We start from the raw sequence: 72,089 nt of genomic DNA, 5'->3' as shown, positions 1-72,089 counted from the left end.
GCTTGGGGTGGAGCCACAAACTGCTTTGAACAATTGGTCAAAGAGAACAATAGGACTTAGGAATTGTGATTGGTGGAGAGATGCTCCACCAATCACAATTTAACATACTGTTCTCCACCCTCCCTCCTCCCCCCAGATGCTCCAAGCAGCATTCAGCAAATAAAGTGAAAACAAAATAATCTATATGTGACAAGAATTTCTTTGTTAGCTTCTATAATGATTCCATGTCTCAATCTATTATGGACATATACTACATTCAATAACTTACATAAATGTACAGTGTCAACAGGATTAAACAATGAGTACTTGAGTTATATAGAAGCACATATCAATATAAAAACAGGATTCCGTAGCATGCAATCATAAAGAACATTCTGTTTAGAATAAAGCTTAATGAAAAGCACATGTGCCCTATGTTTAAGTGGTCTACAAGTAATCTGGTAGGAGCACTGTTTCTGATCCTTTCTAACAAAGCTCTTTGTCACACTGTTTGCACTAATGTGGTTTAGATTTCATATGGTTTATCTTTCATGGTGATCTCTTGACATTTTAAGTCACCTATGACCATTTCACCCATAGTGAAATGGTTAAAACAATGCATATAACAAAACATTTGTCACTTTTTCCCCCTGTAAAAGTCATTGCTATCCATTCTGCATGTCCTGTTGTCTTTCGCATGTACAATACACTGTGTGTGTGTGTGTGTGTGTGTGTGTGTGTGTGTGTGTGTGTGTGTGTGTGTGTGTGTGTGTGTGTGTGTGTGTGTGTGTGTTCCCATAGAAACTTAATTTGTTGAGGATTGCTCCAAAATTCCTTCAGAACAATACAACCTCCATTAATGTCCTCCTATGAATGTGTCTCTCAACTCCCCATTGCTATTCATGCAGAGCCATTAAGATAGATTGGACCACCAGGTCTCCATAGAAACCTAATTTGCACATGATTGCTCCAAATCTTTTCAGAACCATAACATCGGGTATAATCTGATGTCAAGTGGTTTGAATTAAGTTGCTATGTAAATTAAATCTTTAAATTCATTTCACTTTACATTGGTCAGGTTTCTGTACTAGAATGCCATTCTGTACAGAACAGCCCTCCGTCTTCATAGGCCTGGCCAGTCTTTGCATTTCAATGCGTCCTTGGTGTCGATGTGTTCACTATTTGCATCCTGGGTGATCATACAGCATATCTTATAATACAGGTGTAAATGTCCTCAAAGAGGACAATCATCTACCCTCTAATAAGGAGAAAGAATGGAAGTCTGATCTACCTAACCCTTTTGTTCACACACATCCCACAGTGGGATTCCCACCGTCATGCCTATGACTCAAGCACCTAGAACCCAATACCACCAGGCAACCACAAGCCAGCCAGCTACTCTGCTGGCCGGGTTTGGCTCCCTTTTTATAGGGCTAGGTTTCTCAGAGTCAACTGTCCTGCATATTGGGTGATTAGGTGAGTCACATGACTCTAGATAGCTCAACCCACTACATTTACATAAGAGACTGTAACCTGGGGAAGAGAACAGGGAGACTGTGAGCAATGACAGCAAGTCTCCTTACTTACTGGAAACTCTTCAATGGCAACATAACAATTCAAAGAGAAGAATCAATACTTAATTAAATGTTTTTTTATTCATCACTCACATGTAAGTAAGTACTAGACACACCCCTAGTCCAGGTTCAGTGATCTACATGTAATCTGGTGGGAGCACTGTTTCTGATCATTTCTAACAAAGCTCCTGTCACACTGTTAAAACTAATATGGTTTATCTCTCATGTGTGAACTAACAATGACATATTTTGTCCTAACCCTAACCCTCAATTACTAGCTTTCTCACACAGGTCACAGTGAAATGTTTTTGTGAATTAATGAATTAGTCTGTTTGTCCATTTGACTTGTTATTCAAGCAGAACCATTGAGACACATTCAATCTATTGTTAATATCCTCCTATGAATGTGTCTCTCACCTCAATATTGCTATTCATGCCGAACCATTAAGATAGATATGTCCACCCATAGAAAACCTAATTAGCACCTGATTGCGCCAAATCTTTTCAGAACCAAAAACATCAGGTAGAATCTACTTTGGTGAAGGAAAAACATCTTAATACATCTTACCACCAAAATACTACTATAAAAAAGTTACAAAAATCTTAACTTTGAATGTTTGCCTTTATTTGTGACTGCACAACCTCTACCAACCATTATTTACATTTAACAAAGCAATACATAAACACACAATAATGTTTCACCACATAGATTCATTTTCTATTATGCTATTTACTATTTGCATTTTGGAGAAGAAGACATTTATTTTCTTCTGAAAAAAACAAACAAACATTTAATTCATCCCCAACAATTCAACCATTGTTTTAGAATCTGCATGTTCATATATGTAACGTGTTTATAAAAGTTTATCCATCTTAATAACTATGCTTATGAAAAGACTATAATGGATTATCATGTTATGCTGATGTTTCTCCTCTCTGTGAATCTCACTAATTTGATGTATCTTCCATAGGCTCTTGACATTTTCAGCTGCTTGTAGCAGTAAAACTCTTTCCATCCTGACCACAGGAACCAGTTTTATCCCTTGTGTGAATTCTATGGTGTCTTTTAAAGTGAGACATCTGAGAGAAGTGTTGCCCACACTGATCACATCCATACGGTTTCTCTCCAGTGTGAATTCCCTGGTGTTTTTTAAGGTTGGACATCCGAGAGAAGTGTTGTCCACACTGATCACATCCATAAGGTCTTTCTCCAGTGTGAACTCTATGGTGGATTTTAAGTTTGGACATCTCAGGAAAATGTTGTCCACACTTATCACACCCATATGGTTTCTCTCCAGTGTGAATTCTCTGGTGGTTTTTAAGGATCTTCATTTCAGAGAACTTTTGTCCACACTGATCACATCCATAGGGTTTCTCTCCAGTGTGAATTTTCTGGTGCCTTTTAAGGTTTGTCATTAAAGAGAAGTGTTGCCCACACTGATCACATCCATAGGGGTTCTCTCCAGTGTGAATTCTCTGGTGGCTTTTAAGGGTCCTCATTTCAGAGAACTTTTGTCCACACTGATCACATCCATAGGGTTTCTCTCCGGTGTGGATTCTCTGGTGTATTTTAAGTTTGGAGATGCCAGGGAAGTGTTTTCCACACTGATCACAGCAATGTTGTTTTTGCTTAGCCAATCCTCTTTCTTCATTCACCTCTGGTAGGACTGGGAAGCCAGACTGATGATGCATCACTGGAATGGAGACAAGGAAAGGGAAAAGACTGTTGAGTAAGACACTACTTAATGGACTTAAAAGTGTTAACTTTGTTGTGCATTGTATGAAGAAATAGAATCACCAATCATAATAACATTATCAAACATTTTGTTTAGGAAAACATAGTCATTAGGTGGTAACTTAAGACTTGATTAATACTAAAATAACTTGCAGTTATAGCCTATAGAACTTGCATTCTATTGGTGAACTATGTCGCACAAAATAAACAATGTCCATCGAATGTACAGCAAAACCACAAAATACAATGAAACAAATTTCAAGATTAAGAATAGAAATTATCTTGATAATTTTGAAGAAAAAACAGGGAAGTAGAGTAAGTAACATACCATGGTCTCTGGGTTCCTCCTGTTCGGCAGAATTGTCCCTGGAGGGGTCGAGAGAGTTCATCTTCACCTGAAGTCTGGAGTCCACAGTCAGATCTGATCACAACTGATTGATATCCTGAAAGACTTGTGGAGAAATGACACCGACCAACTCTTCTTATACTAGAGAGCTTGGGGTGGAGCCACAAACTGCTTTGAACGATTGGTCAAAGAGAACAATAGGACCATCTCTCCACCAATCACAATTTAACATACTGTTCTCCACCCTCCCTCCTCCCCCAGACATGCTCCATTCAACCTTCAACAAATAAAGGGATAACAAAATAATCTATATGTGACAAGAATTGCTTTGTTAGCTTACAATGATACCATATCTCGATATATTATGGGCATAAACTAAAATCAATAACGTACATAAATGTACAGTGTCAACAGGATTGAACAATGAGTATCTGAGTAATATAGAAGTGACAAAAAATAACACACACATTTGAAATATGTGATGCTCATATTAACCATAGGAAGTATTACGTTTATACTTTTTTTGCACATGCATTCCATAAATTCCATGGGGAAAGATCACACATGGTTTTATGACATCATCAACTTGCGACGGGCATTTCCCCTATTGAGTGAAAGATTAGCCATTTCTAGAAGAAATACAATATTTAAGGTGTTTTTAATTTTACATTGTAGTTATAGAGGACAATTATAATGTATTAAGAAATATTTGTCGTATTAGCCAGGGATCCGGGATCCCTTCAAATAATTAAATGGGCCATTCTGCAAACTAGTATGCAGTGTGTCGTCTCTGTCGGGTGGAAACCTCAAGTCCAAAACTTTTCAAATTCAAAAACAGCAATTGCAGATCTACAGATCAACTCAAAACGTGCAGTAGATCAGCAGTAGGCTATACATGGGTGTATAGTATGCAGTAGATCAGCAGTAGGCTATACATGGGTGTATAGTATGCAGTAGATCAGCAGTAGGCTATACATGGGTGTATAGTATGCATGCTCATGGATTCCTTTCACATCAGTCACAGTTTCACTCCATTATTTCTCCTGTCATTCCATCACCTCTCTCTCTCTCTCTCTCTCTCTCTCTCTCTCTCTCTCTCTCTCTCTCTCTCTCTCTCTCTCAGTTAACAGTTTACAGTTTAGGCATTTAGCAGATGCTTTTAATCCAAAGCGATTTACAATAAGCAGATAACATCACAATGATAAACAAGATAATATGTCATCAACAATATAACAAATGCAAATGGATATCTATCTAGAAAAAACACAATTTAATCAAAGTTCTAAAAACCTCTCTCTCTCTTATAGAGGACAATTATAATGTATTAAGAAATATTTGTCGTATTAGCCAGGGATCCGGGATCCCTTCAAAGAATTAAACGGGCCATTCTGCATACTAGTATGCAGTATGTCGTCTCTGTCGGGTGGAAACCTCAAGTCCAAAACTTTTCAAATTCAAAAACAGCAATTGCAGCAGTTCTACAGATCAACTCAAAACGTGCAGTAGATCAGCAGTAGGCTATACATGGGTGTATAGTATGCATGCTCATGGATTCCTTTCACATCAGTCACAGTTTCACTCCATTATTCCTCCCGTCAGTCCATCACCTCTCTCTCTCTCTCTCTCTCTCTCTCTCTCTCTCTCTCTCTCTCTCTCTCTCTCTCTCTCTCTCTCTCTCTCTCTCTCTCTCTATCTCTCTCTCTATTAAAGAGCATAATTATCTGTTTTCTTTGGGGGGTGGGGGGGATCAGTCTCCATCATCAGTCTGTCTCTCTCATCATCCCACCACAGCTCTCATGTTTCCCCCCGTTCACCTTCAGGCGTACAAAGGGGCGTCACAAGGGTGGAGCAAGTGTGACTGAGTTACTAGGGCCCAAGGTGGGGGCAACAACATCGCAGTGTTTGACACAGAGACCAACTGCTGGCTGAGCATGCTTTCTGCACAGCAACTCCCAGAACGACGCCTTGGTCATTCAGCCTTTGCCTACAATGGAGAGCCGTACATATATGGTGGACGGAACGGGAACAACTTAAATGATGTGTGGAAATTCAACCTGGTGAACTTCACCTGGCGGAAGGTTGAGCTCAAGGGAAACGGCCCTTCTCAGAGGTATATGGGGTGCTGTTGCATGGTGGGAGATCGTATTGTCCTCTTTGGGGGATACAAAGATAATATCTTCACACCCGCTGATGACCTGTTCATCTTAGATTTAAATCCAACACTGAAGACATTATGCAAGCTAGCAGTTATTCAGTACGGTGTGGAGCAGAAGGAACTCCCTCACAACATCAGGTGGGAACTGGCAGCCATGACTAAGAACCACTAGAAAGGTTCACATGCTCAGTGGAGCGCTAATCTCTGCCAGGAAGTGTGGACAGTCTACTCTATAGCATCATTATAGGGGGGAAAAAGCCTTGAAATGAAAAATATTCCTGATGAGCACTAAAAGTTGAGGCATTAGATTTCATATAATTTCTCAAGAACATAATGTAGTGCTACGGTGAAGGAACTTTGCTTTGACGATGGCTAGCCTGATAGCATTTTGTATAACACAGTTCTATGCCTCCCCCTGGCCAGCCGGGGCGCCTGATGGAGGGGAAAGAAACTGGTTGGAATAACGTGTTCCTACCACGCTGCACGCGCTAAGTCCAAACCGCGGAAATCCCCACTGTCAGGTGAAAAGAAGCAACTTGGACTCCTCATGCATAGAAGGAAGCATGAGGTCAGTCCGTTAGGGAGCCACGCTGTCAATGGCGTGTGCAGGTCCTGACTATTTTGTTTTGCTTGTTTCACTTGCATCAGCACAGCCCCGATGTGCTACTGTCTCTTTAATGAGAGTAGTAGGCCTGCTTTGGTCTGGAGTTGCCTGCAGGTGTGGGTTCACTTCACCACACAGAAGGTCCATGGGCGCATATGGCTGCAAGGCGGTACGTTTGGCTCATGGCAGCATGGCTTGGTGAGATGATGAGGAAGACCACGCTACTGTTTTGCCTTTGCCTTTCTTGTAGTAGCTTCACCACTGAACATCATCTTACCATTCATCTCATCAAACAATAAAGTATATTTTTAAACTTCTTTTCACCTGTACAGCACTTTGGTCATTGTGTAAAATGTGCTCTATAAATAAAGTTTGATTGATTGATTGATTGATTGATTGATTGTGTGCTTTTAGAATTGTTTTATTGTTTTGCTGTGGTTTGGGGTGCCACCACCCTGGGCAGGCTAGCCAGCTACCCGTCTCCCTGGTACGCCTCAGCGCCGAACCCTAGGGGTATTCTGATTCCAACTAATGTGAACCAATGTCTACTACTGTCTCAATATTAAAGTATTGTATGTAAGCCTATAGTGAATACAACTGATATTATTTGTATTGATTCACGTATCTGCCTTTATTATTATAAGTACAACAAACCTTGTGGGGAGTCATTTATGTATTCAGGTGGTTCTTTATATTTGTAAAAACTATTTCCTATGGCGCAATACCCTAGGTGGCGTAGTTGGCTACTTTTCAATAAATACCGCCATGTTACATATATGTATAGGGGATATTACACATGTAGCATGAAGCATATAACCTTTGGAAGGAAACAAGTGAGGGGAGCAAACCCATTTTTCTATATAATTTGGACCCAAGGAACATGTTCAAGTGGTTATTGTTGAGATTCAGGGGCTGAAATACTGCCAAAAGGGCATGCAAATACAAGGCCATATAGGCTGGGTGCTGGACTAATACATTCTATAAGAAGATACAGCAGTGCATACAGATAGACAGATAATGAATGATTTATGAATGTTTGCCTTTGAGGGAAATCAAAAAGCTGTCCACTTTTGGGATGTATTGTAATGCAGTCTGAACAGGTCTATGAAGACGTGTGACTGTTCATTGAAGTTCCCATCTTAATTTAATTTGTGCAAGATTACTCCAAATTCCTTCAGAACAAAACAACTTCTGGTGGTGTCCTCATATGAATGAGTCATTGACTGAAATTACCACACACAGCCTGTTACCAGCACATACTACTATAAAGCAACGCTAAAACAAAATCTTAAATGTTTGCCTTTATTTGTGACTGTACAACCTGTACCAACCATTATTTACATTTAACAAAGCGATACATAAACACACAATAAGGTGTCACCACATAAATCACGTTTCATTTTCTAGTATGCTAAGAAAATGACACAAAGTAAAACAGAATGAGACAAAAATGTGATGTTTATCTCCATCTGCAATAACATGTAAGTTTGACATGTTCCTCGGAGATAATACAGTATGAAAAAGCATGATAATAATATAAAGGTCAGACGTAATGATGCAGAAATAATGAATAACGATCAAACACAAATGTGTGCTTTAACATGCTCCAACACCAAATTTTCTTCTGGAAAAAAAACAAAACAAAAAAAAACATTGAATTCATCCCCAACAATTCAATGTTCTAGAATATGCATGCTCATATACATGTAATGTTTTTATAAAGGTTTAGCCATCGCAATAACTATCCTTATGAAAAGACTATAGTGGATTATCATGCTATGCTGATGTTTCTCCTCCTCAGTGAATCTCACTAATCTGTCTTGACAATTCAGCTGCTTGTAGCAGTAAAACACTTTACATCCTAACCACGGGAAACAGGTTTATCCCTAGTGTGAATTCTCTGGTGTCTTTTAAGGTTAGACATTTGAGAGAAGTGTTGCCCACACTGATCACATCCATAGGGTTTCTCTCCAGTGTGAATTCTCTGGTGGATTTTAAGTTTGGACATCTCAGAAAAGTGTTGTCCACAGTGATCACATCCATAGGGTTTCTCTCCAGTGTGAATTCTCTGGTGGATTTTAAGGCCGGACATCTGAGTGAAGCGTTGCCCACACTGATCACATCCATAGGGTTTCTCTCCAGTGTGAATTCTCTGGTGGCTTTTAAGGGTCTTCATTTCAGAGAACTTTTGTCCACACTGATCACATCCATAGGGTTTCTCTCCAGTGTGAATTTTCTGGTGCCTTTTAAGGCTGGATATCCGAGAGAAGTGTTGTCCACACTGATCACATCCATAGGGTTTCTCTCCAGTGTGAATTATCTTGTGTTTTTTAAGGCTGGATATCTGAGAGAAGTGTTGTCCACACTGATCACATCCATAGGGTTTCTCTCCAGTGTGAATTCTCTGGTGGCTTTTAAGGGTCATCATTTCAGAGAACCTTTTTCCACACTGATCACATCCATAAGGTTTCTCTCCAGTGTGAATTCTCTTCGGGTGCACCTGATTGCTCCAAATCTGTTCAGAACCAACATCAGGTATAATCTGATGTCAAGTGGTTTGAATTAAGTTGCTATGTAAATTAAATCTTTAAATTCATTTCACTTTAGTACATAGACATTGGTAAGGTGTCTGTACCAGAATGCCATTCTGTACAGAACCGCCAACTGTCTTCATAGACCTGGCCAGTCTTTGCATTTCAATGCATCCTTGGTGTCGATGTGTTCACTATTTGCATCCTGGGTGAATAAACAGCATATATTATAATACAGGTGTATGTGTCCTATAAGAGGACAATCATCTACCCTCTAATAAGGAGAAAGAATGGACGTCTGATCTACCTAACCCTTTTGTTTTGTAACCATGTCATTACTAAAGCCAGTGAAGATGTACAATTTATTTGGCATAAGGGCATTTCACTGTATTGATAATATCTCTTTAATGCCCTCAAAGAGGAGGACAATCATCTACCCTATAGCGGGAAGAAAGGAAGTTTGATCTACTTATAATTGTTGTTTAGAAAGAATGTTAAAAGGTAACATACTAACTTTTGAAACATGTGGCCTATCAATGGCGCAAGTGAAGATGACCTTTTTTGCACAACGATATTTAACTTTATGAAGTCTCAAAAAGTATTGGGAGACTGTTTTGTACTTTGACAAAGTCAAATATATAAAGCTATCATTGTGGCTTTGCATCCAATACTGTTCAAATCACAGTGCATCACAGTACAGTATCTCACTGTATTGCCTCGCCCCTAATGGTGGGGATAATGTTTTTTTGTTGCCTTATTTACATAAGAGACTGTAAACTGGGGCAGAGATCAGGGAGATGTGTGAGCAATGACAGTAATTCTCCTTATACTTACTGGAAACTCTTCAATGGCAACATAAAAAAATTAAAAAGACGAATCAATACTGAATAAAATGGGTTTTTATTCATCACTCACATGTAAGTAAGTACTAGACACACCTCTATTCCAGGTTCAGTGATCTAGATGTAATCTGGTGGGAGCACCGTTTCAGATAATTTCTGACAAAGCTCCTGTCACACTGTTTACACTAATATGGTTTATCTCTCATGTGTGAACTAATAATGACATATGTTGTCCTAACCCTAACCCCCAATTACTAGCTTTCCCACACAGGTCACAGTGAAATGTTTTTGTGAATTAATGAATTTGTCTGTTTGTCCATTTGTCTTGTTATTCAAGCAGAACCATTGAGACACATTCAATCTATTGTTAATATCCTCCTATGAATGTGTCTCTCACCTCCCTATTGCTATTCATGCCGAACCATTAAGATAGATTGGTCTACCCATAGAAAACCTAATTAGCACCTGATTGCGCCAAATCTGTTCAGAACCACAACATCATGTAGAAACTACTTTGGTGAAGGAACAGCTGCTCTTTTTTATTAATGTTTATAGTAGGCTGTGTGATTGTTCAGTTCACGACAGCATCTTAATACACTTTACCACCACACACGAATATATAAAAAAGAAAACATCTTTACTTTGAATGTTTGCCTTTATTTGTGACTGCACAACCTGTACAACTCATTACCATTACCTGTACAACTCATTACCATCACACACTAATATAAACCAACGCTAAAAAAACACAACCTTAACTTTGAATGTTTGCCTTTATTTGTGACTGCACAACCTGTACCAACCATTATTTACATTTAAGAAAGCAATACAATAATGTGTCACCACATAGATCAAGTTTCATTTTCTTCAGTTTCATTATGTTAAGAAACGTCATTTTTGGTCAAAGAAAAAAAAAACATAATGACAATTTTCAATATACATTGTATGACCAAATATACATTTATTTTCTTCTGAAGAAATCAACAAACATTTAATTTATCCCCAATGATTCAACCATTGTCCTAGAATCTGCATGTTCATATTGTGTTCAGAAAAGTTTGGCCATCTTAATAACTATGCTTATGAAAAGACTATAATGGATTATCATGTTATGCTGATGTTTCTCCTCTCTGTGAATCTCACTAATCTGATGTATCTTCCATAAGCTCTTGACATTTTTTTTTATTTTTTACAACAGATATTATTTGTATTGATTCACGTATCTGCCAATTTATTATTACTAGAAGGGCGGCCGAGCGTCTAGTCGGCGACCTGGCCAACTCGGGAACAATGTAAATAGGGAATGAATGCCCCGCCCTTTAATGCAAACCCCATTATACCTGTTGTCATAGGATCCGTTTTGACCATCTGTTTGCGTGTGTCCATTTATGCCCATATATGGAGAGATATGTCTGTCTACGTCCATTTTCTGACATATATGGAGATCTCTGTAGGACCTGGTTTGACCATCTGTTTGCCTGTGCCCATTTATGCCCATATATGGAGTTTGCGACCTGGCCAACTCGGGAACGATGTAAATAGGGAATGAATGCCCCACCCTTTAATGCAAACCCCATTATATGGAGATCTCTGTATCTGTCTGTGTCCCTTTTATGCCCATATACTCTATCTGTGTCCATATTTTATGCCCATATGCCCATATATGGAGATCTCTGTATCTGCCCATATGCCCATATATGGAGATCTCAGTCTGTGTCCCTTTTATGCCCATATATCTGCGTCCATTTTATGCCCATATGCCCATATATGGAGATCTCTGTATCTGCCCATATGCCCATTCTCTGTATCAGTCTGTGTCCCTTTTATGCCCATATACGGAGATATCTGTCATGGAGATCTCAGTCTGTGTCCCTTTTATGCCCATATATCTGTCTGTGTCCCTTTTATGCCCATATACGGAGATATATCTGTCTGTGTCCCTTTTATGCCCATATACGGAGATATCTGTCGGGTCGAGGCAAGGCCCCTGTATTGCCCATATATGGAGATCTCTGTATCTGCCCATATGCCCATATATGGAGATCTCAGTCTGTCGGGTCGAGGCTAGGCCCCTGTATCTGCCTGCAGTGATGTCACAATGACTCAGCGCTTGCGCCCGGCACTGCAGTGATGTCACAATGAGTCAGCGCTTGCGCCGATTTTGCGCCGATTTCCGCATAAGGAGATTCCGAACGTTTCGCGCCGGTTAGGGAAAACCGCGCGTCGGGTCGGGTCGAGGCCCGGCACTGCACTCCGTGCCGCGGCGGGGAACGCGCGTGCCGAATCTGAAGCCGGTGGGACGAACGGTTCTCGAGATACGCGGATTACAAACACACACGCAGAGACTTCTCGCATTTATAGATAGACTAGAAGCTGGGCCGCCCTTCGGGCGGCCCAGCGTCTAGTCGGCGACCTGGCCAACTCGGGAACGATGTAAATAGAGAATGAATGCCCCGCCCTTTAATGCAAACCCCATTATACCTGTTGTCATAGGACCCGTTTTGACCATCTGTTTGCCTGTGTCCATTTATGCCCATATATGGAGATATCTGTATCTGTCTGTCTGTCGGCGTCCATTTTATGTCCATATATGGAGATCACTGCAGATATAGTTCTGGGTCCATTTTATGCCCATATGCCCATATATGGAGATATCTGTCTATTTGCGTCCATTTTATGCCTGCCCCACCCTTTAATGCAAACCCCAATATACCTGTTGTCATAGGACCCGTTTTGACCATCTGTTAGCCTTTGTCCCCACCCTTTAATGCAAACCCCAATATACCTGTTGTCATAGGACCCGTTTTGACCATCTGTTTGCCATTGTCCCCTTATGCCCATATATGGAGATCTCTGCACACACAGTACCGGTTGCGGAAAACTCTGATGTCAGACATCAGTTCCGCATACGGGCATTCATTTTATGCCCATATATGGAGAACGTGGGAAGAATGGTTTAGAGATACTCGGATTACATACATACATACACATTCACAGAGATTTTTTGTTGACTCATGTGGCGTACGTGATGTCAGAGCCTTTTATGAAGTGATGTCACAATGAGTCAGCGCTTCCTCCGGAACAGCCTGATGTCAACAATCAGCTCCGCATAAGGAGATTCCGAACGTTTCGCGCCGGTTTCGGAAAACCGCGAGTCGGGTCGGGTCGAGGCCCGGCACTGCACTCCGCGCGGCGGCGGGGAACGCGCGTGCCGAATCTGAAGCCGGTGGGACGAACGGTTCTCGAGATACGCGGATTACAAACAAACAGACAGAGATTTGTCGCATTTATAGATAGATAAGTACAACAAATAGCTTTAAACAATGCATATAACAAACCATTTGTCACATTTTTTCTTTTTCTGTAAAGGTCACTGCTATCCATTGTGCAGTTCCTGTTGTCCTTCACATGTACTATACATTGTGTGTGTGTGTGTGTGTGTGTGTGTGTGTGTGTGTGTGTGTGTGTGTGTGTGTGTGTGTGTGTGTGTGTGTGTGTGTGTGTGTCTCGCCTCTGTCTTGTCAATCTGAATTCCCAGAAGTTCTTTTTGTCTTGTTATTTGAGCAGAATCAATGAGGCACATTCAAGGTCATTCAAGTTCCCATAGAAACTGAATTTGTTGAGGATCACTCCAAAATTCCTCCAGAACAATACAACCTCCATTAATGTCCTCCTATGAATGTGTCTCTCAACTCCCCATTGCTATTCATGCAGAGCCATTAAGATAGATTGGGCCACCAGGTCTCCATAGAAACCTAATTTGCACCTGATTGCTCCAAATCTGTTCAGAACCAACATCAGGTATAATCTGATGTCAAGTGGTTTGAATTAAGTTGCTATGTAAATTAAATCTTTAAATTCATTTCACTTTAGTACATAGACATTGGTAAGGTGTCTGTACCAGAATGCCATTCTGTACAGAACCGCCAACTGTCTTCATAGACCTGGCCAGTCTTTGCATTTCAATGCATCCTTGGTGTCGATGTGTTCACTATTTGCATCCTGGGTGATCAAACAGGATATCTTATAATACAGGTGTATGTGTCCTATAAGAGGACAATCATCTACCCTCTAATAAGGAGAAAGAATGGAAGTCTGATCTACCTAACCCTTTTGTTTTGTAACCATGTCATTACTAAAGCCAGTGAAGATGTACAATTTATTTGGCATAAGGGCATTTCACTGTATTGATAATATCTCTTTAATGCCCTCAAAGAGGAGGACAATCATCTACCCTATAGCGGGAAGAAAGGAAGTTTGATCTACTTATAATTGTTGTTTAGAAAGAATGTTAAAAGGTAACATAACTTTTGAAACATGTGGACTATCAATGGCGCAAGTGAAGATGACCTTTTTTGCACAACGATATTTAACTTTATGAAGTCTCAAAAAGTATTGGGAGACTGTTTTGTACTTTGACAAAGTCAAATATATAAAGCTATCATTGTGGCTTTGCATCCAATACTGTTCAAATCACAGTGCATCACAGTACAGTATCTCACTGTATTGCCTCGCCCCTAATGGTGGGGATAATGTTTTTTTGTTGCCTTATTTACATGAGAGACTGTAAACTGGGGCAGAGATCAGGGAGATGTGTGAGCAATGACAGTAATTCTCCTTATACTTACTGGAAACTCTTCAATGGCAACATAAAAAAATTAAAAAGACGAATCAATACTGAATAAAATGGGTTTTTATTCATCACTCACATGTAAGTAAGTACTAGACACACCTCTATTCCAGGTTCAGTGATCTAGATGTAATCTGGTGGGAGCACCGTTTCAGATAATTTCTGACAAAGCTCCTGTCACACTGTTTACACTAATATGGTTTATCTCTCATGTGTGAACTAATAATGACATATGTTGTCCTAACCCTAACCCTCAATTACTAGCTTTCTCACACAGGTCACAGTGAAATGTTTTTGTGAATTAATGAATTAGTCTGTTTGTCCATTTGTCTTGTTATTCAAGCAGAACCATTGAGACACATTCAATCTATTGTTAATATCCTCCTATGAATGTGTCTCTCACCTCCCTATTGCTATTCATGCCGAACCATTAAGATAGATATGTCCACCCATAGAAAACCTAATTAGCACCTGATTGCGCCAAATCTTTTCAGAACCAAAAACATCAGGTAGAATCTACTTTGGTGAAGGAAAAACATCTTAATACATCTTACCACCAAAATACTACTATAAAAAAGTTACAAAAATCTTAACTTTGAATGTTTGCCTTTATTTGTGACTGCACAACCTCTACCAACCATTATTTACATTTAACAAAGCAATACATAAACACACAATAATGTTTCACCACATAGATTCATTTTCTATTATGCTATTTACTATTTGCATTTTGGAGAAGAAGACATTTATTTTCTTCTGAAAAAAAACAACAAACATTTAATTCATCCCCAACAATTCAACCATTGTTTTAGAATCTGCATGTTCATATATGTAACGTGTTTATAAAAGTTTGGCCATCTTAATAACTATGCTTACGAAAAGACTATAATGGATTATCATGTTATGCTGATGTTTCTCCTCTCTGTGAATCTCACTAATCTGATGTATCTTCCATAGGCTCTTGACATTTTCAGCTGCTTGTAGCAGTAAAACTCTTTCCATCCTGACCACAGGAACCAGTTTTATCCCTTGTGTGAATTCTATGGTGTCTTTTAAAGTGAGACATCTGAGAGAAGTGTTGCCCACACTGATCACATCCATACGGTTTCTCTCCAGTGTGAATTCTCTGGTGTTTTTTAAGGTTGGACATCCGAGAGAAGTGTTGTCCACACTGATCACATCCATAAGGTTTCTCTCCAGTGTGGATTTTCCGGTGTGTTTTAAGGTTGGACATCTGAGAGAAGTGTTGTCCACACTGATCACATCCATAAGGTCTTTCTCCAGTGTGAACTCTCTGGTGGATTTTAAGGCTGGACATCTGAGAAAAGTGTTGTCCACACTGATCACATCCATAGGGTTTCTCTCCAGTGTGAATTCTCTGGTGGCTTTTAAGGATCTTCATTTCAGAGAACTTTTGCCCACAATGATCACATCCATAGGGTTTCTCTCCAGTGTGAATTTTCTGGTGCCTTTTAAGGTTTGTCATTAAAGAGAAGTGTTGCCCACACTGATCACATCCATGGGGTTTCTCTCCAGTGTGAATTCTCTGGTGGCTTTTAAGGGTCCTCATTTCAGAGAACTTTTGTCCACACTGATCACATCCATAGGGTTTCTCTCCAGTGTGGATTCTCTGGTGTATTTTAAGTTTGGAGATGCCAGGGAAGTGTTTTCCACACTGATCACAGCAGTGTTGTTTTTGCTTAGCCAACCTTCTTTCTTCATTCACCTCTGGTAGGACTGGGAAGCCAGACTGATGATGCAACACTGGAATGGAAACAAAGAAATGGAAAAGACTGCTGAGTAAGACTTAATGGACTTAAAAGTGTTAACTTTGTCGTGCATTGTATGAAGAAATAGAATCACCAAGCATGATAAAATCATCGAACATTTTGTCTAGGAAAACAGTCATTAGGTCGCAAGACTTAAAGGGGAAGACCACCCATTTTCAATATTGAAATATATCATTAATATACCTTAGAGTTGTGTGGAAATAGAAAACAAGTTCCCCCCCTTCTGTGTTCATTAGGTGGCAATACTTAATTAATACTAAAATAACTTGCAGTGACTATTCTATTGGTGAACTGTGTTGCACAAAATGTCCATCGAATGTACAGCAAAACCACAAAATACAATGAAACAAATTTCAAGATTAAGAATAGAAATTATCTTGATAATTTTGAGGAAAAAACAGGGAAGTAAAGTAAGTAACATACCATGGTCTCTGGGTTCCTCCTGTTCAGCAGAATTGTCCCTGGTGGGGTCGAGAGAGTTCATCTTCACCTGAAGTCTGGAGTCCACAGTCAGATCTGATCACAACTGATTGATATCCTGAAAGACTTGTGGAGAAATGACACAGACCAACTCTTCTTATACTAGAGAGCTTGGGGTGGAGCGCCACAAACTGCTTTGAACGATTGGTCAAAGAGAACAATAGGACCATTTCTCCACCAATCACAATTTAACACACTGTTCTCCACCCTCCCTCCTCCCCCCAGACATGCTCCAAGCAGCATTCAGCAAATAAAGTGAAAACAAAATAATCTATATGTGACAAGAATTGCTATGTTAGCTTGTATAATGATTCCATGTCTCAATCTATTATGGACATAAACTACAATCAATAACGTACATAAATGTACAGTGTCAACAGGATTAAACAATGATTATCTGAGTAATATAAAAGCACATATCAATATAAAAACAGGAGTCAGTAGCAATCCAAAGCAGGAGTATGCAATCCTAAAGAACGTACTGTGTAGAATAAAGCTTAATGAAAAGCACATGTGCCCTATGTTTAAGTGGTCTACATGTAATCTGGTAGGAGCACTGTTTCTTATCCTTTAACAAAGCTCTTGTCACAATGTTTGCACTATAGATTTCATATGGTTTATCTTTCATGGTGATCTCTTGACATTTTAAGTCACCCATGACCATTTCACCCATAGTGAATGGTGAAATGGTGTGTGTGTGTGTGTGTGTGTGTGTGTGTGTGTGTGTGTGTGTGTGTGTGTGTGTGTGTGTGTGTGTGTGTGTGTGTGTGTGTGTGTGTGTGTGTGTGTGTGTGTGTGTGTGTTCCCATAGAAACTGAATTTGTTGAGGATTGCTCCAAAATTCCTCCAGAACAATACAACCTCCATTAATGTCCTCCTATGAATGTGTCTCTCAACTCCCCATTGCTATTCATGCAGAGCCATTAAGATAGATTGGGCCACCAGGTCTCTATAGAAACCTGATTGCTCCAAAACTGTTCACAACCACAACATCAGGTAGAATCTGATGTGACATGGTTTGAATTAAGTTGCTATGTAAATTAAATCTTTAAATTAATTTCACTTTAGTACATAGACATTGGTCAGGTTTCTGTACTAGAATGCCATTCTGTACAGAACCGCCATCCGTCTTCATAAAGAACATTCTGTGTAGAATAAAGCTTAATGAAAAGCACATGTGCCCTATGTTTAAGTGGTCTACATGTAATCTGGTAGGAGCACTGTTTTGATCCTTTCTAACAAAGCTCTTGTCACACTGTTTGCACTAATGTGGTTTAGATTTCATATGGTTTATCTTTCATGGTGATCTATTGGCATTTTAAGTCACATATGACCAATTTCACCCATAGTGAAATGGTTAAAACAATGCATATAACAAACCACTTGTCACTTTTCTTTTTTTAAGTACTAGACACACCCCTAGTCCAGGTTCAGTGATATACATGTAATCTGGTGGGAGCACTGTTTCTGTCACTGTTTCTGTCACATTGTTTAAACTAATATGGTTTATCTCTCATGTGTGAACTAATAATGACATATTTTGTCCTAACCCTCAATTACTAGCTTTCCCACACAGTTCACAGTGAAATGTTTTTGCGAATTAACAAATTTGTCTGTTTGTCCATTTGTCTTGTTATTCAAGCAGAACCATTGAGACACATTCAATCTATTGTTAATATCCTCCTATGAATGTGTCTCTCACCTCCCTATTGCTATTCATGCCGAACCATTAAGATAGATTGGTCTACCCATAGAAAACCTAATTAGCACCTGATTGCGCCAAATCTGTTCAGAACCACAACATCATGTAGAAACTACTTTGGTGAAGGAACAGCTACTCTTTTTTATTAATGTTTATAGTAGGCTGTGTGATTGTTCAGATCACGACAGCATCTTAATACACTTTACCACCACACACAAATATATAAAAAAGAAAACATATTTACTTTGAATGTTTGCCTTTATTTGTGAATGCACAACCTGTACAACTCATTACCATCACACACTAATATAAACCAACGCTAAAAACACATCTTAACTTTGAATGTTTGCCTTTATTTGTGACTGCACAACCTGTACCAACCATTATTTACACATTATTTACAAGCGATACAATAATGTGTCACCACATAGATCAAGTTTCATTTTCTATTATGCTAAGAAAAGTCATTTTTGGACAAAGGAAACAAACATAATGACAATTTTCAATATACATTGTATGACCAAATATACATGTATTTTCTTCTGAAAATAAACATTTAATTCATCCCCAACAATTCAACTATTGTTCTAGAATCTGCATGTTCATATGTAATGTGTTTATGACAGTTTAGCCATCTTAATAACTATGCTTATGAAAAGACTATAATGGATTATCATGTTATGCTGATGTTTGTCCTCTCTGTGAATCTCACTAATCTGATGTATCTTCCATAAGCTCTTGACATTTTCAGCTGCTTGTAGCAGTAAAACTCTTTCCATCCTGACCACAGGAACCAGTTTTATCCCTAGTGTGAATTCTCTGGTGTCTTTTAAAGTGAGACATCTGAGAGAAGTGTTGCCCACACTGATCACATCCATACGGTTTCTCTCCAGTGTGAGTTCTCTGGTGTAGTTTAAGGTTGGACATCTGAGAAAAGTGTTGTCCACACTGATCACATCCATACGGTCTTTATCCAGTGTGAACTCTCTGGTGTATTTTAAGTTTGGACATCTCAGGAAAATGTTGTCCACACTGACCACACCCATAGGGTTTCTCTCCAGTGTGAATTCTCTGGTGGCTTTTAAGGGTCCTCATTTCAGAGAACATTTGTCCACACTGATCACATCCATAGGGTTTCTCTCCAGTGTGAATACTCTGGTGGCTTTTAAGGGTCCTCATTTCAGAGAACATTTGTCCACACTGATCACATCCATAGGGTTTCTCTCCAGTGTGAATTCTCTGGTGTATTTTAAGGGTCCTCATTTCAGAGAACTTTTGTCCACACTGATCACATCCATAGGGTTTCTCTCCAGTGTGGATTCTCTGGTGTATTTTAAGTTTGGAGATGCAAGGGAAGTGTTTTCCACACTGATCACAGCAATGTTGTTTTTGCTTAGCCAACCTTCTTTCTTCATTCACCTCTGGTAGGACTGGGAAGCCAGACTGATGATGCAACACTGGAATGGAAACAAAGAAATGGAAAAGACTGCTGAGTAAGACTTAATGGACTTAAAAGTGTTAACTTTGTCGTGCATTGTATGAAGAAATAGAATCACCAAGCATGATAAAATCATCGAACATTTTGTCTAGGAAAACAGTCATTAGGTCGCAAGACTTAAAGGGGAAGACCACCCATTTTCAATATTGAAATATATCATTAATATACCTTAGAGTTGTGTGGAAATAGAAAACAAGTTCCCCCCTTCTGTGTTGCCTAGAACTGGAGGATTGATTTTGGGGTTTGTATTGTAAAGTACAATGTGTGATGTCAAGTTGTAATTTACAATACAAATCCCAAAATCAATCCTCCAGTTCTGGGCAACACAGAAGGGGGGGGGGGGCTTTTTTTCTATTTCCACCAACTCCTCTGTATATTAATGACATATTTCAATATTGAAAATGGGTGGTCTTCCCCTTTAATTAATACTAAAATAACTTGCAGTGACTATTCTATAGTGTGTGCCAAATGTAGTTCTAAGAGCGACCATTTCTTGTGACAACACAGCCTTACACAGGTGTTCTGAATATACTATAGCATTAGTTCTATGCAATCAAACAATTGAAACACCTGTGTTTTGTCACAAGAAATGGCCGCTTAGGACTACAATGACGTAGCCGCTGGCACACACTATTGGTGAACTGTGTTGCACAAAATGTCCATCGAATGTACAGCAGAAGTAAGAACCACTAAATACAATGAAACAAATGTCAAGATTAAGAATAGAAATTATCTTGATAATTTTGAGGAAAAAACAGGGAAGTAAAGTAAGTAACATACCATGGTCTCTGGGTTCCTCCTGTTCAGCAGAAATGTCCCTGGTGGGGTCGAGAGTGTTCATCTTCACCTGAAGTCTGGAGTCCACAGTCAGATCTGATCAGAACTGATTGATATCCTGAAAGACTTGTGGAGAAATGACACAGACCAACTCTTCTTATACTAGAGAGCTTGGGGTGGAGCCACAAACTGCTTTGAACGATTGGTCAAAGAGAACAATAGGACCATCTCTCCACCAATCACAATTTAACATACTGTTCTCCACCCTCCCTCCTCCCCCCAGACATGCTCCAAGCAGCATTCAGCAAATAAAGTGAAAACAAAATAATCTATATGTGATAAGAATTGCTTTGTTAGCTTCTATAATGATTCCATGTCTCAATCTATTTTGGACATAAACTACAATCAATAACGTACATGTACAGTGTCAATCAATATAAAAACAGGATTCAGTAGCAATCCAATCCAAGCAGGAGTATGCGATCATAAAGAACATTCTGTGTAGAATAAAGCTTAATGAAAAGCACATGTTCCCTATGTTTAAGTGGTCTACATGTAATCTGGTAGGAGCACTGTTTCTTATCCTTTATAACAAAGCTCTTGTCACACTGTTTGCACTAATGTGGTTTAGATTTCATATGGTTTATCTTTCATGGTGATCTCCTGACATCTTAAGTCTCCTAAATTACCATTTAATTGCCATTTCACCCATAGCTTTAAACAATGCATATAACAAACCATTTGTCACCTTTTTTCTTTTTCTGTAAAGGTCACTGCTATCCATTGTGCAGTTCCTGTTGTCCTTCACATGTACTATACACTGTGTGTGTGTGTGTGTGTGTGTGTGTGTGTGTGTGTGTGTGTGTGTGTGTGTGTGTGTGTGTGTGTGTGTGTGTGTGTGTGTGGCACATTCAAGGTCATTCAAGTTCCCATAGAAACTTAATTTGTTGAGGATTGCTCCAAAATTCCTCCAGAACAATACAACCTCCATTAATGTCATCCTAGGAATGTGTCTCTCAACTCCCCATTGCTATTCATGCAGAGCCATTAAGATAGATTGGACCACCAGGTATCCTTAGAAACCTAATTTGCAACTGGTTGCTCCAAAACTGTTCACAACCACAACATCAGGTAGAATCTGATGTGACATGGTTTGAATTAAGTTGCTATGTAAATTAAATCTTTAAATTCATTTCACTTTAGTACATAGACATTGGTCAGGTGTCTGTACTAGAATGCCATTCTGTACAGAACAGCCATCCGTCTTCATAGGCCTGACCAGTCTTTGTATTTCAATGCATCCTTGGTGTCGATGTGTTCACTATTTGCATCCTGGGTGATCAAACAGGATATCTTATAGTACAGGTGTATGTGTCCTGTAAGAGGACACTCATCTACCCTCTAATAAGGAGAAAGAATGGAAGTCTGATCTACCTAACCCTTTTGTTTTGTAACCATGTCATTATTACTAAAGCCAGTGAAGATGTACAATTTATTTGGCATAAGGGCATTTCACTGTATTGATAATATCTACCCTATAGCGGGAAGAAAGGAAGTTTGATCTACTTATTATTTTTGTTTAGAAAGAATGTTATCAATAAAAGGTAACATAACTTTTGAAACATGTGGACTATCAATGGCGCAAGTGAAGATGACCTTTTTTGCACAACGATATTTAACTTTATGAAGTCTCAAAAAGTATTGGGAGACTGTTTTGTACTTTGACAAAGTCAAATATATAAAGCTATCATTGTGGCTTTACATCCAATACTGTTCAAATCAAAGTACTTCACAGTACAGTATCTCACTGTACTGCCTCGCCCCTAATGGTGGGGATAATGTTTTTTTGTTGCCTTATTTACATAAGAGACTGTAAACTGGGACAGAGATCAGGGAGATGTGTGAGCAATGACAGCAATTCTTCTTACTTACTGGAAACTCTTCAATGGCAACATAAACAAAAAGAGACAAATCAATACTGAATCAAATGGGTTTTTATTCATCACTCACATGTAAGTAAGTACTAGACACACCCCTAGTCCAGGTTCAGTGATCTACATGTAATCTGGTGGGAGCACTGTTTATGATAATTTATATATGTTGTCCTAACCCTAACCCTCAATTACTAGCTTTCCCACACAGGTCACAGTGTAATGTTTTTGTGAATTAATGCATTTGTCTGTTTGTCCATTTGACTTGTTATTCAAGCAGAACCATTGAGACACATCCAATCTATTGTTAATATCCTCCTATGAATGTGTCTCTCACCTCCCTATTGCTATTCATGCCAAACCATTAAGATAGATTGGTCTACCCATAGAAAACCTAATTAGCACCTGATTGCGCCAAATCTGTTCAGAACCACAACATCATGTAGAAACTACTTTGTTGAAGGAACAGCTACTCTTTTATTAATGTTTATAGTAGGCTGTGTGATTGTTCAGTTCACGACAGCATCGTAATACACTTTACCACCACACACGAATATATAAAAAAGAAAACATCTTTACTTTGAATGTTTGCCTTTATTTGTGACTGCACAACCTGTACAACTCATTACCATCACACACTAATATAAACCAACGCTAAAAAACACATCTTAACTTTGAATGTTTGCCTTTATTTGTGACTGCACAACCTGTACCAACCATTATTTACATTTAAGAAAGCGATACAATAATGTGTCACCACATAGATCAAGTTTCCTTTTCTATTATGCTAAGAAACGTCATTTTGGTCAAAGGAAAAGAACACCCCTGGCTGCAGTCACACAAAACTAACTTCATAGAAAGTACGCAGAGACCGACATCACCACGGCTGATGTCACGTACATGAATGGCCTGTACAAGGAGATTGCACGTGTGTCGTGTTTACATCATAATGCAATGTCATCATACTGTCACCATGTACAGTAACTGTCCTTTAACATGACTTGTCCAGTAAAGACATTTTCATTCAGCAACTTTTAACGAGACGGCTTATATCTTATATCTGTTTTCCCGGATAATTACTGTAGTTGGTGACACTGTGACGGTGGTGCTGCTGTGTGAAATGTTACGCTGGATGGTACATCTGAGAGGAGGACCAAAGCAAGACCGTGTTTCTGTCGCAGTAGAACACAAGGTTTACTCCTTTGGAGGGGGAAAGAACAGCAGTGATCAGATTGAAGTTCACATCTTCAACACAGTGTCTTTACTCTGGCTGAAGTTGCCCCCAGTGATCACTGGAAGAGGAGAAGGTCCACTTGATGTTCCCTCCTGGCGCTGGGGCCACACAGCTGTACTTATAGCAGATTGCATCTACATCTGGGGAGGTTATCCTTACTGCAACCTGCTTTATGCCTTTGATGTTGACGCCCACAGATGGTTCAAGCCTGAGGTTTATGGAACTGTTCCAGAGGGGAGGAACTACCACTCAGCTTGTGTGTTGAGGAAGGTCATGTGTATTTATGGAGGGAACACACAGCTGACTGGACTCACTAATGACATCTACAAGTTGGACACCACTATAATGGTCTGGTCTTTAATTAACACCAGAGGAACTCCACCACCTGCTTCTTCAAGACACTCTGCCACCATCATTGGAACAAAAATGTTTGTATTTGGAGGCTATGGGAGCCAGGGGGACACCTACAACAACATCACAGTGTTTGACTTAGAGACCAACCGCTGGCTGAGCATGCTTTCTGCACAGCCTCTCCCAGAACGACCCTTTGGTCATTCAGCCTTTACCTACAATGGAGAGCTGTACATATATGGTGGCCGGAACGGGAACAACTTAAATGATGTGTGGACATTCAACCTGGTGAACTTCACCTGGAGGAAGGTTGAACCCAAGGGAAACGGCCCTTCTCAGAGGTATAGGGGGTGCTGTTGCATGGTGGGAGATCGTATGGTCCTCTTTGGGGGATGCAAAGATATCAACAAACCCGCTGGTGACCTGTTCATCTTAGATTTAAATCCAACACTGAAGACATTATGCAAGCTAGCAGTTATTCAGTACGGTGTGGAGCAGAAGGAACTCCCTCACAACATCAGGTGGGAACTGGCAGCCATGACTAAGAACCACTAGAAAGGTTCACATGCTCAGTGGAGCGCACATCTCTGCCAGGAAGTGTGGACAGTCTACTACTCTATAGCATCATTATAGGGGTGAAAAAGCCTTGAAATGAAAAATATTCCTGACGAGCACTAAGAGTTGAGGCATTAGATTTCGTATAATGTCTCAAGAACAGAACGTAGTGCTACGGTGAAGGAACTTTGCTTTGACGATGGCTAGCCTGATAGCATTTTGTATAACACAGTTATGCCTCCCCCTGGCCAGCCGGGGCGCCTGATGGAGGGGAAAGAAACTGGTTGGAATAACGTGTTCCTACCACGCTGCACCACACAGAAGGTCCATGGGCGCATATGGCTGCAAGGCGGTGCGTTTGGCTCATGGCTGCATGGCTTGGTGAGATGATGAGGAAGACCACGCTACCGTTTTGCCTTTGCTGATGATGATGTTCACCACTGAACATCATCTTACCATTCATCTCATCAAACAATAAAGTGGTGAAACCCCAGTCTCTAATATCACTGGCTTTTAATATTGTAATCAAATGTATAGTAACAAAAATGTATTGTAACTGGTTCTCACTAAAGTGTTGTTCCTCTGTTTTAGTTCTGGTGCTGAGGCCTCAGGTTGGGACCAGACGACGCCTGCTCCAGGTGTGGTGGTGGTATCCATTGATGGCTGATCTTGTAGAGTGCTATAACCCACCCAGAGCTCTGAGGTCCGCAGGCCTGTCACTGCTGACTCCGCCAACAGACCAAACCCGAAAACCAGAGGTGACCGCGCATTTGCGGTGGCGGCCCCACAGCTCTGGAACAACCCCCCACATCAGATCTGCTCAATCTATTGAAATTTTTTTAAGTCACTACCAGGCCTGGAATTTCGTCATTTTAGGGGCAAGGCCACTTAGCCTTTGGTGTTGTCCATTTTTCTAGGGCACAAAGGCCAAATACCAGGGCAGGAAGGCCATCAAATAAAACAAGATTTTAGTCCATTGAAGAATTTGTTGAATTTAAGGGTTAAGGGTGATAGTAATCTAATCTGCAGTGAAATAGATAAATGATTTACAATCTGATCCATGCTCAGCCTTGCACCAGTTGAAGTCACTGGATTGGTTTTAAGATCGGGCACCGGGGGAGTTAAAATGTCAGAATCTCAACAAAAGACACTGGTGTCCACATGACAAGAAAGAGACACTGGTGTCTATTGACAAGAAAGAGACAGGAGAAAGTGGTAGTCAGATGGGGCATTAAGGCCACTGTGGCCTCATGTCATGCCATTGGTTTGAGCCGAGGGGCACAAGGCCAAACTGAGGGGCAACGGCGGCCATGGCCTTCATGGCCTCCATGAAATTCCTGCCCTGGTCACTACTCAAAACGCACATTTTTTCTCTGGCTTTTAATAACTCCTAAAATTAGTCTTATCTTTATTTGTTGCCTTTTGAAGTTTCTGTTTGTTTTAAAAAAAATCTTGATGTAAATGTTTTTTTTTGTTTTTTGTTTTTCTGCATATTGTATTTTGTATATTTTTAAACTTCTTTTTGCCTGTACAGCACTCTGGTCAGCTTAAAGGAGTAGTTCACCCCCCAAATGACTTTTTTCTATTGATTAGTCATGCCATGGAGAGTAGAGTTCAATAATATGTTTAGTTTTTTGTCACATTCCTAAGACAAAAAATTGATTCGAGTAAATTTACCCCCATTGATTCCGGATGGTGACCCGTTTCGAAACGGGTCACCATCCGGAACGAATGGGGGTAAATGTATTGTTATCACATTTTTGTCTTAGGAATGCGACAAAAAACAAAAAATATTATTGAACTCTACTCTCCATGGCATGACTAATCAATAGAAAAAAAGTCATTTTGGGGGTGAACTACTCCTTTAAGGTTGTGTAAAATGTGCTCTATAAATACAGTTTTATTGATTGATTGATTGTGTGCTTTTAGAATTGTTTTATTGTTTTGCTGTGGTTTGGGGTGCCACCACCCTGGGCAGGCTAGCCAGTTCCCCGTCTCCCTGGTACGCCTCAGCGCCGAACCCTAGAGGTATTCTGATGCCAATGTCTACTACTGTCTCAATATTAAAGTATTGTCTGTAAGCCAATAGTGAATACAACTGATATTATTTGTATTGATTCACGTATCTGCCTTTATTATTATAAGTACAACAAACCTTGTGGGGAGTCATTCATGTATTCAGGTGGTTCTTTATATTTGTTAAAACTATTTCCTATGGCGCAATACCCTAGGTGGCGTAGTTGGCTACTTTTCAATAAATACCGCCATGTTACATATATATGTATAGGGGATATTACACATGTAGATTATCATGCTATGCTGATGTTTCTCCTCCTCAGTGAATCTCACTAATCTGATGTATCTTTCGTAGGATCTTGACAATACATAAACACACAATAATGTGTCACCACATTGATCACGTTTCATTTTCTATTATGCTAAGAAATGTCCCTTTTGGACGCAGAAAAAAATCATAAAGACAATTTTCAATATACATTGTATGACTAAATGAATAGGTAACTTGTTTAGTCATTGAATAACACTAACATAGCATTATATATATAACCGTTGAGATGAAAAACATCACAGAATGTAAAACAGAATGAGAAAAAATGCATATTGATATTTGTTATCTCTATCTGGAATAACATGTAGGTATGACATGTTCCACAAAGATAAGTATGAAAAAGCATGATAACAATATAAAGGTCAGACATAATGATGCAGAAATAAAGAATAACGATCGAACACAGACGTGTGCTTTAACATGCTCCAACATCAAATTTTCTCCTGAAAAAAAAATTTACATTACACTTAATTCATCCCCAATAATTCAAAATTCAATGTTCTAGATTAGAATATGCATGCCATGCTCATATACATGTAATGTGTTTATAAAGGTTTAACCATCTTAATAACTATGCTTATGAAAAGACTATAGTGGATTGTCATGCTATGCTGATGTCTCTCCTCCTCTGTGACTCTAACTAATGTATGTATCTTTTAATGTATCTTTCATAGGCTCTTTACATTTCAGCTGCTTGTAGCAGTAAAACTCTTTCCATCCTGACCAAGGGAAACAGTTGTATCCCTAGTGTGAATTCTCTGGTGTGTTTTAAGGTGAGACATCTGAGAGAAGTGTTGCCCACACTGATCACATCCATATGGTTTCTCTCCAGTGTGAATTCTCTGATGGATTTTAAGGTTGGACATCTGAGAGAAGTGTTGTCCACACTGATCACATCCATAGGGTTTCTCTCCAGTGTGAATTTTCTGGTGTGTTTTAAGGTGAGACATCCGAGAGAAGTGTTGCCCACACTGATCACATCCATAGGGTTTCTCTCCAGTGTGAATTTTCTGGTGCCTTTTAAGGATTGTCATTAAAGAGAAGTGTTGGCCACACTGATCACATGCATATGGTTTCTCTCCAGTGTGAATTCTCTTGTGTTTGTTAAAGCTGGATAGATGAGCGAAGTGTTGTCCACACTGATCACATCCATATGGTTTCTCTCCAGTGTGAATTCTCTGATGGATTTTAAGGTTGGACATCTGAGAGAAGTGTTGTCCACACTGATCACATCCATAGGGTTTCTCTCCAGTGTGAATTTTCTGGTGTGTTTTAAGGTGAGACATCTGAGACAAGTGTTGCCCACACTGATCACATCCATAAGGTTTCTCTCCAGTGTGAATTTTCTGGTGCCTTCTAAGACTTGTCACTAAAGAGAAGTGTTGTCCACACTGATCACATGCATATGGTTTCTCTCCGGTGTGAATTATCTGGTGTGTTTTAAGGTGAGACATCTGAGAGAAGTGTTGCCCACACAGATCACATCCATAGGGTTTCTCTCCAGTGTGAATTCTCTGGTGGCTTTTAAGGGTCTTCATTTCAGAGAACCTTTGTCCACACTGATCACATCCATAGGGTTTCTCTCCAGTGTGAATTCGCTGGTGGCTTTTAAGGCTAGACATCTGAGTGAAGTGTTGTCCACACTGATCACATCCATAGTGTTTCTCTCCAGTGTGGATTCTCTGGTGTATTTTAAGTTTGGAGATGCCAGGGAAGTGTTTTCCACACTGATCACAGCAATGTTGTTTTTGCTTAGCCAACCTTCTTTCTTCATTCACCTCTGGTAGGACTGGGAAGCCAGACTGATGATGGAACACTGGAATGGAAACAAAGAAAAGGAAAAGACTGTTGAGTAAGACATTACTTAATGGACTTAAAAGTGTTAACTTTGTTGTGCATTGTATGAAGAAATAGAATCACCAAGCATGATAAAATCATCAAACATTTTGTCTATGAAAACATAGTCATTAGGTGGTAACTTAAGACTTAATTAATACTAAAATAACTTGCAGTTATAGCCTATAGTACTTGCATTCTATTGGTGAACTGCGTTGCACAAAATAAACGATGTCCATCGAATGTACAGCAAAACCACAAAATAAAATGAAACAAATTTCAAGATTAAGAATAGAAATTATCTTGATAGTTTTGAAGAAAAAACAGGGAAGTAGAGTAAGTAACATACCATGGTCTCTGGATTCCTCCTGTTCAGCAGAAATGACCCTGGTGGGGTCGAGAGAGTTCATCTTCACCTGAAGTCTGGAGTCCACAGTCAGATCTGATCAGAACTGATTGAAATCCTGAAAGACTTGTGGAGAAATGATACAGACCAACTCTTCTTATACTAGAGAGCTTGGGGTGGAGCCACAAACTGCTTTGAACGATTGGTCAAAGAGAACAATAGGACCGTCTCTCCACCTATCACAACTTAACACACTGTTCTCCACCCTCCCTCCTCCCCCAGACAAGCTCCAAGCAGCATTCAGCAAATAAAGTGAAAACAAAATAATCTATATGTGACAAGAATTGCTTTGTTAGCTTCTATAATGATTCCATGTCTCAATCTATTATGGACATAAACTACATTCAATAACGTACATACAGTGTCAACAGGATTAAACAATGAGTATCTGAGTAATATAGAAGCACATATCCATATAAAAACAGAAGTCAGTAGCAATCCAAAGCAGGAGTATGCAATCATAAAGTAAAGAACATTCTGTGTAGAATAAAGCTTAATGAAAAGCACATGTGCCCTATGTTTAAGTGGTCTGCATGTAATCTGGTAGGAGCACGGTTTCTTATCCTTTATAACAAAGCTCTTGTCACAATGTTTGCACTATAGATTTCATATGGTTTATCTTTCATGGTGATCTCTTGACATTTTAAGTCACCCATGACCATTTCACCCATAGTGAATGGTGAAATGGTGTGTGTGTGTGTGTGTGTGTGTGTGTGTGTGTGTGTGTGTGTGTGTGTGTGTGTGTGTGTGTGTGTGTGTGTGTGTGTGTGTGTGTGTGTGTGTGTGTGTGTGTTCCCATAGAAACTTAATTTGTTGAGGATTGCTCCAAAATTCCTTCAGAACAATACAACCTCCATTAATGTCCTCCTATGAATGTGTCTCTCAACTCCCCATTGCTATTCATGCAGAGCCATTAAGATAGATTGGGCCACCAGGTCTCCATAGAAACCTGATTGCTCCAAAACTGTTCACAACCACAACATCAGGTAGAATCTGATGTGACATGGTTTGAATTAAGTTGCTATGTAAATTAAATCTTTAAATTCATTTCACTTTAGTACATAGACATTGGTCAGGTTTCTGTACTAGAATGCCATTCTGTACAGAACCGCCATCCGTCTTCATAAAGAACATTCTGTGTAGAATAAAGCTTAATGAAAAGCACATGTGCCCTATGTTTAAGTGGTCTACATGTAATCTGGTAGGAGCACTGTTTTGATCCTTTCTAACAAAGCTCTTGTCACACTGTTTGCACTAATGTGGTTTAGATTTCATATGGTTTATCTTTCATGGTGATCTATTGGCATTTTAAGTCACGTATGACCAATTTCACCCATAGTGAAATGGTTAAAACAATGCATATAACAAACCACTTGTCACTTTTCTTTTTTTAAGTACTAGACACACCCCTAGTCCAGGTTCAGTGATATACATGTAATCTGGTGGGAGCACTGTTTCTGTCACTGTTTCTGTCACATTGTTTAAACTAATATGGTTTATCTCTCATGTGTGAACTAATAATGACATATTTTGTCCTAACCCTCAATTACTAGCTTTCCCACACAGGTCACAGTGAAATGTTTTTGCGAATTAACAAATTTGTCTGTTTGTCCATTTGACTTGTTATTCAAGCAGAACCATTGAGACACATTCACTCTATTGTTAATATCCTCCTATGAATGTGTCTCTCACCTCCCTATTGCTATTCATGCCGAACCATTAAGATAGATTGGTCTACCCATATGTAACCCCTAGAGGGTAGTAGAGGACAGGGTGACGTACAAGTTGACGTCTTGAGTGAGGCCTATATTTAAGCGCATTCTAAACAGGCACAGCACAGGACAGTACTGTGGGTCCTCGACACTGCAGGTAGCGTGTCGAGTGAGGGAGAGTTTGAAACTGTCTGTCTGTACTGGTAAGCCTGTCTTATTTGTAGTTTATCCTCGCTTTGACTGTTTTATGTTTGTTTCTATGGTTTACAATGACAATGTTTTATATTACCAGGTCAGTACCTCGATGCCAGTATATGGTCATGGATGTCGGTCGTGTCCACTGACTTGACTTGAATTGTTTGGGGTGGAGCCCACCCACTCCTTAATGGGTAGACTTTGAACTTGAAGAAATGTGAGTAGTATTCCAATATGAACGTGAAAAGGAAATGGGTTGACACTTTCTGTAATTATGAGCTTTGTGTAACTGTGCCTAACATATCACTGTCTTTGTTCAGCTGCAGGTGGTGAACTGTTTAGTGTGCTGGCCTGAGGTGTTCATGTTGGCCTGTGTTTATAAACAAGAAGCCTTGGTAAATAAATATTATGGGCTATCTTTTGTTTTGATACAATGCATTGGTTGCAGTACCTGTACCTGTGACATGACTTATTTGTATTTTTGATTGGGCTGGGTTATATACTGTTGGGATGATATTGTTATAGATAATACTGTACATGCTTTTGAACTAATAGTTTCTTGTCATTATTGCACTGTAGGTCTGGGAACAAGCGGCACCTACCGTTGTTCCTTTCCCCTCCTTATTAGTTTTGATCATTGTTAGCCATTCTCCCCATGTGCCATTGATATCTCAGAAATAACACTTTTTTAATAACTTTTAAGATTTTCTCTGATTACTTCTTTTCTAAATAAAATAATTGTTATACTTGTACCAAACCTTGGAGTTGTCCTATTACTAGCGGGTCACATTTGGCGTTTGTCGGCAGGGTTTGGTACATAGTGTTTGAGATAAATAATCATGTGGGAGATGGTTTTTAGGTTTTAGGTGTTGTTGAATAATTGTATGTTAAGGGGAAAGGGACAGCGGGCGAAGAGGACCACGCCGGCTGTGGACGAGTGCCTTCAGTCTACGACCACATCATCTACACCAGTCATGTCGGAGTCGGAACAGGAACTAGCAAGGCTCCGTGATGAGCTGGAGCAGCTAAAAATGGAAAACGAAAGACTCAAAGAACCACCTCGCCGAGGTAATGGGACTCAAGGGGAGGGCAGCGAACGAAGGGAAGTGGTGTATATCCCCCGTGAACGAAAGTGCCCACCCTTTTCTGGAAAACCTGGGTCCCTGTCTATTGAAGACTGGTTAGAGGAAATTGAGTGTTGCACGAGAGGTCGTCATATGTCAGAATCCGACAAAGCACTTTTTATGTATGATCATTTGGAGGGGGAGGCGAGGGCAGAAGTAAAGTTCAGGCCACAGCAGGAAAGAGAAGACCCTACAGTCATCACTAGGGTGCTAGATGAACTTTATTCTTGCTCTAACTCCTATGTTTCACTGCAACATCAGTTCTTTGATCGTAGACAGAAAGAAAATGAGTCCCTACAAGAATTCTCGTTGGCACTGTTGGCTGTCATGGAAAAAATAAAAAAATCTAATCCTACTGCTATGCCCAATTCCAACCAGGTGTTACGCGACCAGTTTGCAGAAGGTGTACGTGACTACACGCTTCGTAGGGAGCTGAAAAGGCTGGTGCGCCAGACCCCTGGGATGTCCCTCCTTGACCTAAGGAAGGAGGCCATTCGTTGGGTGGAGGAGGGACAGCCTCAGAGGGAAAGGTACAGTCGCCCAGCACCTCACTCCCACGAAACCCAGGCAATTGTTACCAGCGAGGCAGTTAATGCTAGGCCATCCGAATATGCTGAACTGAAAGATCTTGTGATGAAGCAACAGGAGCAATTGGATATGTTAATTAAAACTCTGGGGGCACATGGTGGGTACAACAGGGGGCAGCAGAGGCCTAGACAGGCTAGCCGGTACCAGTGGTCTCCAGATGGGCAGCCAATATGCATTCGCTGCAACCAGGAAGGACATGTAGCTCGCCACTGTAAAAAGAATAGTCAGGGTAGTCAGGGTACAGTTTCTGACACTAGGCTAAGAGTGGAGGCAGAACAGCAAAAAAACTAGAACCCCCCAGCGTGCAGAGCCACATGTTGGAGGTGGGGGCATTGGGCTCAAACATAAAGGACTCGGACCGTTCTATGGTATTTAACACGTTAGTGGGTTCTTGTCCTGTAGTATCGATGAAAATGGGTAACATTGAAGTACCTTGCTTGCTTGATACAGGGTCAATGGTTTCCACTGTCACAGAGAGCTTTTTTAATGAGCACTTTTCTGCTTTGGGTGAACAGAGTATTGGAGATTGCCGTTGGCTGGGCCTTAAAGCAGCCAATGGTCTTGATATTCCATATATTGGTTATATAACACTAACTGTAAATGTCTATGGAACACAAGTTCCAAACTGTGGAGTCCTAGTAGTAAAAGATCCCCCCACTCCCAGTGGCCAAGAGCAGAAAAGATGCATTCCTGGAGTTTTGGGCATGAATATTGTGAGAGACTTTTATTATTCATTATTTCACCAACATGGTTTGGCACTGTTTCAGACACCCCAGGTGGAGTCAGCCCACCCAGCATGGAAACTGGCTCTACGTTATTGTGAGAAAAGGGAAGCAGTTGTAAATTCTACAGAAGCTTATAAAGTAAGAGTTCAGGGCAGGACGCCGGTCTATGTAGCTGCAGGCACATTAACAATGGTCCCTGTCACTTGCCCACAACTCCCATCCTCTAGTAAGGTGGATTTTTTATTGGAGCCCCTTGGCCCAGACGAAGGTACCCTCCCTGAAGGCCTCTTGGTTTCACCAGCATTAGTTAAGGCACAGCGAGGTCTTCTTTATGCCCCGGTTACCAATGTGGCTACTAGGGATGTGTGGATTACACCACGTAGACTAATTGGGTCGGTGCAGGTGGTAAAAGCAGCTCTTGGCCAGGCAACCCCTAAGGTGGAATTGTCTTTTGATGAATCCTCACATGAGTATATTGCTCAGATTTCCTCACAGGAAGTTTGTGATGTGATGAACCAAGGTGTTGATTTTCCTATTCCTAGTTTCACAAACCTGTCAGAAACGGATGCAATCCAGGCCAAACGGCTACTATGTACATATCAATCAATTTTTTCTAAAGGGGAGGGTGATGTGGGGTGTACTAAACTAATTACACATGAAATTCCATTATTAGATTCTGCCCCAGTCCGCCAGCCATATCGTAGGATTCCCCCAGCTCAGTATGAAGCTGTGCGAGCTCACATTCAGCAGTTGGTGGATAGTCAAGTTGCTAGGGAAAGCAGCAGCCCCTACTCATCCCCAATAGTTGTGGTGCAGAAGAAGGATGGGAACATGCGATTGTGTGTAGACTATCGCCAACTTAATGCCAAAACGCATAGGGATGCCTACCCACTACCTAGAATCGATGAGTCCTTGGATGCCCTCACGGGAGCCCGATGGTTCTCCACCTTGGACCTAGCCAGTGGATACAATCAGGTAGAGGTGGCAGAACATGACCGCAAGAAAACAGCCTTTTGTACTCCCTTTGGCCTGTTTGAATTTAATAGGATGCCCTTTGGGCTATGCAATGCACCAGCAACCTTTCAAAGGCTGATGGAGAGATTGTTTGGAGATCAACGCAACCAGTCTGTTCTGCTTTATTTGGATGATGTGATTGTATTTTCTTCGACAGTTCAGCAGCACTTGGAAAGACTGGAGGTGGTCTTCCAGCGCCTGCAGCAGCAAAATTTAAAAGTCAAGTTGTCTAAGTGTCATTTCTTTCAGAAGCAGGTGTTATACTTGGGGCACATTGTGTCCGAGCAAGGGGTTGCCACGGACCCTGAGAAGGTTGCGGCCGTACGGAACTGGAGGCGGCCTACACACCTGAGTGATTTACGCTCATTTCTAGGTTTCACATCGTACTACAGAAGGTTTGTGGAGGGTTACTCCAAACTGGCTGCCCCGCTCCACCATCTAGTTGGCCAATTGTGTCCTCGAAAGGGTAAGACCCCAAACATCCCACTGCTGTCTAGGTGGGATGAGAAGTGTGAGCAAGCATTCCAGTCACTATGCAGGAAGCTCTGTACAGCGCCAGTATTGGCATTCGCAGACTTTTCAAAATCTTTCATCCTTGAGGTGGATGCCAGCCACCAAGGATTAGGAGCTGTCTTGTCACAGGAGCATGATGGTAAGCGCAGACCTGTTGCCTACGCAAGTCGCAGTTTGAAGAGAACGGAACGGAACATGGAAAACTACAGCTCCATGAAATTAGAGTTTTTAGCGCTTAAGTGGGCAGTCTGTGAAAAGTTTAGGGAGTACCTTTTAGGAAATGCTTTTATTGTGTACACAGATAATAATCCCCTCTGTCACTTACAGACTGCTAAACTGGGGGCGATTGAGCAACGGTGGGCGTCCGAGCTGGCTTCCTTCAACTTCACACTCAAATACCGTCCTGGGCGCTCCAACTCCAATGCCGATGCCTTGTCTCGACTTCCTCTGGAGGAGGCATCCCAGGGCATGGCGGTCCCGAGGCAGCTCATGGCAAATATTGGTGGGTCGAAGGAGTGTGTGAAGGCAACGTGCAGTGAGATGACCACACTGCCCTGCTCTACCCGACCAGACCTGGCCTCGTTACAAGCCCTGGACCCGGTGGTGGGCCCTGTCCTGAAACTCTGGCGTAGAGGGCGGCCGCCGGATGCAGAGGAGAAGGCGGGGCTAAGCAAGGACAGTAGGGAGTTGGTCCGGAAGTGGGATCGCCTGCTGGAGAACGAGGGATGTCTCTACCGCCTTACCTATTCATCGGATGGAAATAAGGAAGTCCACCAGCTGCTGCTGCCGCAGAGTCTGCAGAAAGAAGTTTTCACCAGCCTCCATGATGCCCATGGCCACCAGGGAGTCGACCGTACCACGGACCTGGTGAGGAGCCGCTGTTTCTGGCCAGGTATGCTGAAAGATGTAGACAGATGGTGCAGAGAATGTCAGCGGTGTGTTTTGGCCAAGGCAGTGCGACCAAAAGTGAAGACCTACATGGGCACGCTCCAGGCCTCCAGCCCCAACGAGATCTTGGCCATTGACTTCACCATGCTGGAGCCAGCGAGTGACAGGAGGGAGAATGTCCTGGTCCTGACGGATGTCTTCACCAAGTACACATTGGCCATTCCGACAAGAGATCAGCGGGCTAGCACGGTGGCTGACGTGCTTGTCCGGAGTTGGTTCCATCTTCTCGGTGTGCCGAAACGTCTCCACTCTGATCAAGGAAGAAACTTTGAAAGTAACGTCATCCAACAGTTATGTAAACTTTATGATATCAAGAAAAGTCGGACCACTGCATGGCATCCAATGGGCAATGGACAGTGTGAGCGCTATAATCGCACATTACATGATCTACTGCGCACACTGCCCCCAGATAAGAAGAAACGTTGGCCCCAATACCTCTCCCAGTTGACATATGCCTATAACACCACAGCACATCAGTCTACAGGGGTGAGTCCATACTTTTTGATGTTTGGTCGTCAACCACAGTTACCTGTTGATTTCTTGCTTGGCAGCAGTGATGTAGAACCAACTGGAGGTTCTGTGGAGGACTGGATCCAAGAGCATCAGCACAACCTGAAGGAGGCCTACAGCCAGGTGAGAGGACGTCTACAGGAGCGACTGGAGCGGAGAGACCTTAAACATGATGTAGGCATCCGGGACGTGGGCTTTCACGAAGGTGAGCTGGTGTACCTGAAAAACCATCAGGTTAGAGGCCGAAATAAGATTCAGGATGCCTGGAACCCACGTATGTATAAGATTGTGAGATGTCCAGAGGGCCGGGGGACCGTTTATTCCATCATACCTGTGGACCAGGACGGCCCAGTTAAACGGGTACATCGGACAGAGATGAGGGCAGTCGGTGATGGAGCAGTACCAGAAACCATGGCCAGGATGTCTGATGCAGAAGAATCAGACGAGGCGGTCGAGTCAGAGTCAGAGAACGAAGAGCCCATATGTGTTTTGCTGCAGGGCCATGATATGGATGACTCTGATAATGATGAGAATGATGTCATTAATATTAATGACTCTCCCGCTTCAAGTCGGACAAGCGGGTCATCTTTGTCTTCACCAGGTCTGGAGGAGCCGAGTTTCACCATAGAGAGGGGCGAGCCTTACTATCGGCGTACCAGCCGCGTGACCGCAGGACAGCACCCAAATCTCCATCATCTCCCCCAGTCTGCATGTCCAGAGCAGGCAACCCAGATCGAGTAGAGTCTGGTGGCTGCGGTTTCCCTAGCAACTTGCACTATCCAGGTTATGTATTGAATCGTCGGGGCGACGATTCATTTGGGGGGGGTAGAATGTAACCCCTAGAGGGTAGTAGAGGACAGGGTGACGTACAAGTTGACGTCTTGAGTGAGGCCTATATTTAAGCGCATTCTAAACAGGCACAGCACAGGACAGTACTGTGGGTCCTCGACACTGCAGGTAGCGTGTCGAGTGAGGGAGAGTTTGAAACTGTCTGTCTGTACTGGTAAGCCTGTCTTATTTGTAGTTTATCCTCGCTTTGACTGTTTTATGTTTGTTTCTATGGTTTACAATGACAATGTTTTATATTACCAGGTCAGTACCTCGATGCCAGTATATGGTCATGGATGTCGGTCGTGTCCACTGACTTGACTTGAATTGTTTGGGGTGGAGCCCACCCACTCCTTAATGGGTAGACTTTGAACTTGAAGAAATGTGAGTAGTATTCCAATATGAACGTGAAAAGGAAATGGGTTGACACATTCTGTAATTATGAGCTTTGTGTAACTGTGCCTAACATATCACTGTCTTTGTTCAGCTGCAGGTGGTGAACTGTTTAGTGTGCTGGCCTGAGGTGTTCATGTTGGCCTGTGTTTATAAACAAGAAGCCTTGGTAAATAAATATTATGGGCTATCTTTTGTTTTGATACAATGCATTGGTTGCAGTACCTGTACCTGTGACATGACTTATTTGTATTTTTGATTGGGCTGGGTTATATACTGTTGGGATGATATTGTTATAGATAATACTGTACATGCTTTTGAACTAATAGTTTCTTGTCATTATTGCACTGTAGGTCTGGGAACAAGCGGCACCTACCGTTGTTCCTTTCCCCTCCTTATTAGTTTTGATCATTGTTAGCCATTCTCCCCATGTGCCATTGATATCTCAGAAATAACACTTTTTTAATAACTTTTAAGATTTTCTCTGATTACTTCTTTTCTAAATAAAATAATTGTTATACTTGTACCAAACCTTGGAGTTGTCCTATTACTAGCGGGTCACACATAGAAAACCTAATTAGCACCTGATTGCGCCAAATCTGTTCAGAACCACAACATCATGTAGAAACTACTTTGGTGAAGGAACAGCTACTCTTTTTTATTAATGTTTATAGTAGGCTGTGTGATTGTTCAGATCACGACAGCATCTTAATACACTTTACCACCACACACAAATATATAAAAAAGAAAACATATTTACTTTGAATGTTTGCCTTTATTTGTGAATGCACAACCTGTACAACTCATTACCATCACACGCTAATATAAACCAACGCTAAAAACACATCTTAACTTTGAATGTTTGCCTTTATTTGTGACTGCACAACCTGTACCAACCATTATTTACACATTATTTACAAGCGATACAATAATGTGTCACCACATAGATCAAGTTTCATTTTCTATTATGCTAAGAAAAGTCATTTTTGGACAAAGGAAACAAACATAAGGACAATTTTCAATATACATTGTATGACCAAATATACATGTATTTTCTTCTGAAAATAAACATTTAATTCATCCCCAACAATTCAACTATTGTTCTAGAAACTGCATGTTCATATATGTAATGTTTTTATAAAGGTTTAGCCATCTTAATAACTATGCTTATGAAAAGACTATAATGGATTATCATGCTATGCTGATGTTTCTCCTCTCTGTGAATCTCACTAATCTGATGTATCTTCCATAAGCTCTTGACATTTTCAGCTGTGGTTAGCAGTAAAACTCTTTCCATCCTGACCACAGGAAACAGTTTTATCCCTAGTGTGAATTCTCTGGTGTGCTTTAAGGTGGGACATTTGAGAGAAGTGTTGCCCTTACTGATCACATCCATACAGTTTCTCTCCAATGTGAATTTTCTGGTGCCTTTTAAGGTTTGTCATTAAAGAGAAGTGTTTTCCACACTGATCACATCCATAGGGTTTCTCTCCAGTGTGAATTCTCTGGTGTATTTTAAGCTTGGACATCTCAGGAAAATGTTGTCCACACTGATCACATCCATAGGGTTTCTCTCCAGTGTGAATTCTCTGGTGTATTTTAAGCTTGGACATCTCAGGAAAATGTTGTCCACACTGATCACATCCATAGGGTTTCTCTCCAGTGTGAATTCTCTGGTGTATTTTAAGCTTGGACATCTCAGGAAAATGTTGTCCACACTGATCACATCCATAGGGTTTCTCTCCAGTGTGAATTCGCTGGTGTATTTTAAGTTTGGAGATGCCAGGGAAGTGTTTTCCACACTGATCACAGCAATGTTGTTTTTGCTTAGCCAACCTTCTTTCTTCATTCACCTCTGGTAGGACTGGGAAGCCAGACTGATGATGCAACACTGGAATGGAAACAAAGAAAAGGAAAAGACTGTTGAGTAAGACATTACTTAATGGACTTAAAAGTGTTAACTTTGGTGTGCATTGTATGAAGAAATATAATCACCAAGCATGATACATCATCAAACATTTTTTCTAGGAAAGCTCACAGGGAGACTGTGAGCAATGACAGCAAGTCTCCTTACTTACTGGAAACTCTTCAATGGCAACATAACCATTCAAAGAGAAGAATCAATACTTAATTAAATGGTTTTTTTTATTCATCACTCACATGTAAGTAAGTACTAGACACACCCCCCTAGTCCAGGTTCAGTGATCTACATGTAATCTGGTGGGAGCACTGTTTCTGACATGTTGTCCTAACCATAACCCTCAATTACTAGCTTTCCCACACAGGTCACAGTGATATGTTATTGTGAATTAATGAATTAGTCTGTTTGTCCATTTGACTTGTTATTCAAGCAGAACCATTGAGACACATTCAATCTATTGTTAATATCCTCCTATGAATGTGTCTCTCACCTCCCTATTGCTATTCATGCCGAACCATTAAGATAGATATGTCCACCCATAGAAAACCTAATTAGCACCTGATTGCGCCAAATCTTTTCAGAACCAAAAACATCAGGTAGAATCTACTTTGGTGAAGGAAAAACATCTTAATACATCTTACCACCAAAATACTACTATAAAAAAGTTACAAAAATCTTAACTTTGAATGTTTGCCTTTATTTGTGACTGCACAACCTCTACCAACCATTATTTACATTTAACAAAGCAATACATAAACACACAATAATGTTTCACCACATAGATTCATTTTCTATTATGCTATTTACTATTTGCATTTTGGAGAAGAAGACATTTATTTTCTTCTGAAAAAAAACAACAAACATTTAATTCATCCCCAACAATTCAACCATTGTTTTAGAATCTGCATGTTCATATATGTAACGTGTTTATAAAAGTTTATCCATCTTAATAACTATGCTTATGAAAAGACTATAATGGATTATCATGTTATGCTGATGTTTCTCCTCTCTGTGAATCTCACTAATTTGATGTATCTTCCATAGGCTCTTGACATTTTCAGCTGCTTGTAGCAGTAAAACTCTTTCCATCCTGACCACAGGAACCAGTTTTATCCCTTGTGTGAATTCTATGGTGTCTTTTAAAGTGAGACATCTGAGAGAAGTGTTGCCCACACTGATCACATCCATACGGTTTCTCTCCAGTGTGAATTCTCTGGTGTTTTTTAAGGTTGGACATCCGAGAGAAGTGTTGTCCACACTGATCACATCCATAAGGTTTCTCTCCAGTGTGAATTCTCTGGTGTTTTTTAAGGTTGGACATCTGAGAGAAGTGTTGTCCACACTGATCACATCCATAAGGTTTTTCTCCAGTGTGAACTCTCTGGTGGATTTTAAGTTTGGACATCTCAGGAAAATGTTGTCCACACTGATCACACCCATATGGTTTCTCTCCAGTGTGAACTCTCTGGTGGATTTTAAGGCTGGACATCTGAGAAAAGTGTTGTCCACACTGATCACATCCATAGGGTTTCTCTCCAGTGTGAATTCTCTGGTGGCTTTTAAGGATCTTCATTTCAGAGAACTTTTGTCCACACTGATCACATCCATAGGGTTTCTCTCCAGTGTGAATTTTCTGGTGCCTTTTAAGGTTTGTCATTAAAGAGAAGTGTTGCCCACACTGATCACATCCATAGGGTTTCTCTCCAGTGTGAATACTCTGGTGGCTTTTAAGGGTCCTCATTTCAGAGAACTTTTGTCCACACTGATCACATCCATAGGGTTTCTCTCCAGTGTGGATTCTCTGGTGTATTTTAAGTTTGGAGATGCCAGGGAAGTGTTTTCCACACTGATCACAGCAATGTTGTTTTTGCTTAGCCAACCCTCTTTCTTCATTCACCTCTGGTAGGACTGGGAAGCCAGACTGATGATGCATCACTGGAATGGAAACAAAGAAAAGGAAAAGACTGTTGAGTAAGACATTACTTAATGGACTTAAACGTGTTAACTTTGTTGTGCATTGTATGAAGAAATAGAATCACCAATCATAATAACATTATCAAACATTTTGTTTAGGAAAATATAGTCATTAGGTGGTAACTTAAGACTTAATTAATACTAAAATAACTTGCAGTTATAGCCTATAGAACTTGCATTCTATTGGTGAACTGTGTTGCACAAAATAAACAATGTCCATCGAATGTACAGCAAAACCACAAAATACAATGAAACAAATTTCAAGATTAAGAATAGAAATTATCTTGATAATTTTGAGGAAAAAACAGGGAAGTAAAGTAAGTAACATACCATGGTCTCTGGGTTCCTCCTGTTCAGCAGAATTGTCCCTGGTGGGGTCGAGAGAGTTCATCTTCACCTGAAGTCTGGAGTCCACAGTCAGATCTGATCACAACTGATTGATATCCTGAAAGACTTGTGGAGAAATGACACAGACCAACTCTTCTTATACTAGAGAGCTTGGGGTGGAGCGCCACAAACTGCTTTGAACGATTGGTCAAAGAGAACAATAGGACCATTTCTCCACCAATCACAATTTAACACACTGTTCTCCACCCTCCCTCCTCCCCCCAGACATGCTCCAAGCAGCATTCAGCAAATAAAGTGAAAACAAAATAATCTATATGTGACAAGAATTGCTATGTTAGCTTGTATAATGATTCCATGTCTCAATCTATTATGGACATAAACTACAATCAATAACGTACATAAATGTACAGTGTCAACAGGATTAAACAATGATTATCTGAGTAATATAAAAGCACATGTCAATATAAAAACAGGAGTCAGTAGCAATCCAAAGCAGGAGTATGCAATCCTAAAGAACATACTGTGTAGAATAAAGCTTAATGAAAAGCACATGTGCCCTATGTTTAAGTGGTCTACATGTAATCTGGTAGGAGCACTGTTTCTTATCCTTTAACAAAGCTCTTGTCACAATGTTTGCACTATAGATTTCATATGGTTTATCTTTCATGGTGATCTCTTGACATTTTAAGTCACCCATGACCATTTCACCCATAGTGAATGGTGAAATGGTGTGTGTGTGTGTGTGTGTGTGTGTGTGTGTGTGTGTGTGTGTGTGTGTGTGTGTGTGTGTGTGTGTGTGTGTGTGTGTGTGTGTGTGTGTGTGTGTTCCCATAGAAACTTAATTTGTTGAGGATTGCTCCAAAATTCCTTCAGAACAATACAACCTCCATTAATGTCCTCCTATGAATGTGTCTCTCAACTCCCCATTGCTATTCATGCAGAGCCATTAAGATAGATTGGGCCACTTTAGTACATAGACATTGGTCAGGTTTCTGTACTAGAATGCCATTCTGTACAGAACCACCATCCGTCTTCATAAAGAACATTCTGTGTAGAATAAAGCTTAATGAAAAGCACATGTGCCCTATGTTTAAGTGGTCTACATGTAATCTGGTAGGAGCACTGTTTTGATCCTTTCTAACAAAGCTCTTGTCACACTGTTTGCACTAATGTGGTTTAGATTTCATATGGTTTATCTTTCATGGTGATCTATTGGCATTTTAAGTCACGTATGACCAATTTCACCCATAGTGAAATGGTTAAAACAATGCATATAACAAACCACTTGTCACTTTTCTTTTTTTAAGTACTAGACACACCCCTAGTCCAGGTTCAGTGATATACATGTAATCTGGTGGGAGCACTGTTTCTGTCACTGTTTCTGTCACATTGTTTAAACTAATATGGTTTATCTCTCATGTGTGAACTAATAATGACATATTTTGTCCTAACCCTCAATTACTAGCTTTCCCACACAGGTCACAGTGAAATGTTTTTTGCGAATTAACAAATTTGTCTGTTTGTCCATTTGACTTGTTATTCAAGCAGCAATCTGAGTTCCCAGAGGTTCTTTTTTTCGCCACTAGGGGGGCGAGAATTCAAGCAGAACCATTGAGACACATTCAATCTATTGTTAATATCCTCCTATGAATGTGTCTCTCACCTCCCTATTGCTATTCATGCCGAACCATTAAGATAGATTGGTCTACCCATAGAAAACCTAATTAGCACCTGATTGCGCCAAATCTGTTCAGAACCACAACATCATGTAGAAACTACTTTGGTGAAGGAACAGCTACTCTTTTTTATTAATGTTTATAGTAGGCTGTGTGATTGTTCAGATCACGACAGCATCTTAATACACTTTACCACCACACACGAATATATAAAAAAGAAAACATATTTACTTTGAATGTTTGCCTTTATTTGTGACTGCACAACCTGTACAACTCATTACCATCACACACTAATATAAACCAACGCTAAAAACACATCTTAACTTTGAATGTTTGCCTTTATTTGTGACTGCACAACCTGTACCAACCATTATTTACATTTAAGAAAGCGATACAATCACGTGTCACCACATGAATCAAGTTTCATTTTCTATTATGCTAAGAAACGTCATTTTTGGTCAAAGGAAATTTTCAATATACGTTGTATGACCAAATATACATTTATTTTCTTCTGAAAAACATTTAATTCATCCCCAACAATTCAACTATTGTTCTAGAATCTGCGTGTTCATATATGTAATGTGTTTATAAAAGTTTAGCCATCTTAATAACTATGCTTATGAAAAGACTATAATGGATTATCATGTTATGCTGATGTTTGTCCTCTCTGTGAATCTCACTAATCTGATGTATCTTCCATAAACTCTTGACATTTTCAGCTGTGGTTAGCAGTAAAACTCTTTCCATCCTGACCACAGGAAACAGTTATATCCCTAGTGTGAATTCTCTGGTGTGCTTTAAGGTGGGACATTTGAGAGAAGTGTTGCCCTTACTGATCACATCCATACGGTTTCTCTCCAGTGTGAATTTTCTGGTGCCTTTTAAGGTTTGTCATTAAAGAGAAGTGTTTTCCACACTGATCACATCCATATGGTTTCTCTCCTGTGTGAATTCTCTGGTGTATTTTAAGTTTGGACATTTTAGAAAAGTGTTGTCCACACTGATCACATCCATAGGGTTTCTCTCCAGTGTGGATTCTCTGGTGGATTTTAAGGCTGGACATCTGAGAGAAGTGTTGCCCACACTGATCACATCCATAGGGTTTCTCTCCAGTGTGAACTCTCTGATGGATTTTAAGGTTGGACATCTGAGAGAAGTGTTGTCCACACTGATCACATCCATAGGGTTTCTCTCCAGTGTGAATTTTCTGGTGTGTTTTAAGGTGAGACATCTGAGAGAAGTGTTGCCCACACTGGTCACATCCATAGGGTTTCTCTCCAGTGTGAATTTTCTGGTGCCTTTTAAGGCACGCCATTAAAGAGAAGTGTTGTCCACACTGATCACATGCATATGGTTTCTCTCCGGTGTGAATTCTCTGGTGTGTTTTAAGGTGAGACATCTGAGAGAAGTGTTGCCCACACTGATCACATCCATAGGGTTTCTCTCCAGTGTGAATTCTCTGGTGGTATTTAAGGGTCTTCATTTCAGAGAACCTGTGTCCACACTGATCACATCCATAAGGTTTCTCTCCAGTGTGAATTCTCTTGTGTTTTTTAAGGTCGGACATCTGAGCGAAGTGTTGTCCACACTGATCACATCCATAGGGTTTCTCTCCAGTGTGAATTTTCTGGTGCCTTTTAAGGCTTGTCATTAAAGAGAAGTGTTGTCCACACTGATCACATGCATATGGTTTCTCCCCGGTGTGAATTCTCTGGTGTGTTTTAAGGTTGGACATCCAAGAGAAGTGTTGTCCACACTGATCACAGCAGTGCAGTTTTTGCTTGACCAACCGTCTTTCTTCAATCGCCTCTGGTAGGACTGGGAAGCCAGACTGATGATGCAACACTGGAATGGAAACAAAGAAAAGCAAAGGATCGTTGAGTAAGACATTACTTAATGGACTTAAAAATGTTAATGTTAACTTTGTTGTGCATTGTATGAAGAAATCGGGAATCACCAATCATAATAAAATCGTCAAACATTTTTGATCTAGGAAAACATAGTTATTAGGTGGTAACTTCAGACTTAACTAATACTAAAACACATTTCAAGATTAAGAATAGAAATTATCTTGATAATTTTGAGGAAAAAAATAGGGAAGTAAAGTAAGTAATATACCATGGTCTCTGGGTTTCTCCTGTTCAGCAGAAATGTCCCTGGTGGGGTCGAGAGAGTTCATCTTCACCTGAAGTCTGGAGTCCACAGTCAGATCTGATCACAACTGATTGATATCCTGAAAGACTTGTGGAGAAATGACACAGACCAACTCTTCTTATACTAGAGAGCTTGGGGTGGAGCCACAAACTGCTTTGAACGATTGGTCAAAGAGAACAATAGGACCATCTCTCCTCCAATCACAGACTAACCTACTGTGTTCCACCCTCCCTCCTCCCCAGACTTCATGCTCCATTCAACCTTCAATAAATAAAGGGATACAAAATAAATATATTATATATGTGACAAGAATTGCTTTTTCAGCTTCTACAATGATACATTATCTCGATATAGGCTATTATGGACATAAACTAAAATCAATAAGGTACATAAATTAATGTACAGTGTCGACAGGAGTAATATAGAGGCACACACACACACACACACACACACACACACACACACACACATATATATATATATATATATATATATATATATATATATATATATATACAGGACTCCAACAGGAGTCAGTTTTATATTTTAAATTAACGTTCCTTGAGATTTTGCACTTTATCACTTTTAAATGTTGCTGTTGTTTTAAGCTGCACTGCAATATTTTTCACCCACTGTTTTACGTGCAATTCATGTGATGTGACAATAAAGTTCTATTCAGTAGCAATCCAAAGCAGGAGTATAGAAACCTAAAGAACATACAGTGTAGAATAAAGCTCTGTTTCTGATCCTTTATAACAAAGCTCTTATGCTTTATCTTTCATGGTGATCTCTTGACATCTTAAGTCACATAATTTACCATTTCATTGCCATTTCACCCATAGTGAAACGGTTGAAACAATGCATATAACAAACCATTTTTTTCTGTAAAGGTCACTGGTATCCATTCTGCAATTCCTGTGTGTGTGTGTGTGTGTGTGTGTGTGTGTGTGTGTGTGTGTGTGTGTGTGTGTGTGTGTGTGTGTGTGTGTGTGCGCGCGCGCGCGCATGTGTGTGCGCGCGCATGTGTGTGTCTCACCTCTGTCGTGTTATTTGAGCAGAATCATTGAGGTACATTCAAACATTCAAGGTCATTCAAGTTCCATTGAAACTTGACAAACTTAATTTGTTGAGGATTAGTCCAAAATTCCTTCAGAACAATACAACCTCCTTTAATGTCCTCCTATTAATGTGTCTCTCACCTCTCCATTGCTATTCATGCAGAGCCAAATTGGACCACCAAGTCTCCATAGAAACCTAACCTGTGTCTTAACCTTTATAACAAAGCTCTTGTCACACTGTTTGCACTAATGTGGTTTAGATTTCATATGGTTTATCTTTCATGGTGATCTCTTGACATTTTAAGTCACCTATGACCATTTCACCCATAGTGAAATGGTTAAAACAATGCATATAACAAACCATTTGTCACTTTTCCCCCTGTAAAAGTCATTGCTATCCATTCTGCATGTCCTGTTGTCTTTCACATGTGCAATACACACTGTGTGTGTGTGTGTGTGTGTGTGTGTGTGTGTGTGTGTGTGTGTGTGTGTGTGTGTGTGTGTGTGTGTGTGTGTGTTCCCATAGAAAGATAGATTGGACCACCAGGTCTCCTTAGAAACCTAATTAGCACCTGATTGCTCCAAAACTGTTCACAACCACAACATCAGGTAGAATCTGATGTGACATGGTTTGAATTAAGTTGCTATGTAAATTAAATATTTTAATTCATTTCACTTTAGTACATAGATGTAGCGTTAATGACAGTAATATTAATATCAATATCAATAAAAATATTAATATTAAAAATTAAAAATATTTTTTTTACAAAATGATGAAAAACATATTTTTACTTCTCGTTCACTGTTCAAAACGTAGATTCTTTATATTAGCCTAGGCATTTAAGATTCCAGTACCAATCACATTGATTCAAAACACACAGAAAGAACGTCAATGTCCACACTGTTTCGCTAAAATATGAAAAAGTGATTTATTATAAAAATCATAAAATGTACATTCAGACTAGCATAACTATGTCTGATTCTTCAAGCAAAAGATAGATAATAGGTTCCAAGGGAAGTAGTAGGCATAGTATTTCAAAAACCTGTCAAACTGTACAAAATAGGCAGACTACTGTACAGTGTTCACTTTTGCAACGTGTTTCCCCAAAAACATATGAATGAAATGAAATAAATGAAATCATACAAAATCATTAAACATTCGATATCTAACCCTACTCTGCGTTGCCAATGACATATGTAAACACACACTGCCTTACTTTAGAGGGTCCGTCGGCGTCACGTGGGTAGTAGTAGGAGGAGAAAGAGAGAGAGCTAGCTGGTTGTTAGCAAGCGCTAGGTCGGCCATGTTGGCGGGGCGTCGTCGCCATGCGGTCTGGCCATGCGGCCTGAATGGAGGCAGCCATCTTGGAGATCCACAGGAAGTGGAGCGTGCCCCCCCTCGGGCTGGAGAGGAGAACAGGAAGTCTCCCGGTCTGCTGGAGGAGATGTTGATGATGGGCGCTGGAGCGGGAGAGACCGCGTGCTCCAATCCCAAGGAATGGCAGGGTATTAGCCTGCTGAGCTCAGGGGATCCTGGGAACCCTGTAGTTGTTGGGAGATGTTGTCACAGACGAGAGCGCTGCATGCTCCAATCGCCTGGTCTGGATATCTGGTTGAGAGAGAGAGCCGAGGTCTGCCCTCTGTGGAGAGACTAGAGGACAGGCTTGTCCCCTCTGCCTTTGATGGGAGAGTTGTGGTTAGCCGAAGGACGCCCCCCCCCCGGGCAGCTGAATTGTCTTTTGGCTCTCCTGTTCTGTTGTTGTCTGTTCAGTGATTTTTGCAAGAGCGAGTTGTGTTCACCAGGGCATGGCAGCCCCCGGTGGCTGAGTAGTCTTTAGCCCTACTGTCCTGTTGTTTTCAGTTCAGTGATGTTTTTGCAAGAGAGAGAGGGAGAAACAGGAAGTCTCCTTATGTAGTGAGTGGGAGGGCTTAGTATGCTAGCCCCGCAGAAGGCGGTTGTAGAGGACAGGCTCATTGTCCATCCCACCTTGAAAAAGATGAAAATACTATACTTTCTGATAAAATGTTGGGGAACATCATTTTCCTACATGTGACCAGATAATTGTAAACATTGGACTTGTGCAAACGTATAGATATGAAACCTGACCACTTTATATCATACAGAGGGCATATGGGTTAAAAAGTCGAATAACCACAGAAAAACATATTGTACACATTAAATTCAATATATATAGTTGCTGTACATCATATTGGAATACAACCATGTAGTTTTATGTTATAAAATGTCATTGCATCAAGCATTTATCCTCACATTCCATCGTTTCATTGTCTTCCACATCTTGTCTATGTGGTTAATACTGTGTGCACATGAAGAGAAGAGACCCTGGCAGGATGTCCCTTATCTGATCGGCAGGGTAATAAAACACTATACTGGCACTTTGGAATGTGGTGTTGGGTGACACCATGGAATAGAGAGTCAATATCTTTTTGGGGGGAAGAAGGGTACATTCAACCGGTCCTAACACAAAGGGTCCATTTGGTTGAATATGAGTTATGAATACAATTCATAACTTTTCGTGTCCATAACCGGCTCATACGCTACATAGACATTGGTCAGGTGTCTGTACTAGAATGCCATTCTGTACAGAACCGCCATCCGTCTTCATAGGCCTGGCCGGTCTTTGCATTTCAATGCGTCCTTGGTGTCGATGTGTTCACCTTTTGCATTCTGGGTGATCAAACAGCATATCTTATAATACAGGCATGTGTCCTATAAGAGCACAATCATCTACCCTCTAATAAGGAGAAAGAATGGAAGTCTGATCTACCTAACCCTTTTGTTTTGTAACCATGTCATTACTAAAGCCAGTGAAGATGTACAATTTATTTGACATAAGGGCATTTCACTGTATTGATAATATCTCTTTAATGCCCTCAAAGAGGAGGACAATCATCTACCCTTTAGCGGGAAGAAAGGACGTTTGATCTACTTATTATTTTTGTTTAGAAAGAATGTTATCAATAAAAGGTAACATGACTCTTGAAACATGTGGACTATCAATGGCGCAAGTGAAGGCGACCTTTTTTGCACAACGATAATTCACTTTATGAAGTCTCAAAAAGTATTGGGAGACTGTTTGGTAATTTGACAAAGTCAAATATATAAAGCTATCATTGTGGCTTTGCATCCAATACTGTTCAAATCACAGTGCATCACAGTACAGTATCTCACTGTAAAATGTTTTTTTGTTGCCTTATTTACATGAGAGACTGTAAACTGGGGCAGAGATCAGGGAGATGTGTGAGCAATGACAGCAATTCTTCTTACTTACTGGAAACTCTTCAATGGCAACATAAAAAAATCAAAGAGACGAATCAATACTGAATCAAATTGTTTTTTATTCATCACTCACATGTAAGTAAGTACTAGACACACCCCTAGTCCAGGTTCAGTGGTCTACATGTAATCTGGTGGGAACACAGTTTCAGATCATTTCTAACAAAGCTCCTGTCACACTATTTACACTAATATGGTTTATCTCTCATGTGTGAACTAATAATGACATATTTTGTCCACAGTGAAATGTTTTTGTGAATTAATGAATGTGTCTGTTTGTCCATTTGACTTGTTATTCAAGCGGAACCATTGAGACACATTCAATCTATTGTTAATATCCTCCTATGAATGTGTCTCTCACCTCCCTATTGCTATTCATGCCGAACCATTAAGATAGATTGGTCTACCCATAGAAAACCTAATTAGCACCTGATTGCGCCAAATCTGTTCAGAACCACAACATCATGTAGAAACTACTTTGGTGAAGGAACAGCTACTCTTTTTTATTAATGTTTATAGTAGGCTGTGTGATTGTTCAGATCACGACAGCATCTTAATACACTTTACCACCACACACGAATATATAAAAAAGAAAACATATTTACTTTGAATGTTTGCCTTTATTTGTGAATGCACAACCTGTACAACTCATTACCATCACACACTAATATAAACCAACGCTAAAAACACATCTTAACTTTGAATGTTTGCCTTTATTTGTGACTGCACAACCTGTACCAACCATTATTTACACATTATTTACAAGCGATACAATAATGTGTCACCACATAGATCAAGTTTCATTTTCTATTATGCTAAGAAAAGTCATTTTTGGACAAAGGAAACAAACATAATGACAATTTTCAATATACATTGTATGACCAAATATACATGTATTTTCTTCTGAAAATAAACATTTAATTCATCCCCAACAATTCAACTATTGTTCTAGAAACTGCATGTTCATATATGTAATGTTTTTATAAAGGTTTAGCCATCTTAATAACTATGATTATGAAAAGACTATAATGGATTAACATATGCTGATGTTTCTCCTCTATGTGAATCTCACTAATCTGATGTATCTTCCATAAGCTCTTGACATTTTCAGCTGCTTGTAGCAGTAAAACTATTTCCATCCTGACCACAGGAACCAGTTTTATCCCTAGTGTGAATTCTCTGGTGTCTTTTAAAGTGAGACATCTGAGAGAAGTGTTGCCCACACTGATCACATCCATACGGTTTCTCTCCAGTGTGAGTTCTCTGGTGTAGTTTAAGGTTGGACATCCGAGAGAAGTGTTGTCCACACTGATCACATCCATACAGTTTCTCTCCAGTGTGGATTTTCTGGTGTGTTTTAAGGTTGGACATCTGAGAAAAGTGTTGTCCACACTGATCACATCCATACGGTCTTTCTCCAGTGTGAACTCTCTGGTGTATTTTAAGTTTGGACATATCAGGAAAATGTTGTCCACACTGATCACATCCATAGGGTTTCTCTCCAGTGTGAATTTTCTGGTGCCTTTTAAGGTTTGTCATTTCAGAGAACTTTTGTCCACACTGATCACATCCATAGGGTTTCTCTCCAGTGTGGATTCTCTGGTGTATTTTAAGTTTGGAGATGCAAGGGAAGTGTTTTCCACACTGATCACAGCAATGTTGTTTTTGCTTAGCCAACCTTCTTTCTTCATTCACCTCTGGTAGGACTGGGAAGCCAGACTGATGATGCAACACTGGAATGGAAACAAAGAAAAGGAAAAGACTGCTGAGTAAGACTTAATGGACTTAAAAGTGTTAACTTTGTCGTGCATTGTATGAAGAAATAGAATCACCAAGCATGATAAAATCATCGAACATTTTGTCTAGGAAAACAGTCATTAGGTCGCAAGACTTAAAGGGGAAGACCACCCATTTTCAATATTGAAATATATCATTAATATACCTTAGAGTTGTGTGGAAATAGAAAACAAGTTCCCCCCCTTCTGTGTTCATTAGGTGGCAATACTTAATTAATACTAAAATAACTTGCAGTGACTATTCTATTGGTGAACTGTGTTGCACAAAATGTCCATCGAATGTACAGCAAAACCACAAAATACAATGAAACAAATTTCAAGATTAAGAATAGAAATTATCTTGATAATTTTGAGGAAAAAACAGGGAAGTAAAGTAAGTAACATACCATGGTCTCTGGGTTCCTCCTGTTCAGCAGAATTGTCCCTGGTGGGGTCGAGAGAGTTCATCTTCACCTGAAGTCTGGAGTCCACAGTCAGATCTGATCACAACTGATTGATATCCTGAAAGACTTGTGGAGAAATGACACAGACCAACTCTTCTTATACTAGAGAGCTTGGGGTGGAGCGCCACAAACTGCTTTGAACGATTGGTCAAAGAGAACAATAGGACCATCTCTCCACCAATCACAATTTAACATACTGTTCTCCACCCTCCCTCCTCCCCCCAGACATGCTCCAAGCAGCATTCAGCAAATAAAGTGAAAACAAAATAATCTATATGTGACAAGAATTGCTATGTTAGCTTGTATAATGATTCCATGTCTCAATCTATTATGGACATAAACTACAATCAATAACGTACATAAATGTACAGTGTCAACAGGATTAAACAATGATTATCTGAGTAATATAAAAGCACATATCAATATAAAAACAGGAGTCAGTAGCAATCCAAAGCAGGAGTATGCAATCCTAAAGAACATACTGTTTAGAATAAAGCTTAATGAAAAGCACATCTGCCCTATGTTTAAGTGGTCTACATGTAATCTGGTAGGAGCACTGTTTCTTATCCTTTAACAAAGCTCTTGTCACAATGTTTGCACTATAGATTTCATATGGTTTATCTTTCATGGTGATCTCTTGACATTTTAAGTCACCCATGACCATTTCACCCATAGTGAATGGTGAAATGGTGTGTGTGTGTGTGTGTGTGTGTGTGTGTGTGTGTGTGTGTGTGTGTGTGTGTGTGTGTGTGTGTGTGTGTGTGTGTGTGTGTGTGTGTGTGTGTGTGTGTGTGTGTGTGTGTGTTCCCATAGAAACTTAATTTGTTGAGGATTGCTCCAAAATTCCTTCAGAACAATACAACCTCCATTAATGTCCTCCTATGAATGTGTCTCTCAACTCCCCATTGCTATTCATGCAGAGCCATTAAGATAGATTGGGCCACCAGGTCTCCATAGAAACCTGATTGCTCCAAAACTGCATGTAATCTGGTAGGAGCACTGTTTTGATCCTTTCTAACAAAGCTCTTGTCACACTGTTTGCACTAATGTGGTTTAGATTTCATATGGTTTATCTTTCATGGTGATCTATTGGCATTTTAAGTCACGTATGACCAATTTCACCCATAGTGAAATGGTTAAAACAATGCATATAACAAACCACTTGTCACTTTTCTTTTTTTAAGTACTAGACACACCCCTAGTCCAGGTTCAGTGATATACATGTAATCTGGTGGGAGCACTGTTTCTGTCACTGTTTCTGTCACATTGTTTAAACTATGGTTTATCTCTCATGTGTGAACTAATAATGACATATTTTGTCCTAACCCTCAATTACTAGCTTTCCCACACAGGTCACAGTGAAATGTTTTTGCGAATTAACAAATTTGTCTGTTTGTCCATTTGACTTGTTATTCAAGCAGAACCATTGAGACACATTCAATCTATTGTTAATATCCTCCTATGAATGTGTCTCTCACCTCCCTATTGCTATTCATGCCGAACCATTAAGATAGATTGGTCTACCCATAGAAAACCTAATTAGCACCTGGATTGCGCCAAATCTTTTCAGAAACACAACATCAGGTAGAAACTACTTTGGTGAAGGAACAGCTGCTCTTTTTTATTAATGTTTATAGTAGGCTGTGTGATTGTTCAGTTCACGACAGCATCTTAATACACATTACCACCACACAAGAATATATAAAAAAGAAAACATCTTTACTTGAAAATGAATGTTTGCCTTTATTTGTGACTGCACAACCTGTACAACTCATTACCATCACACACTAATATAAACCAACGCTAAAATAAACACATCTTAACTTTGAATGTTTGCCTTTATTTGTGACTGTACAACCTGTACCAACCATTATTTACATTTAAGAAAGCAATACAATAATGTGTCACCACATAGATCAAGTTTCATTTTCTATTATGTTAAGAAACTTCATTTTTGGTCAAAGAAAAAAAAAAAAACATAATGAGTTAATGTGTTCAGAAAAGTTTAGCCATCTTAATAACTATGCTTATGAAAAGACTATAATGGATTATCATGTTATGCTGATGTTTCTCCTCTCTGTGAATCTCACTAATCTGATGTATCTTCCCTAAGCTCTTGACATTTTCAGCTGCTTGTAGTAAAACTCTTTCCATCCTGACCACAGGAACCAGTTTTATCCCTTGTGTGAATTCTATGGTGTCTTTTAAAGTGAGACATCTGAGAGAAGTGTTGCCCACACTGATCACATCCATAGGGTTTCTCTCCAGTGTGAATTCTCTGGTGTTTTTTAAGGTTGGACATCCGAGAGAAGTGTTGTCCACACTGATCACATCCATAAGGTTTCTCTCCAGTGTGGATTTTCCGGTGTGTTTTAAGGTTGGACATCTGAGAGAAGTGTTGTCCACACTGATCACATCCATACCCAGGGCACCAAATTCTGGGCCCTGGGTACAAGTTTCACTCCATTATTCCTCCTGTCAGTCCATCTCTCTCTCTCTCTCTCTCTCTCTCTCTCTCTCTCTCTCTCTCTCTCTCTCTCTCTCTCTCTCTCTCTCTCTCTCTCTCTCAGTTAACAGTTTACAGTTTAGGCATTTAGCAGATGCTTTTAATCCAAAGCGATTTACAATAAGCAGATAACATCACAATGATAAACAAGATAATATGTCATCAACAATATAACAAATGCAAATGGATATCGATCTAGAAAAAACACAATTTAATCAAAGTTCTAAAAACCTCTCTCTCTCTCTCTCTCTCTCTCTCTCTCTCTCTCTCTCTCTCTCTCTCCATTAAAGAGCCTAATTATCTGTTTTCTTTGGGGGGGTGGGGTGGGTGGGGGGGATCAGTCTCCATCATCAGTCTGTCTCTCTCATCATCCCACCACAGCTCTCATGTTTCCCCCCGTTCACCTTCAGGCGTACAAAGGGGCGTCACAAGGGGGGAGCAAGTGTGACTGAGTTAGTAGGGCCCAAGGTGGGGGGTCCCTGGAACGTAACATTTTGAGATGGGGGTATGTGGCCAAATACATATCATTCTGTGGGTCCTTCACATGAAAAAGTTTGAGCTCCACTGACAAAAAACCTTAGAAGGATTTGAAATATTCAAAGACTTGCACAACGTTTTTTCAAAAGTTGAAGGACAAATAATGCCTAATAATGCGTTCCCAGTCTAAATGGGTTAAACCCCCTCCCCATATGAAGAACATTCATGGGGGGCCCGCAGTGAATCCTTGTACCCAGGGCCCAGAATTTGGTGCAACACCCCTGGCTGCAGTCACACAAGACTAACTTCATAGAAAGTATGCAGAGACCGACATCACCATGGCTGATGTCACGGACAGAAAGGCCCATACAAGGAGATGTGCACGTGTGTCGTGTTTACATCATAATGCAATGACATCATACTGTCACCATGTACAGTAACTGTCCTTTAAAATGACTTGTCCAGTAAAGACATTTTCATTCAGCAACTTTTAACGTGACAGCTTATATCTTAATAACTGTTTTCCCCGATAATTACTGTAGTTGGTGACACTGTGACGGTGGTGCTGCTGTGTGAAATGTTACGCTGGACGGTACATCTGAGAGGAGAACCAAAGACAAACCATGTTGCTGTCGCAGTAGAACACAAGGTTTACTCCTTTGGAGGGGGAAAGAATGACAGTGATCAGATTGAAGTTCACATCTTCAACACAGTGTCTTTACTCTGGCTGAAGTTGCCCCCAGTGACCACTGGAAGAGGAGAAGGTCCACTTGATGTTCCCTCCTGGCGCTGGGGCCACACAGCTGTACTTATAGCAGATTGCATCTACATCTGGGGAGGGTATCCTTGCTGCAACCTGCTTTATGCCTTTGATGTCGACGGCCACAGATGGTTCAAGCCTGAGGTTTCTGGAACTGTTCCAGTGGCGAGGCGGAGCCACTCAGCCTGTGTGTTGATGAAGGTCATGTATATTTATGGGGGATACGTCCAGCTGACTAGTGACATCTACAAGTTGGACACTACCATAATGGTCTGGTCTTTAATTAACACCAGAGGAAATCCACCACCTGTTTCTTCAAATCACTCTGCCACCATCATCGGAACAAAAATGTTTGTATTTGGAGGCTATTGGAGCTATTGGAGGCTATTGGAGTTTGACACAGAGACCAACTGCTGGCTGAGCATGCTTTCTGCACAGCAACTCCCAGAACGACGCTTTGGTCATTCAGCCTTTGCCTACAATGGAGAGCTGTACATATATGGTGGACGGAACGGGAACAACTTAAATGATGTGTGGAAATTCAACCTGGTGAACTTCACCTGGCGGAAGGTTGAGCTCAAGGGAAACGGCCCTTCTCAGAGGTATAGGGGGTGCTGTTGCATGGTGGGAGATCGTATTGTCCTCTTTGGGGGATACAAAGATAATATCTTCACACCCGCTGATGACCTGTTCATCTTAGATTTAAATCCAACACTGAAGACATTATGCAAGCTAGCAGTTATTCAGTACGGTGTGGAGCAGAAGGAACTCCCTCACAACATCAGGTGGGAACTGGCAGCCATGACTAAGAACCACTAGAAAGGTTCACATGCTCAGTGGAGCGCACATCTCTGCCAGGAAGTGTGGACCGTCTACTCTATAGCATCATTATAGGGGGGAAAAAGCCTTGAAATGAAAAATATTCCTGACGAGCACTAAGAGTTGAGGCATTAGATTTCGTATAATTTCTCAAGATCAGAGCGTAGAGCTACAGTAAGGGAACTTTGCTTTGACGATGGCTAGCCTGATAACATTTTGTATAACACGGTTCTATGCCTCCACCTGGCCAGCCGGGGCGCCTGATGGAGGGGAAAGAAACTGGTTGGAATAACGTGTTCCTACCACGCTGCACGCGCTACGTCCAACACTGTCAGGTGAAAAGAAGCAACTTGGAATCCTCATACATGGAAGGAAGTCCGTTGCCTCCCCAAGTGCGGCCGAGGGAGAGCAGAGCCCAGGATTACTTAGGCAATTGGCACTGGGTGAAAATGGGTTATAAAATCGTGGGATAAAAATTTAAAAATATACAAAATAAGTAATAACACGGTTCTATTGTAAAAATAGCAGATCGGCTATTTTCACAATTCCTGCCTCTAATATTAGACAATTTGGCCAGTGTTTAATTTGTCATTTTAGAGGTATTAAAAAGTCCTCACATTGTCACTTTAGAAATGTGGAAGATACCCTAATGACAATGTTGTTTTTGTTTTAGAGGGGGAAAGAAAATATACCATGGGATTTCCTTTTCACATATTTTTTTGGGGATATTAACGTTATATTATCATTAAAGTCTTAGTTTGACAGTTTTTAATTTGGAGAACACTTTGCAGTATCCTCAGGTGTTCAATCTGACCCTTATATCGTGTCCCCCTCTTGTCCACACACACACACACACACACACACACACACACACACACACACACGCACACGCACACGCACACGCACACGCACACACACACACAAACACGCGCGCACACACACACACACACACACACACACACACACACACACACACACACACACACACACACACACACACACACACACACACACAGATTCAGATTCAGATTACTTTATTTACCATTTTGTGTAATACACATAGGAATTTGCTTTGGCATACTACATTTTTGCATTCAAATATTTTTTTCCCCACATATAACAAAGACAAAAACAAACAACACAAAAACAACACCGACAGAACGCAACACACGTAGTCACCACAGCAGCCATGGGCGGCGCTATCAACACTGGATTATACTTCAGTTTCTTTGAAGGGTTTCCCTCACATGACTTCTCATCTTGTAGTGCCGTCTGCACTGTCTCCTTCGTGTGTCTTTCTCTCCATCTGTTCAAAGCATCGCTGTATTATCACTCAAATACCTGGAACGCGCCCGAGTCGCGTTCGATTTTAACCACTTTAACCACTATTTTATGCCTTAACCATTGAAAAATGGCAGATATACAACCTCACAGCGCGGCACCGAGTGCCGCGCTGCGAGCTTGTAGATCTGCCATTTTTGAAAAAATGGGGAAATGTGTGCAAATCTTTGAATATCGTTGACCCGATCCTTGAACCGACTTCTAAATCCTTCCTCTAAATCAGTGGTTCTCAAACCGTTTCTTGTCAAGGACCCCCAAAATTGCAGGTATTTGGCCGCGGACCCCCATCTCAAAATATGTTGTTCCAGGGACCCCCAGAAGCAAATATTTGAGTTACAAATCTTTTAAATAGATATATTCAAAGACTTGCAAAAACAAAAGCTGTGAGCTTGTATATCTGCTATTTTTCAATTGTTAAAGCGGTCAATAATCCTAGGCCTAAATGTATTATCTGACCTCACCTCCACCCTCGGACTCTGTCAGTTTCCCTCTAGACTCTTCTATTGTGTCTCATAGCAACTTGAAGTACATCCTCTGGTCTCTCTCTCTCTTTGATTCTCTCTGTCTCTGTCTGTCTCTTTCTCTCTCTCCTCGTTTCTTGCATGCCCTTGTGACCGATGCCAGAGTTCTGCCTGCAGCAAAGATTATATTAGTACAGATGGCTGAATGCATGCACACGCACGTGCGTGCACGCACGCACACGCACAAGCACGCTCACACACACAGGTTTTCATTAGTGCGGTCGGTTGGATGGAGGCGCTCTAGTTATAGCATAGAAAATAGGCCAGCGACAGTGGTTGTCATTAAGGTGTGTGTGTGTGTGTGTGTGTGTGTGTGTGTGTGTGTGTGTGTGTGTGTGTGTGTGTGTGTGTGTGTGTGTGTGTGTGTGTGTGTGTGTGCGTGTGTGTGCGTGCGTGTGTGTGTGTGTGTGTGCGCGTGTGTGTGTGCGTGTGTGCGTGCGTGCGTGCGTGTGTGTTCATGTATGTATGCATGTCTCCTGGGTATAAGGCCAGTATGAGCTCTGAACAGGCTCCTCTAATACTCCACTGTGAAAACACAGAAGCCAGATTTGGTAACAGGACTACAGCATTCTTTATTAATCAAAAAAGGACCCCCAGGTTGATATGCATTAGGCCAGTGGTCCTCAACCTTTTCAGGCCAAAACCCGCCCAATAATCATATTTTAACTGGGGACCCCCCCCCCACCCTGACGAGCATACATTTTGTATAACACGGTTCTATTGTGAAAATAGCGAAGCGTTGTGAGCATGTAGATCGGCAATTTTCACAATTTCTGCCTCTAATATTTGACAATTTGTTTAAATTGTAATTTTAGAGGTATTAAATTGTCACTTTAGAAATGTACATGTACCCTATATACTGTACACTTAAAGGGGCACTCCACCACTTTTCAACCTATGTTCATATAATTGGTCCTCACTCAAAAATAGCTTTTTTCTTTTTTTTTCTCAGAGGAGGGCTGTGGGCAGGTCAGAAACCCATCGTCTTGTGACATCATCGATTGCCAATCCAGCTTATAGAAACTGCAGGCTTTCTATTCCTGAAAAGTTGCAATTTTAAAGTGGAAGCCATTGTTCTCGCGATAATAAAAATCTAAATATTTTTTTCAAAAATATTGATACATTTTCTTTTGTTGGAAAATTATGATGTCACAAGACGATGGATTCTGAACTTCCCACAGCTCTCCTAGGAGACTTGGACTGAGTAGAAAAAAATTGTGATATTTTATCATGAACATTAGTGAGGACCTATTATATGAAGACAGGTTGAAAAGTGGTGAACTACTCCTTTAAACATTATGTTGGTTTGTTTACTGTTGAGTGAGAAAACAATGTTGCATATTAAGTTAATCATCTGGAGGCCCCCCCTGGGGGTCCCGACCCACAGGTTGAGAACCACCGCATTAGGCTACGGACCCTACCTTGATACCTTTTTGTTTTTCATCTCTGGGACCTCCGATATGCACTGTAAAATGGCGGCATCGCGTTGCTCTGCGTCGTGACGGCTTCATTGACGCCGTCACGTTGACGTCCAACCGGCTCCACCGGCTCCACCGCAGGCGCAGTGGCTGTGAGTTATCATTCTCAATATCCCATTTATCCATCCATCCATCTTCAACCGCTTATCCGGAATCAGGTCGCGGGGGTAACAGTCCCAACTGAGACTTCCAGATTTCCTTATCCTGAGCAACTTCCTCCACTCCCTCTGGGAGTATACCGAGGCGTTCCCAGGCCAGTTTGGAGATATAATCCTTCCATCTGGTCTTAGGTCTGCCACGGGGTCTCCTCCCAGTGGGACGTGCATCGAGGACCTTCCTAGGAAGGCGCTCGGGGGGCATCCGTACTAGATGCCCGAACCACCTAAGCTGACTCCTTTCCAAGTGAAGGAGCAGCGGTTCTACTCCAAGTCTCTCTCGGGTGATTGAACTTCTCACCCTATCTCTAAGGGAGATACCAGCCACCCGTCTGAGGAAACCCATTTTGGCCGCTTGTACCCGAGACCTTATACTTTCGGTCATGACCCACACTTCATGTAGCCTCGCGTAGCCAGGCTTACTCATCTCCGAAGAGAAAAGCCTGGTGACAATAGAAGGCAGAAAGCGTTCAACTTCCGCCGAAGGAATTTCACCGGAAGCTGTATTTTTTTCACTGTGCGGTGTGTTCCTGCAAACGTATTCCCTGCACGAAATTAGCTGGTCTACGTCTCCTGCTCCGTCGGTTGCGCTCGCAATAAACAATATACAAATAAAAACATTGATTCAAGCAATGTTACACCTATTAAGAGTGAGTTAAGAGCTACAATCTATTTTAGTTTTTTCGCTGGGGAATGTAAACAGACCCGCACCGCATGACGTAACGTCCGTTAAACGCAGACTTCCGCTAGAAATCATGGAACACACCGGAAGGCATATTGTCTACAGGGTGCACTTCATGACCATAGGTGAGAGTAGGAATGAAGATTGAATTCCCCACCCTGCTCCCTTCACCTCTCCCAGGGACGTGCAGAGAATGTTAGAGAGGCAGGGGCTGACATTTTTAAAAGGGCCTTTTGGTGAAAATATTGAAAATAGCAGACCTCCAAACTCACAACGCGTCGCGCTGCGACACGTTGGAGGTCGGCTATTTCCGTTGCTTGACTTTTACACGGAGCGGGCAATTCTTTCAACATAAGATGCCGCATTCAGATGGATAAAAGGGCAGGGGCTCAAGCCCCCTCATGCACGTGCCTGACCTCCCCCCTCGGCTCCCCTCCCCTCTCCCCCCTCCCCCTCCCCCCTTCCCCCCTCCCCCTCCCCTCCCCTCCGCTCAGCCTTTTAACACCAATCTGTTTCCCCCTCAGCTCACATACAAGGTGTATCGCCCCTACTAATGGATGGTGTGTGTGTGTGTGTGTGTGTGTGTGTGTGTGTGTGTGTGTGTGTGTGTGTGTGTGTGTGTGTGTGTGTGTGTGTGTGTACGTGTGTGCACGTGCGCTTTTAACCCATGCTCTTGGGTGAAAGGGACCGTGGGTTTGGTATAAATAAACCTTATTCGGGGCGGAGGAACCATTCCAGCTCTCGCGTTGTGAAATTACATCAAAACCCCCTCCCAAATGCATTCTCATCATGTATGATCATTATGTATTAGCCCTATTTATTAAGTGTGCCTGCCATGCAACGCAATGGCAAACACTTATTGTAATCCGCCATACTTAATAATCACGCCACAAATTTGGAGCCGTAATAACTGCCGCACAATTTACGCCACCGCCGCAATATATACATCAAAACGTGCGGCTCGGCCGGGAATGGTGTGCTATTACTTTTCTTTCCGATCCGCGTTACCATTGCGACGTAATTCGCAAAAAACGACGCCCAAAAACCCCATTGACTTAGAATGGGGGACTCCGAAAAAAACCCAGAAACTTTGGCGCCACATAACTCTGCCATACTTTTGCCTAGCAACGTGATTTAAACTTTAAAATGCACACACAACTTGGTCTTTTTCCGACCAATAGGGATGAGCTGTAATTGATTAAGCCCCGCCCCCTCTATAACAGGAAGTGCCCTTCACCAAACAGGAAGTGCCTCTATAACTCATGAACCGTTTGTCGTACAGACTCGCGGCTGGTGTCATACCTTTTCTTTTTTTCTCAAAATCTTTTTTTTTTCCTCAAATTTTTTTTTCTCAAATTTTTTTTTTCTCAAATTTTTTTTTCTCAATTTTTTTTTTCTCAAAATTTTTTTTTCTCAATTTTTTTTTCTCAATTTTTTTTTTCTCAAAAATTTTTTTTCTCAAAATTGTTTTTTCTCAAAAAAAAAATTTCTCAATTTTTTTTTCTCAAATTTTTTTTTCTCAATTTTTTTTCTCAAATTTTTTTTCTCAAAAATTTTTTTTCTCAAAATTTCTTTTTCTCAATTTTTTTTTCTCAATTTTTTTTCTCAACATTTTTTTTTTCTCAATTTTTTTTTCTCAATTTTTTTTTTCTCAAAAATTTTTTTTTCTCAAATTTTTTTTTCTCAATTTTTTTTCTCAAAAATTTTTTTTTCTCAATTTTTTTTTCTCAACATTTTTTTTCTCAATTTTTTTTTCTCAAATTTTTTTTTCTCAAAATGTTTTTTTCTTAATTGGGGCCTATTTCGCCAAACAGGAAGTGCCCCTCACCAAACAGGAAGTGACCCTTGATCTCGTGAACCGTTTGTCATACAGACACGCGGGTTGCGTCAAATGAAATAACGCTAATGCTAACACCAACCGCTACACAAGGTTGCACAGACTTAGCGAGCTGCAGGCACACTTAAAATTTCTTAGAAATTTTCTCTTCTAGTTATCATTATTGCCAAATCTAACTGGATTACACTTCCAATTTCTTTTCTCGAAATTGGGTTTCCCCCCCACGGAAAAGATAGAGCGGAGACACTGAGGAAACCGTGCACGCACGCACGCACGCACGCACGCACGCACGCACGCACGCACGCACGCACGCACGCACGCGCGAACACACACACACACACACACACACGCGTTGGTATTACTATATACTTGTGAGGACATCACCATTTTCCGTCTGTCAATTTTATGAACGTAAATTCCCTTATTGTTATGCAATTTGATGACAATTTTGCTTTTTTTTTTACAACAAGGGTTCATATTTTAGTCATGTTGAAATGTTAAAATGTTTTCATTTACTTCTTTCTATAGTTTTAGTGATTTTAACGATTTTGATTTGCTTGCGGGCCCCCAGGTTGGGGGCATGCATGCAAGTGGCTACATAATGTCTTTTTAGACACAATAAGCCCATTCCCAAGATGCACCGATCTGAATGTGACTTATGGGGGCTGGTGTAAATAGTAACAAAGAATTTGCCGTCTTATGGTGTCTAAAAATACATAGCCACTTGTACGCATGCCCCCAACCACTGAAATTAAAATACTAAAATCGTTAAAACAATAGAAAGCAGCAAATTAAACCATTTTAACACTCATCTTTTCAATCTGATTACAATCTAAAATATGAACCCTTGTTGTAAAAAAATACAAAGTTGTCCTTTAAACTGTAGTTGTACACCAGTGTCACACACTGAAAATAGACGACCTACAAGTGCACAACACAGATTCTAGATCTTTTCTTTTTTTTTTGCGTGTTACCAGTGCACAGCTAACTAAAAGTAGCCATAACTCCAACCCAAACCCCTAGACATACCCTATAAATACCTACTCCTACTAACCTGGATCTGTTTTCCTAATTGTAACACTAATACCCCAAATCCTTTTTAACCATGGCATAAAACAACCATTTCTTTCTGTGAGCACCAGGAAAAATGGCCCTCACAAAGTATAGCCAAGGGGTCTTCAACGTTTTCAGGCCAAGGACCCCTTAGTTGAGAGAGAGATGAAGCAGAGACCCCCACAACCTTTTCAGATTCCATAATAGTTTCATTCTTTGACAGCACAATCATCAGTGTATTTTGGATTCATGTCAATTTGTGTTTTCAGACATTTAACCACTTGAACCGTCAATACTTAATAAACTTGACCTTTCACTCTGTACTTAGTCTGCTCTTTTTCCCCTCTACACTAAAGCTCTTTGTCAGCTTGTAGATCGGCTATTTTTGGCTAAAGTTCGCAGAATATGGACGCTAGGGTTCAAGTGGTTAATATAAAAAAGGAAAGTTTCTATCACTCAACGATTTGGAGGACCCCAAGTAGTAACTCTGAGGACCCCCTAGGGGTCCCGGATCCCCTGTTGAAGACCCCTGCTATAGCCTAATATACATCCAATGCATAAAGCACTTTTCTTCATATAGGCCTACTCAAAGTCACTTTACAAATACATAACAAATGAAAACAGCTTTATTTACGCGCACACACACACAGACAGACACAACACACACACACACACACACACACACACACACACACACACACACACACACACACACACACACACACACACACACACACACACACACACTTGAGCTGGATCTATTTATTTATAAGATTGCATGAACCATGAAACTGTTTAGTGGAATTGGAGACATCCTGCAGCATGGCATTCTGCTGCTGACCTTATACGGTACAATTACGTGGTTTCATGTCTCATTTGGTTCAACTGGAGTTTTATCACATCGCTGCTGTCGGTGACAGGAAACCTTGTATGTCCAAACTCTGAGGCGCCCTACACACAGTTGCGACAGCTATCGTGTCCGTGTAGTCTGAGATTGAGGGGGGGAGGGGCGGATCCAATGCATTGTCAATGGAAGGTTGTTTGTTTTTTTGTCGTTGCCCTGTCTCTTGGCCAAAAGACAGCCTGGGGTTGAGCTAGAGACACGACAAAAAAAAAAAAAAAACCTTCCATTGACAATGCATTGGACCTCCCCCACCCCCCCTCATTCTCAGACAATACGGACCCCTCATTCTCAGACGATACGGAGAAGATGTTTCACGCATATGTGTGAGTCCAGCCTTACTCTTCAGTACAGGCACGTGCACACATATAGACATCAAAGGGGGCTTGAGCCCCTGCCCATTTATACCCGTCTGTAAAAAGTGCCCTCTCCAGACCATGAATGCAGTTTTTACTATGGTGAAAGAAATGCAAATGCCCCTCTTTCCATGCCATATCCAGTGTTGGGGAAGTTAAAGTTACATGTAACTGAGTTACGTAACTAAGTTACATTTTGCTGTAACTTGCTGGTGACTGAGTTGCATTCATATTTCTGTAACTCGTCAAGTAACTAAGATACTTTTTGGATCATTTTTGGCTCAAGTTACAAGAAGTTACAAGCAAAGTAATATTTTGAATTTAAGTTTTGTTAAGATTGACGATCAAATGTCAAGATCTTTTTTTTTTTACTTTATTTTAGGAACACAGATGTTTACTAAAGAAAATTTCAACCTTTTTTTTAAATAAAACAGAACTCAGTTGAGAAGCACATTTCTGCTGGCATGTGACTTTTTTTGTAGGATATTATATTTTGTTTCATGTACACCAAATGTACATTCTCAATTTAACGCTGAAAAGAAGTAACTTGAAGTAACTCAGTTACTTTTTCTATGTAACTTGAAACTTTATAAGTTATATTTCTCCAGGGGTATAACTTTAACTTGATCAAGTTACTGCCATGGTGAGTTACTTGTAACTGTACAAGTTACGCTTTCAAAGTAACTTCCCCAACACTGGTCATATACCTGAAGGCAGCATTCAAGAGAATTACCTTGTCCAAACTCAACTGAACTTGAATGCAGCTTCTCATGTTGAAAGAATTATTGAAAATAGCTGAGCTCCAACTCACAACGCGTCCCTGCTTGAGGAAATGGGTGAAAAATAACCAGTGTTCCAATGGATCCAACGTAACCACCTTTTGATACTTTTCATTGGTTCTAAAAGTCCTCAGATAAACGTAAGCACTTTCAACGTGGTGTCCCTATTTTGGGGGAAGTTTTTAAAAGTCTTTCAAAAATGATAAAAGGATTCAAAAACAGCAAAAGTAACAAATCTACAATCTCAAAACGCGTCGCTTCACGCCGCATTCTTGCAGATTTGATACTTTTGCAGGGGCGTCAATTGGGTATGGCAGGGGTATGCAGCTGCCATACCCTGGGTCCAGGGGGGAAGATAAAAGTTAGTTCTAAATATGAATCCATGAATGTCTCTTTGTCTATCTGTGCTGGTTATTATGCTGGTTATTATGTTGGTAAATTACAGTAAAATAACTACAAATGCAAAATTTTACAAAATGGTCACTTTAACAAGATATTATAATTATATTATAGGTATATATAATTATATATTACTAGAAGCCCTACTCGGGAACAATGTAAATAGGGAATGAATTCCCAGCCCTTTAATGCAAACCCCATTATACCTGTTGTCATAGGATCTGTTTTGACCATCTGTTTGCGTGTGTCTATTTATGCCCATGTATGGAGATGTCTGTCTACATCCATTTCATGCCCATATATGGAGATCTCTGTAGGACCCGTTTTGACCATCTGTTTGCCTGTGTCCATTTATGCCCATATATGGAGTTATCTGTCTGTCCGAGTCCATTTTATGCCCATTTATGGAGATCTCTGTAGGACCTGTATTGACCATCTGTTTGCCTGTGTCCATTTATGCTCATATATGGAGATATCTGTATCTGTCTGTCTGCATCCATTTTATGCCCATATAAGGTGATCTCTGTATCTGTTTGTCTGTGTCCCTTTATGCCCATTATGGAGATCTCTGTATTTGTCTGTGCCTCCGACTGTGTTGCAGACACAGTGCCGGTTCCCCCTTTAATGCAAACCCCATTATACCTGTTGTCATAGGACCCGTTTTGACCATCTGTTTGCCTGTGTCCATTTATGCCCATTGACTCATGTGGCGTACGTGATGTCAGAGCCTTTTATGAAGTGATGTCACAATGAGTCAGCGCTTGCACCGATTTCCTCCGGAACAGCCCGATGTTAACAATCATCTCCGCATAAGGAGATTCCGAACGTTTCGCGTCGGTTCAGGAAAACCGTGCATGGGGTCGGGCCAAGGCCCGGCACTGCACTCCGCGCCGCGGCGGGGAACGCGCGTGCCGAATCATTTTTAAAATGATAAATACAAAACAAACGGTTTTGGACATACAAGGTTTCCACAGTAATTGGCCCACTGGCTTGTCACTTGTCATGATCTGAAATGGCAAATCTTTGAGCAGCAGCAGCGCTATAGAGAGAGATCTCTCTCTATAGCGTGCAAAGAGGGCCTCTCCAACTCTTTTTCCCGGGCTCAATCAGGGACCCAGCACGTCCCTGTATTCTACTGTACTTGCCTTGCACATTATGGCCATGCATGATCACCAGGCAAGATGTCAAACCCAGGGAAACATAGGTCTTGTCAATACACCTCCCTTATCTCTATATTCTAAAATGCCTAACTAAATCCAAAATGAATTGAATTCGTTGGCTATGTTGATGAATCTGTTAACTTCCACTTCTGTCTATCAAAAGTGAGTATGTTCCTGGATAGGGCTCAACCCTTGTAGAAACCCCACTTAACATTATGGCACTCATATTTCATTATTTGCCTTTAATTCTCCTTTTGCACAAAGTAGTACATTGCAAGATAGAGGGAGCCAGATCACTTTGAGTCACACCCTACCACTACTTCCTGTTCATCCACAGAGCATTGATTCTAGTTGTTTTCTCCATTAGATTAAAGTGCTTTTTTCACTTTTTTCAACTTGTATTACTTGTCAAAATACATGTTATTTGTCTGCCTCATCTTTTTACCATTCCAAGAAATAAAAGTAGAAAAAAAGTGAAAAGAAATCTAATGGAGAAAATGACTAGAATCAATGCTCTGTGGATGAACAGGAAGTAGTGGTAGGGTGTGACTCAAAGGGATATGGTGCCCTCTATCTTGCATTGCACTACTTTGTGCAAAAGGAGATGATTCTTTTTTTTTATTTATTTTTTATTTTTTCGAAGACTTTGAAAAAAAAGGTGGAACGTCTTCCGTTTCCACATAAGAATATAGTATGTCTTTTGGGGGTTTCAACATAAGGCTATATAGTATGTCGTCTTTTGGGGGTTCCGAAGACTTTGAAAAAAAAAGAAAAGAAAAGTGGAACATCTTGCGTTTCCACATACATACATAGCAACACTTTATCATCCTCCGCAACGCAGGGTCTCATACAACGCAACTGTCACAATATAGAGCTATTTAACATTGTTACTGAACAAACACTCTAGTCTATAGCAATGATTACTATCACAATATCGACCAACTGTGTTTAACACAGTATCTTCTAATAGAAAGAGAACACAAACAACGTTAAGACAACCTTAAAAAGACACTGGTATGGAACTCCTGGTTCACTGGGACGGGGTTCAATTCCCTGCGGTGTCCTGCTGTCAGATAGTGATCTATCTGTCATGTTGTCTATCAAACTGTATCATCTATTATCTGTCATGTTGTCTATCAAACTGTATCATCTATTATCGGTTATGAAAACTATCATCTTTGTGTTTGAGTCAGGCAGAATTAGATTTAAAATTGAGGAGAAAGTAGCAATAAATTGCTAAAAAGTTGCTAAAAGTAGCAAGAAATTAGCTCAAAAGTAGCTGGAATGTTACATTTTGGGACGAGCTATACAACATACTAAAAGATGGGCACTATCGGGAAAGTAAGACGTAAAATCTATGTTTTGAGGACAAACTATAGTCTTTTGTAATTTTGGGGGTTTTGAAGACAATCTGAAAAATAGAGCTATACAACATACTAAAAGATGGGCACTTAAAACCAATTGGTTTCCAAGTTATCGCACTTTGAAAAATCTAGGATTAGATATAGAATTAAGGAGAACATTTCTAAGACATTTTAAGTGTGCCTGCAGCTCGCTAAGTGTGTGCAACCTTGTGTAGCGGTTGGTGTTAGCATTAGCAATTGTTAGCGTTAGCATTTGTTGAAAAAAAGTATGTTTCCTGGGGTCGCATAGCAATGTGTCACACATCCACACGTTCGTCTCGACTAGTTATACAACATACTAAAAGATAGGCATAATCGGAAAATTAAGACTTAAAATCTATGTTTCGACGACATACTATACTAATGTAATTTTGGGGGTTTTGAAGACAATCTGAAAAAAAAAATTATCTATAGTCTTATGTATCCACGCGTTCCTCTCGAAGAGCTATACAACATACTAAAAGACGGGTGCTTAAAACCTATTGATTTCCGAGTTATCGCACTTTTAAAAAAACGTCCATACGTTTGTCTCGACGAGCTATACAACATACCAAAAGATAGGCACTATTGGAAATTTAAGACTTAAAATCTATGTTTTGACGCCTTACTATAGTCTTATGTAAATTGGGGGGTTTTGAAGACAATCTGAAAAAAAAAATGAAAAAAAAATTAATTTCATTCAGCGTTCGTCTCGAAGAGCTATACAACATACTTATAGACGGGCGCTTAAAACCTATTGGTTTCCGAGTTATCGCACTTTGAAAAATCTAGAATTAGATTTAGAATTAAGGAGAAAATGTCTGAGACATTTTAAGTGTGCCTGCAGCTCGCTAATTGTGTGCAACCTTGTGTAGCGGTTGGTTTAGCATTAGCATTTGTTGGAAATTAGCACTTTTAGCATTAGCATTTGTTAGCATTAGCATTTGTTAGCATTGGCATTTGTTGAAAAAAAGTAGAGTTCCGGGGTCGCACAGCAATGTGTCACACATCCATACGTTTGTCTCGACGAGCTATACAACATACCAAAAGATAGGCACTATTGGAAATTTAAGACTTAAAATCTATGTTTTGACGCCTTACTATAGTCTTATGTAATTTGGGGGGATTTGAAGACAATCTGAAAAAAATAATAATAATTTCATATCCACGCGTTCGTCTCGAAGAGCTATACAACATACTAAGAGACAGGCGCTTAAAACCTATTGGTTTCCGAGTTATCGCACTTTGAAAAATCTAGGATTGCATTTGTCGGAAAAAAGTAGGGTTCCAGGGGTCGCACAGCAATGTGTCACACATCCACACGTTTGTCTCGACGAGCTATACAACATACCACAAGATAAGCACTATCGAAAATTTAAGACTTAAAATCTATGTTTTGACGCCTTACTGTAGTCTTATGTAATTTTGGGGGATTTGAAGACAATCTGAGAAAATTAAATTAATTTCATATCCACGCGTTCGTCTCGAAGAGCTATACTACATACTAAAAGACAGGAGCTTAAAACCTATTGGTTTCCAAGTTATCGCACTTTGAAAAATCTAGGATTGCATTTGTCGGAAAAAAAGTAGGGTTCCAGGGGTCGCACAGCAATGTGTCACACATCCACACGTTTGTCTCGACGAGCTATACAACATACCAAAAGATAGGCACTATTGGAAATTTAAGACTTAAAATCTATGTTTTGACGCCTTACTATAGTCTTATGTAATTTGGGGGGTTTTGAAGACAATCTGGAAAAAAAAATGAAAAAAAAAATAATTTCATTCAGCGTTCGTCTCGAAGAGCTATACAACATACTTATAGACGGGCGCTTAAAACCTATTGGTTTCCGAGTTATCGCACTTTGAAAAATCTAGGATTGCATTTGTCGAAAAAAGTAGGGTTCCAGGGGTCGCACAGCAATGTGTCACACATCCACACATTTGTCTCGACGAGCTATACAACATACCACAAGATAAGCACTATCGAAAATGTAAGACTTTAAATCTATGTTTTGACACCTTACTATAGTCTTATGTAATTTTGGGGGATTTGAAGACAATCTGAAAAAAATTAATTAATTTCATATCCACGCGTTCGTCTCGAAGAGCTATACAACATACTAAGAGACAGGCGCTTAAAACCTATTGGTTTCCGAGTTATCGCACTTTGAAAAATCTATGATTGCATTTGTCGGAAAAAAGTAGGGTTCCAGGGGTCGCACAGCAATGTGTCACACATCCACACGTTTGTCTCGACGAGCTATACAACATACCACAAGATAAGCACTATCGAAAATTTAAGACTTAAAATCTATGTTTTGACGCCTTACTATGGTCTTATGTAATTTTGGGGGATTTGAAGACAATCTGAAAAAAAAAAAAAAAAATCATATCCACGCGTTCGTCTCGAAGAGCTATACAACATACTAATAGACAGGCGCTTAAAACCTATTGGTGTCCGAGTTATCGCACTTTGAAAAATCTAGGATTGCATTTTTCGGAAAAAAGTAGGGTTCCAGGGGTCGCACAGCAATGTGTCACACATCCACACGTTTGTCTCGACGAGCTATACAACATACCACAAGATAAGCACTATCGAAAATATAAGACTTAAAATCTATGTTTTGACGCCTTACTTTAGTCTTATGTAATTTTGGGGGATTTGAAGACAATCTGAAAAAAATGAATTAATTTCATATCCACGCGTTCGTCTCGAAGAGCTATATACAACATACTAAGAGGCAGGCGCTTAAAACCTATTGGTTTCCGAGTTATCGCACTTTGAAAAATCTAGGATTGCATTCGTCGGAAAAAAGTAGGGTTCCAGGGGTCGCACAGCAATGTGTCACACATCCACACGTTTGTCAAGACGAGCTATACAACATACCACAAGATAAGCATTATCGAAAATTTAAGACCTAAAATCTGTGTTTTGACGCCTTACTATAGTCTTATGTAA

The sequence above is a fragment of the Nannobrachium achirus genome (genome assembly GCF_963921795.1).
Source record: "Nannobrachium achirus genome assembly, chromosome: 8".
NCBI lineage: Eukaryota > Metazoa > Chordata > Actinopteri > Myctophiformes > Myctophidae > Nannobrachium > Nannobrachium achirus.
This window is presented reverse-complemented; position numbering follows the sequence as displayed.